The sequence below is a fragment of the Pseudocercospora fijiensis genome (assembly GCF_000340215.1).
Source record: "Pseudocercospora fijiensis CIRAD86 unplaced genomic scaffold MYCFIscaffold_5, whole genome shotgun sequence".
NCBI classification, from domain to species: domain Eukaryota; kingdom Fungi; phylum Ascomycota; class Dothideomycetes; order Mycosphaerellales; family Mycosphaerellaceae; genus Pseudocercospora; species Pseudocercospora fijiensis.
Window position 1 is genome coordinate 1,907,755 of NW_006921536.1, and position 70,100 is coordinate 1,977,854.

The 70,100-nt window shown below is 46.0% G+C and overlaps 12 protein-coding genes across 12 annotated transcripts; 3 read left to right on the forward strand and 9 right to left on the reverse strand.

The window, feature by feature from the left end:
* Positions 1-15,204: 15,204 nt before the first annotated feature.
* MYCFIDRAFT_154553 (glycoside hydrolase family 31 protein) lies at positions 15,205-17,903 on the reverse strand. Its single transcript, XM_007929231.1, has 2 exons — positions 16,869-17,903; positions 15,205-16,793 (listed from the first exon to the last, which is right to left on the reverse strand). Exons 1-2 carry the CDS (start codon positions 17,868-17,870, stop codon positions 15,465-15,467), a joined length of 2,331 nt encoding a protein of 776 aa, XP_007927422.1. The 5' UTR covers positions 17,871-17,903; the 3' UTR covers positions 15,205-15,464.
* Positions 17,904-18,543: 640 nt separating this feature from the next.
* MYCFIDRAFT_215526 (uncharacterized protein) lies at positions 18,544-19,756 on the forward strand (the record flags this gene model as incomplete). Its single annotated transcript, XM_007929232.1, has 1 exon — positions 18,544-19,756. The coding sequence occupies one exon, from the start codon at positions 18,544-18,546 to the stop codon at positions 19,399-19,401; it is 858 nt and encodes a 285-aa protein (XP_007927423.1). The 3' UTR covers positions 19,402-19,756.
* Positions 19,757-19,834: 78 nt separating this feature from the next.
* On the reverse strand, positions 19,835-20,995 carry MYCFIDRAFT_46396 (uncharacterized protein; the record flags this gene model as incomplete). Its single annotated transcript, XM_007928832.1, has 2 exons — positions 19,835-20,771; positions 20,838-20,995. 2 exons carry the CDS (start codon positions 20,993-20,995, stop codon positions 19,835-19,837), a joined length of 1,095 nt encoding a protein of 364 aa, XP_007927023.1.
* Positions 20,996-22,481: 1,486 nt separating this feature from the next.
* Positions 22,482-26,047, reverse strand: MYCFIDRAFT_10355 (uncharacterized protein; the record flags this gene model as incomplete). Its single annotated transcript, XM_007928713.1, has 3 exons — positions 22,482-22,704; positions 22,858-25,265; positions 25,349-26,047. Coding segments are annotated over 3 exons (3,330 nt in total), but the record flags the coding sequence as incomplete, so codon positions are not given.
* A 1,960-nt stretch (positions 26,048-28,007) lies between these two features.
* On the reverse strand, positions 28,008-29,998 carry MYCFIDRAFT_203852 (uncharacterized protein; the record flags this gene model as incomplete). The annotated part of the gene is made up of 5 exons (XM_007929233.1): positions 28,008-29,048; positions 29,098-29,287; positions 29,339-29,410; positions 29,475-29,637; positions 29,702-29,998. The coding sequence occupies 5 exons, from the start codon at positions 29,996-29,998 to the stop codon at positions 28,061-28,063; spliced, it is 1,710 nt and encodes a 569-aa protein (XP_007927424.1). The 3' UTR covers positions 28,008-28,060.
* A 568-nt stretch (positions 29,999-30,566) lies between these two features.
* Positions 30,567-31,760, reverse strand: MYCFIDRAFT_46377 (uncharacterized protein; the record flags this gene model as incomplete). The annotated part of the gene is made up of 1 exon (XM_007928831.1): positions 30,567-31,760. The coding sequence occupies one exon, from the start codon at positions 31,758-31,760 to the stop codon at positions 30,567-30,569; it is 1,194 nt and encodes a 397-aa protein (XP_007927022.1).
* A 570-nt stretch (positions 31,761-32,330) lies between these two features.
* MYCFIDRAFT_215527 (uncharacterized protein) lies at positions 32,331-33,694 on the forward strand (the record flags this gene model as incomplete). The annotated part of the gene is made up of 2 exons (XM_007929234.1): positions 32,331-32,361; positions 32,457-33,694. 2 exons carry the CDS (start codon positions 32,331-32,333, stop codon positions 33,635-33,637), a joined length of 1,212 nt encoding a protein of 403 aa, XP_007927425.1. The 3' UTR covers positions 33,638-33,694.
* A 2,085-nt stretch (positions 33,695-35,779) lies between these two features.
* Positions 35,780-36,856, reverse strand: MYCFIDRAFT_46554 (uncharacterized protein; the record flags this gene model as incomplete). Its single annotated transcript, XM_007928834.1, has 1 exon — positions 35,780-36,856. A coding segment is annotated over one exon (1,077 nt), but the record flags the coding sequence as incomplete, so codon positions are not given.
* A 1,846-nt stretch (positions 36,857-38,702) lies between these two features.
* MYCFIDRAFT_46549 (uncharacterized protein) lies at positions 38,703-39,819 on the reverse strand (the record flags this gene model as incomplete). Its single annotated transcript, XM_007928833.1, has 2 exons — positions 38,703-39,350; positions 39,409-39,819. The coding sequence occupies 2 exons, from the start codon at positions 39,817-39,819 to the stop codon at positions 38,703-38,705; spliced, it is 1,059 nt and encodes a 352-aa protein (XP_007927024.1).
* A 2,203-nt stretch (positions 39,820-42,022) lies between these two features.
* Positions 42,023-44,051, forward strand: MYCFIDRAFT_138693 (uncharacterized protein; the record flags this gene model as incomplete). The annotated part of the gene is made up of 5 exons (XM_007929235.1): positions 42,023-42,669; positions 42,725-43,140; positions 43,192-43,425; positions 43,501-43,842; positions 43,900-44,051. 5 exons carry the CDS (start codon positions 42,023-42,025, stop codon positions 44,049-44,051), a joined length of 1,791 nt encoding a protein of 596 aa, XP_007927426.1.
* An 829-nt stretch (positions 44,052-44,880) lies between these two features.
* MYCFIDRAFT_85134 (uncharacterized protein) lies at positions 44,881-45,977 on the reverse strand (the record flags this gene model as incomplete). Its single annotated transcript, XM_007929236.1, has 3 exons — positions 44,881-45,218; positions 45,345-45,586; positions 45,649-45,977. The coding sequence occupies 3 exons, from the start codon at positions 45,975-45,977 to the stop codon at positions 44,881-44,883; spliced, it is 909 nt and encodes a 302-aa protein (XP_007927427.1).
* Positions 45,978-47,234: 1,257 nt separating this feature from the next.
* MYCFIDRAFT_85133 (uncharacterized protein) lies at positions 47,235-48,191 on the reverse strand (the record flags this gene model as incomplete). Its single annotated transcript, XM_007929237.1, has 1 exon — positions 47,235-48,191. One exon carries the CDS (start codon positions 48,189-48,191, stop codon positions 47,235-47,237), a length of 957 nt encoding a protein of 318 aa, XP_007927428.1.
* Between the last annotated feature and the right edge of the window lie 21,909 nt (positions 48,192-70,100).

A 70,100-nucleotide genomic window follows, 5' to 3' on the forward strand; every position in this document is an offset into this window, starting at 1 on the left:
AATAGCATCTAAGATCTCTCCGCTTAAGCGAAGCATCTAAGCTTAATCTTTCCGATATAGATAATATATAGACATCTTATCCTCGCTAATAGTGTTTATCTCTGCTGCGTATATTTAATGTAAGTTATATATATGTCGTAATCTGTTCTCTAATAACCTATATATCGCTCCTCCTAGCACCAATTCTTCTTAGTTGTTATCTATACGGCTATAGACTCCTAACTTCTTAACTTCTGTATAGACTTTCTAACTTCCTAACTTCTTATAAAACTTCCTGACTTCTATAAGACTTCCTAACTTCCTAACTTCCTAACTTCCTAACTTCTATAGTTGCTATCGGTAGTGTATGCTTTCGGAACGCTTCCGAGGGGTCGTAAATGTCGTAACTATCGTTTAATAGTCGTAATAACGAGCTGCGGCGACACTACGATAATGCCGGGGCAGGTAAAAGAGACAGACAGTTATAACACGGTGCGCGGGTTCTAGTTACGTAATTGAATTATTAGACTGTCTGTAAAGGAAGAAGGAAGCGTAAAAAGCACGCGACTAATTACAAGTGCGTGCGCTAAGGCTAGCCCTACGATAAAGAAGAAAGAAAGAAAGAGAGGAGGAAGTAGAATACGCGAAAGTATATTATTTCTGCTGCTATTGTTATACCCGATAATGCGAAGTCTATCGGATCTTACCTCGCACTATTATTATTAACAACCCGGCTTTACTTTAGCTATTATCTAATAGCTTGGCATTCTTAGTAACGGGCATAAGCCTAGGCTAGTAACGCAACTACGCCTAAAAGTCCGCAACTACGCCTAAAAGCCCGCAACCTAAGTACCTTCCTATTTTAGCAAACAAGGCCTGCTAGACTTTAAGACTAATGCTACAAACTTATACCTAGTGCGCTTAATTAGGCCTCTATAGTTCCTATATAATAGCCGTCGGTGCTTCGCGACCCTAAGTTAATATATATAGTACTTTATTGCAGACCGCTACGGTAATAGTACAATGCGCAACTCGGACCCTATATTCTCTAGGCAGTAGCATAGACGAGGCTAGTAGATAGTTTAGGTCGGCCTCCGCCGGTTCTTAATTAGCGGCCTCGACGATATAGGACCGATGCTAGGTGTTATACCGCACTTAGATTAAGCTTCTCTAATATCCTGCTAATACGCTGTACGGTCCTATGCCGTAATCCTGCAGGCTCTACCTAGCGGTCTATAATGTCTCCTGCTTTCCCTTCTTCCTGTCCGCAGCCTAGGCTCTACCTAGTAGTCTACGAATGTCTTCTACTTGCCTTCTCTTCTTGCCTGCACCTTTGTCCGTATAGTAGTAGCTATTAACGATCCTAAGTGTATAAGTACTATAAATTAGCAATTCCGCTATAAGACAGACTGTATCTTAAGGACTAGCTAACTTCGTCGATTCTAAGCTCGTTAAGCGCCTTATAGCGTATATCTTCGAGCATAAGGACTACGAGAAGGGCTACGAGGAAGGGCTACGAAGAAGCGGATATACTCGAGATAGGAAAGCATACTAGCTGCGGCAACTAGGCTATACCTAGCTAACTCGACTAATACTACGCTTTAAGCACTTCGGGCAAGAAGTCTATAACTCGGTCGTCTAACGTTGCCGTTACTATAGGCGTATAATGCCGAGATTAAGAATTCATCGACATTAGGCAGTCCGGTCTAATCTTTAGTATAGTAAATCGTTATTATAGGTCGCGGCGATGCCTCCGCCGGTAGTACGACTAATAGCTAACTACATTTCTAGAAATCGTCGGTATAATAGAAGAAAAGTAGTAGTACGGAATACAGTCGTTATAGCATATTTATATTAAAACCGCTAGTAAGAATGTAGGAATTCTTTATCGAACTGCTAGTCGTTATATAACATCTCGCTATAGCAAGCAGTAGCGTACTCCTTCGGTTGTCGGTAGAAGTAGGTATACTAGCAGCAGTTAGTATTTAAGAAGGCTATATCTAGCGATTGTTACAATATTAATATCTATAACTTCTCGGCAAAGACGAAACGTAAACAATAGCAGAATATTAGCAATACCGCTATCCAAACTATAGTAGAATACTAGCATTTCCGCTAGCCCGGAAGCAGAATCTTAGATATTACCGCTAATCTAGAGCTAGAATATTAAGATTACGGCTAGCCTAGAAGCAGAACCTTAGACATTACCGCCAATCCAGAGCTAGAATATCAAGATTACGGCTAGCCTAGAAGCAGAACCTTAGACATTACCGCCAATCCAGAGCTAGAATATTAAGATTACGGCTAGCCTAGAAGCAGAACCTTAGACATTACCGCTAGCTCGGATGCCGAATCGCGTTATTATAGCTATTTCGAAAGTAGAATCTTATAAATACCGCTAGCTTAGATGCCGAATCGTATTATTACAGCTATTTCGAAAGCAGAATCTCAGATATTACCGCTATTTTGTAGTCGAAACTTGACACTGCCGCTAGATTAGAAACTGAAATTTAACTATTACCGCCTGTCTATAGCGGAAATCTAGTACTCGCTTTCAGGTTTCAATCGAATCCGAATACTTGTGCTACCTTCTACTAGAAATCTCGTATATGCTATCGCTTTCTAGTTAAAATCTAATAGTGCTTCTGCCTAGTAGCTAGAATTCGAGTACTACTACTAGTTTTCTAACTTAAATCTCAGTCGTGCTACGAGATTCCGGTTAGACTTATTATTTCGTTTCGGCTAGATTAAAAGAAAGCAAAAGATAACTGCTTGCGACAAGTCTTGTCGCAAGTAGTTACAATATCTATAATAGGATTCGAACCTATACCTCTAGATTAGGTCGCCTAATGGCTTGTAGTACTATAACAGACACCTACAACTCCTGTCTAGTATGCTAGTTATTGCACTATGCGGACTCGCATTGCTTTATTAGATAACTAAGCTAATTTGACTTGTATAGATGAAGTGATGCTTACTAACTAAGCTTGAGCTTAAGCTCGAAAGCTAACTTTAGTTAATTATAAGATTTAAACGATAGGCCTTAAGCTCGAAAGCTGATCTTTAGTAGATAATAGATTCAAATAACAGGTCTTAAGCTCGAGTGCTTAGCTTTAGTAGATTACGAGTTTTAGGCGATAGGCCTACTAGCTAATACGCCGACGATTATTATCTCGAAGACGTCTATGTCTAGTATAGATACATTCGGTTAGGTTAATTCCAATAGTAGAAGAGAACAGCTAATAGCAGCTATACTAGTCTATAAAAGGCTATTTGAAGTAGAAGCTATATACTAATAACAAGGCAAAGCAGAAGCTGCATTCTAGCTATTAAAAGCAGAAGCTAACTATTAAAAGCAGGTTCTCGACTATACCGCTAGCCTTAAGGCCGATTATTCAGCTTATTATAGATTCTTTTATAAGGCTAACATCTTAGGCAGCTCGAGAAGCAAAAAGAAGTGTCTATAGCATCGCCGAAGCTACGAATATTTAATAGCGCATAGACGTTACTAAGCGAGAAGGTAAAGAACGAGTACTAAGACGACTAGCAAGTCTTAGTATAGTAGACAAACGTTACTCTTAGAGAATTTTGGAAAGTAGTAGAGACGGATGTTGTATTTCTTAGCGAAGTAGTCGTAGTAGGATATAGTTACCTCGTTGCCTTAAGGGTCGGTAACCTGTACCTTATACTACTTAGCGTCCTAGTAGATAAAGCGCTCGATGCAATACTCGTCCTCGTTCTGCTAGCTACGGTGCTTAGTAATAACGCGGACCTTATGGAACTTCTTAAGACTAAGACCGTACTTACCCTTCTCGCCTATCTTCTAGAGACTAGTTTAAGTCTAAGGAAAAACAAAAGCTTTTAAAACTACGTAGACTACTAACTAAAGCAGATAAAACTAGCAGAACCGGGGGAAGTTAATACGTACGACGAGACGTATAGGTACTAGAGGAGGTAGAGGAGGCACGAATAGTAGTAGTTATAGCGGTAGTAGTACTATAGGACCGGCCGGAGGAGCGATAGGAGGCGGCAAGGCAAGCGGCGCTAGACTAAACACACCCGGCGCAAATAGTCTAAGACCTTATAGATTTAGCAATAGTGCTATTCGAGGTAGCTGCTAGGGTACGGCCGTGCCCTATCTAGATTTATATTAGTAGTAGGAACGACGATTCAACTAGGCTAGAGAACAACTTACCTAGCCCCGAAGCGAGTAGCCCGCCGTAGGAGCTGTGCTACTACTGCTAGTATATCGGCCTCGTTGAGCTTTATAACGGCTATATTTCCTAGTTAGCGCGTACTTAAGATAGAGACGAGCCTGCTAGGGCAACTTACAGAGTGCTAGTACTATCTTTGTTACTTTCTATACCGTTAGCGTAGTTCTTGTATTTAAGGTAATGCTATTATAGAAGAGAGCGAGAAAGCGTATATAGTATCGATAAACTAAATAGAAGAGAAGCGTCTTAGGAAGCAGGCAATATATAAGCGTAAGAGTAAGGTAAGTTTAGTAGGTTTAGTTATTTAGGTAAGCTCGTATTGTTCTGAATGTTAATAGGAAACTCACAACCTAGCGTTCCTTCCTAGCAACGTCGTAGTACGCTCTAAGGCGTTAACGAATGCGGGAATACTATACTCTACCGAGACAAAGAGAATCGAGTCTATCGAGAAGGCATTTAAATCTTTAAACTAGGAGCTATTAAATTTATTAAACTAGGAGCTATTTAAGCTATTCAAACAACTAATGTTAAAGCTAGAAACTATTTAAATCAAACAGCAGGACCAATGCTAGAAACAATAGAATCTATATTAATACTCGATGCTTAGCCCTTCTTGCAATCCTTCTTGCCTCCCGCAGATCCCGGCGATATTAGAGGAGGTGTCTGCCCTAGATAATGTCCCTAAGCTGCCTTGAAATTCTCTCGCGCTATACCTGTAGCCTCTCGCTCGATCGCTGCCTAAGCTAGCCCTTAAGATCTAGCACTCGTCGGCTAGACCTACTACTAGTTAACTTAACGCTACATTTCCTAGTCTATACGCTATACCCGCTCGGTAAATAAAGGCTGTTGCTGCAAATTAAGCGGCGCTAGCTTCTTCGAAGCCTTCTTACTATCGTTCTAAGAGCTTATCGTAGCGACTAGGTTTAGTGCTACGTAATTAAGCTTAGAAAGACGTTTAATCTAGATGCTCGATACTTAATGCTTAATACTTAATGCTTGATGTTCGACGCTTAGTGTTTAGTGCTTAGTATAGAGCCTAGGTTATTAGTGTATGCTTTCGTTGTCTCGTAGGGTGTCCTACTTAAGAGGGGATCGAGCTATAATAAGTACTACTCTTCGACTAAAAGTTTGCTACCGTTGCCTACGAGAACGTAGCTGTCTAGTAGCAAGCATAACCGACAAGCATAACTAAATGACTACTATAGTAAGCAGTATATGCCGTATAATAGACGGTATAGCTATAGCTAATATACGGAAGATTACTACTCGGAACAAGGCAATTTCTAACGTAGGAGATATACTAATACTAATCTAAGTCGCAACACTAGAGCCTATAGCTCAATTTAGGTCCTATACTAGTCGTTAGAAGCAGGGGATTATCCTTCGCGGCTTTACAACCCCTATTCTAACGTATTAGGTTCTTACTCTAAGGTAGATATATAAAGGCCTAGCTATCGGCTATAACGCGGAACGCTTAGAGATACTAGCTTATCTAACCCTCTACCTTAATACTATTGCCTATTAGTTACGTCTGTTTCGTACCTACTATCTATCTAGGTCGAGTAGGTCGTTAGCTAGATCTCCTTACTATCGGCTTGCTTTAAGTTAACGAGTAGTCGGTAGTGCTAGCTATATTAGAGGGCCGTTTGCTCGCGCGTACTATATTAGGAACGCAGGCTCGTATTGCGGCTACGGACTCACTCGATTAGCGCCATTTGGACTATTGTTATCGTGCTAATATCCGAACCCCGCTAGGTTTCGAGTTAGACTATTCGGAAATAGGGTGTCCGTATCGTGCATTATTAATGCCCGCTAGCTATTTAAGCTAAAACCGCGATAACGCCTAAACATCGTAAAGGCAACTCGCGTTGTCTAATTCGGAAGGCCTTAGATGCCTGCCTCTCTAAGGTCGAAGCGATAGGTAGTGTATCTATTTCTATTCGGCCCTATTCGTACCTATACGACTAACTATACTATAGTCGCAGGGCCGCTATTGTTTAGTAGTTCGTACTGCCTCGTAGCAAAATAGACCGCACCTAAGGAAGCTCTACCTACGCCGTTCCGGACTAGGCCGATACTAATACCCTTCGAATGTTAGTTTCCGTACGGAGACATCGACGACTATAGGCACTTACTATCCCCGAACTACTACGAAGTGGACTATAATCCGCTTCGAAATAATTGAGTTGGGACTATAGGTCCCGGTTCTGCTATATATTGTTAGACATTTCGTCGGCGTTGCTCGAGTGTTGTATACGGTTTAGTAATTAATAATTGTTGTTAGAGAAGGGAAGAAGGATTGCTATCGACTAATTAAGGTTAGTTATTAAAGGAGTAAGGAAGGATTGCCGTTAACTAAAGTTGATATAAGTAGTAACTAGCTACTTACCGGAGCTCCTACCTTATCGCCTAGAAAGCGTACGTAGTTAATAGACGAAGTTACGCGGTATATAACGGTTTAAGTTATACTAGTAGTAATATTTCCGCTATTATATACTGTCTCTAGAAGCAGGCGCTAGTTGCTACCTACTATCCGCATAGAAAAGCAGGTATCTAACGCTAGTACTAAGCCCTCGGTTGAACTTATCGACAATAATAACAACCTCCGGAATACAGCTATCTTCTCGACAACTTAAATATATATCTAAGCCGATCCGAATACTCTATTATAGCTTCTACCTACTTCGACGTCGACGGAGGTATAGTACGATATTAAGACTAGCAGGTATAGATCTAAGAAAGCTAAGAATCGATAGATACTAACTATACGCTTTAGGTCTCGTATATCAAAGTTAGTAAGGTCGTTTATACCGATAGATCGATAGCTCTACTCGCGATCGGTCGCAAGGAATAGCGTACGGACAAAACGAATAAGTAGTATGCCGCTAAACTATAGACCTTTATCGTTATCGAATTCGATCGATACGATATTAAGTAGAGCGAGCTATAGTAGGACCTTCGCGGCCTCTAAGACTCGAACGTGTTTATTATATACGAATAGAAGGACCTAAGCGGCATTATAAACCTACCTCGTAGCCTAATCGAAAGCAAGAAGATTGGAATAGCTATATAGCGCAAGGAGGGTATAGGATCGCTAATGTATCCTAAATTCTATAGGATTCGCTAGTTTAAGAGATATAACGATCTTATATCTATATAACGGATCCGTAAATTAGAGGAAGACTATACTATTATCGGCTTTAGTAGTAGCGCGAAGCTAGCAATATATAGCTAGTGCCGCAATGCCTACGATAGTAAGCTATAGCCGACGTTAGTCCGCGAGCGTAGATTCGAGCCTATAATAGCGTAGCCGTAGTTCTAGCGAATATTCGGCTAGTAGAAGGAGAATGCGAGCGAGGATCGACGTTGATTAAGTATATAGCCTTATTAATATTATAAGGTGATTTCCTTCGAATAGTAGCGTATAAGGAGACTAATATAATACTAAGTCTACTACTCTGTATTTGCCGTTCCGTACGAGATCGCAATGCTATAGCTGCTATAGTAGTAATAATATGCCGCTAATATGCTTTCTAACATTATCTGTAAGCTCGTAGCTTAATCTTTATCGGATACCGCTATTGCGCTACCTAATCTCTACTAAGAGGTCTACGATTGAATGCGGTTAACTACCGAGCAACGTAGAAGTCTAGCTACCGAGTAAAGTAGGACTTTAGCTATTAAGCACCGTAGAAGTCTAGCTATCGAGTAGAGCAGAAGTTAGGCATTAAACGCAGAAGTCGAGCATTACTGCTTCCGGGGTTAATAAAAGTTGCTAAAAGTTCTCGATATCGTCGAGTAAACTATATAATACACTGCCGCTAGGCTTGCTAAAAGTTGCTAAGTCTTAATAAAAGTTGCTAAATGTTCTCGAGTCGCTATTTAGAACTAACAAGTTTAAAGCTCTAGTATATTGCCGGGCAGGGAAGATAGTCTGCAAAGACAGTTATTATCGAACGAGGCCTTGCCGTAAAGGTAGGCCATTAATTGCTAGAAGCCTAGGGGCCTAGCGGATTATAATTCGATGTTTATCTAGTTGCTAGAAGCTTACTATATTGGTCTACCGGATTATAGTGCGGTATAGGTTGCTAGGAGGCGACCTTTACGGTCGGTAGATTGAAATATAGTCTGTCTAATTATAATGTAGTGCTTATTAAGACCCTTCTCGCCTAGCTTGCGGCCCTTCTCTTTATTAAGGCTAACGGTAAGACGTAGCTCGCGCGCTCGGTCTTAGTATATATATATATATATCCGCTTAGGCGCATTATACTAATCCTGTTATAATAGCTTGTCTATACTAGACGTAATCTTTCCGCTAGCCCTTAGCAACTTTCGGCAACTTTTAGCAACTTTTATATGCTCTAGGCACTTAGTAGAGTCGTTCTGTTTAGCGCGCGTATGTCGAGCGGCGTATATACTAAGTAGGTAAGAGGGTAAGCCCGGCTTCGCGGCGATGTAGTATATACTATATTCTTATAGCCTTTTGTCTCTTAGCAGCTTTAGGAGCATATATATAGGGGCCTAGGGAGGTATAGTAACTAGCGGGTACGGCCGGAGAATGGCTTAGCGTAGAGTACTTTCGTATATTGCCGTATCCTGCCTATAAAGGATTAGCGTATGCTTCATTTCGAGCGGCGGAAGATTGAAGTACGTCCCGGGCTTCTACAATGCTATTCCGGGGGTACTTGCTACTACTTTAGGCGACTGCTAGGCACTTCGTATAGTAAATGCTAGGAAAAGTAGGGCCTTGCTATTATTAATCCCGCTAGTAGCAGCTGTCTATATAAAGTTTTAGCATCTCTTAGTAACTCTTACTAACTTTTAGCTAATAAGAAGGCGCAGATTAGAGCGGCTAGAGTAGAGTAAGCATCAACCCTCCTAGTCCGCTCCTATAATAATAGGGCGAGCGAACGAGCTATTATATTACTTGCCCTACATTTCCCTAGTAGTAAGGTTTAGATACTATTGTTAGTTTGTTTTACGTTACTCCTTAGTAGGACAATATAACTTACTCCGCTCTTAGTCTTATAGGTATATATCTTAGATCTCTCTCTCGTTTCCTTCCTTTCCTTCTTCCTCTACTAGATATCGTATATACCCTCTTACCCTCGTCTATAGCATTACCTTAAATATAAGAACTACGTTAATAGTATAGAAAGTAATAAAATGCTAGGTCCTTTCTTTACTCCGGCCGCTAGCGGCTACCCTCTCTTAGGTATAGATATATGTATTAGTTAACAGCTTCGAAGGTATTAAAAGGGCGAGATAGTACTAATAGGCATATAGGAGGAGCGAGTAACGGCGTACGCTACTCGGCGCGTTCGTCGCGCAATCCGCCGCCGCCGCCTCGTCGCTGCTCGTCTGCGTACGTAGTAGTAGTAGTATTAATAGTAGAAGTATGCTAATCTTAGTCTTTAGCGTATCGGTAAGAGCGTATACTAATATATCTAAGCGGCCCCTTCTTTATAACCCTTTAGGGTATAGTAACGTACGTATCTTTATCTATCGATCTCCGAGAATAATACTAATATACATAATAGCTATTAGCCTCCGCTAGTACTAGTACCTGCTCTTGCTCCTACTCTAGCTACTCTAGCTCTAGTTCTAGTTCTAGCTCTAGCTCTAGCAACCGCTCCTGCTCCTACTCTAGCTCTGCCGTAGGACGGTAAGTAAGTGTCTTTAAGCTCTAGTTGTTAGTAGTTTTAGCATGCTAACTATATTATAGCGACGACGACATTAACTTCGGCCCTATTAGCGACGAGTAAGTTATTGCTTCGTACCGCTTACTATTATAATAGATACTAACTATACTATAGTAACGACTACAATCCTACTAGCGCTAGTAGTAACGATAACGAAGAGTAAGTAACTAATTCCTATCCTACTATCGTATTAGTGTAATTGCTAACTATGCTATAGCGAGAATAAACCCTTTACTAGCCCTACTACCGCCGCGTTTGCGCCGCCTCCTACTACCGCCGTTCCTTTCTTCGCTCCGCCGGCCGTAGCACCGATAATAGGCAGGCAGGTTAGCAATATACCGCCTATCCCGGCCGGAGGTGCTATCGTGCCTCGCCCTTAGCCTGCTAGACCGCCGATTCTAGGTACGACGCCTAAGCCTGCTTAGGTAATAGGATAGTAGTAGTCTCCGGGCACTATCGACCGTAAGTTATATTAATTAAGTAAGCGATAGAACTAAGTATTAACATATTTGTAGCCGCCTACGCTAATCGCTTGCCGTAGCTGCACTACGTTGTCCGTATTATAGAGACGACGTTAGGCCGTCGCTTTGCTCGCCCGTACGATACCTACCGTCGCGATAGCTTCGAATACTAGGGTTATTTATCGGGCATTAAGGCCTATATTAAGAAGCCTAGCCGTAGTTGTGCTCGCTATCGTCTCCGCAAGGTATAGCATTTGTCTTCTTATACTAATATTAAGACTTAAAGCTAACATTGTTTTAGATCTCTTACTCTTACCGCGACGAGGAGCCTAGGCTCGAGCTTAAGAGCCTAGCTCTAAAGCTAGATAGTTTCGGTAGTAGCTTCGGTAGTAGCTATAGTAGTAGCAAGGATAGTAGGATAGGTAGTAGTGCTTGCGGTAGCCTCGCCGCCTACTAATTCTTTTCCTTGTTCGCGTAGTAAGACCTAAAATATAGTAGTAAGTCGTACGATGCTTACTAAAGGTATTCGGTGTTTAGCGTTTAGGCACGGCAGCTAGTCTGCTTCTTTGTTTATTTCTTTGCTTTACTATTATTGTTTGCTAGCCTTCGGGCATAATAGGCTATATTCTTTGCTTTGTTTTTATACTCTTAGCAGGTCTTCTATTTAGCGTTTAGGCATAGCAGTTCTGCTGCTATAAATAAACTCTCTTCTCGCTCTACTAATCCTGCTACTATATTAATCTTCTAACGCCCTTATTCCTTAACTTGCTAGCGTACTAATAAGCACTTTACAGGTGTAAAGTAGAAGTCCTTCTCGGATTGCTATAGATACCGGTAGCGTTACTTATAGATTAATAGAGGGAAACGAATAATAGAGGCACTATTAAATTAAGTCGTTTAAGCTACTTTCTGCTAATACAAGCTAGCAAAGGTGCTTAATACGATAGCGACGGCTCCTAGTAATAGTAGAGGACCTTAACGGCTTCGTTGTAACTAGTCTTAAGAGTTAGTACTAATAATACGGCCTAGCTAGGCGTTATTGTTAACGTTTAACTTAGCGACCTCTGTTATATTTAAGAATGCGCGGGGTGAGTATAGCTCTTCCTATCGCCGTTAATGCCGCTATAGGATAGACTATCTTGTTAATAGGCGACGCTAGACGGTTAGTGCGTCGGTTAATTTGCTAAAGCCTTAACGAGCTAGGGAGGAAGAGCTATAGTACTGCTTAGAAGAATTAGAGCTTCCGATATCCTCGTCGATCCGGTATTAGCACTAACGATGCCGCTATCGGCGGAGCGTACGAAGCTAGTCTGTCCGCTCTATATATTAGGGTATAGCGTAGGGCTAGGTCTACGCTTAGTAGAAGTCGCTAGCTCGCTTACGGTACCTGCTTAGCTTCGGTGGAATTCTAGCGCTATCTACTAAGAAATTGAGGTTAAGAGGGTTTAGATTAGCGACTAGATAATAGAGCTATAGAGCGGGGGGATAGAGCAATGCGAGGGATAAAGTACGAGTCTACGAACATATATATGTTTCCCTCGTATATATTAGTATAAGGGGAGAATGTGTTCGTAGTAGTATCTTGTTTATACGATCCTAGTACGACCGTTGAATAAGACATTGATCTCCTCTTTTATAGTCGCTATATCGTCGCTATAGCTTAGCAAAGAGACTGCCGAAATATAGCAGTTGCTTGCTACTAGCACTTCTAAAACCTAGCTCTTCTTACGCTTAGCAAGCCTTCGATGCTAATCTTAAGGATAGGTTGCTGTCTAGCCTAGGTTTAAGCTTAGCGATAGTCTGTTCCGGTCGTCGATTTCGGATATATAAAGAGTAGTTTTATTTATTCGAGGCCTTCTACTATACGCTCGAAGAGTTAGCTTCGTGCCTTAATATTATAGCATATAGTGCGGCAATACTGCTTTCAATTCTTCCGCTTCTTTATATACTTAGCAGCCTTGCCGTTTGTTTTAGGATTAGGCTTATATCGATCCTCGAATTTCATTAGGTCGTCGTTCTAATCGTCTAGCATTCGAAGACTGCTTAAGGACCGCCTATTAAGCAGTTACACTGCCTCTAGTTATATAAACTGCTAATAGGCGCGAGAGCGTTTACAATCTATATACTTGCGTAATACTCGATCGAGAATGTCTCTTTTATACTAGAGTAACCCGAGTTCGAATCTCGGAGGGGCTATATTCTTTTGCTAACGTGTTGTTCTTTTATAAAGGTCTTATTCTTTATCTATCTTAGTCTTTTTGGATTTTTATATAATTCTTCGCAAGTATTATATATTATCTTTAAAGACTGCTATCCTATCAAATTATACCGCGCCTATCTCTATATCTTTTTAGCCGGATAGTATAGTAGTTATGTATACCGACTAAAGACTACCGTAGTAGATGCTAGGAAAAACTTCCGGTATCTACCTAGTAGATATCGTAATCTTCTTCTTAGTATTTCCTCGTTAGTCTTCGGGAAGTGTACGTAGGTTCGAGTCCTACTCTAGCTATCTTCTTTTGCTAAGGTCTTGTTATTGTGCTAAAGTCTTATCCTTATGCCTATTGTCTATTTTTTAGCTATTTAAATATATAAAGTAATATCCGCGCTCCTTAATTAGGCTAGATTCCAGGTTCTAGTGCTACTATTGTCGCGGCGATATTAGTATAATGTGTGTGCTTCTCGTTTACTAGACTAGCTCTATTACTCTATATCGTTAGCGATAATCTATCCTATTTAGCGGATAAAGTCGTCGAATTAAGCTGCGGCATATTAATAGCCTTAGAGTGTTCGGATATCTTTATTGCTTCTCGCGGACAGCTTATAACTAGCGGTAGATGCACTCGATAGTAGACCTTGCGGCTAAAAGGTTAGCGGTTCGAGTATGCTTTTGCTATCGGTGCTAGAGATTGAACGCTTATAAGATCCGCAGACATCTCGAGCTATATACTGCCCTTACAGTAGATAATATAAGGGCCGAATGTATTATAAGATTATAAATACCGAAAGTTAATAAGAACTCCTAGATAGGGGCTTCTTAATGCACAATACCTACTATCGCCGGTTATTAAAACTTAGATAAGTTTGCTAAAAGTTAATAAAACTTCGGATTAGGGCTCCTTAACGTACAAGATTAATAGTTGCTAGGTCTTGCTAAAAGTTGATAAAAGTTCGAATATAGGGTTTGTAAGGTACAAGATCTACTATCGCTAGGCTTACTAAATGTCGATAAAAGTTAGGCAGGATCTACGGTTGCTAGATCTTGCTAGAGGTTAATAAAAGTTGATAAAGATTGTACGATATCTACCGTTACTATCTCTTACTAGAGGTTAATAAAAGTTGATAAAAGTTGTACAATATCTACCGTTGCTATATCTTACTAAATGTCGATAAAAGTTAATAAAAGTTGTACAATATCTACCGTCGCTATATCTTACTAAAGATTAATAAAAGTTCGAATATCTAAGGTGCAAGATCTCCTATCGCTAGGTCTTACTAAAAGTTGCTAATAGTTGCTAGAAGATCGGCTTCGTATAGTAGATCTCCTATTACTAGGTCCTACTAAAAGTTACTAAAGGTTGCTAAAAGATCGGATAGTAGCTTCGTATAGTAGATCTCCTATTACTAGGTCTTAAAAGTTGCTAAAAGTTGCTAAAAGATCGGATAGTAGCTTCGTATAGTAGATCTCCTATCGACAGGTCTTACTAAAAATTGCTAAAGGATCGGATAGTAGCTTCGTATAGTAGATCTCCTATCGATAGGTCTTGCTAAAAGTCGATAAAAGTTAATAATAGTTAGTATAGCAGGAGCCGACCTTGTCGCTATCTTAAAGCTAAAGTAATAGTTCTCCTTTGCCTCCCCGATAGGTAGGCTATAGACTATAAGTAGATGCCGTAATTCTCGGCGAAGAAGTCGTAGAGGGATATAGTCGTCTTAGTATCGTATAGACCCGTACAACCTTATACTACTTAAGATATAAGTAGCTAAAGCGCTCGATCTGAAAGGCGCCTTAGTGCTGCTAGCTATATTAACTAGCTATATATAGATATTTCTAGACATCTTAAGACCGCGCTTACTCTTCTCGCCGACGCGCTAAAAGCCTTCGACAATCGACAAATAGACTAGTTTTAGATTGCGAGTCGGCGAAGCTAGCGCTCCTACTATAGAGAGTATATTGCGGAACCCTTCTTATATTTAGACATAGCTCTTCTTATATTTCGACATTCTTCTTATATTTCGATATAGCTTAGTCCGGATATTCGTCGTCGATAGCGTCTCGTCGGTTAAGCTATACGGCGGGTCGCGGCGATAATATACTCTCGGCGGGACATAGTTATTATACCTAAGACTCGGCTCGCTAGTATAAATTCTTTAGTATATACTGTCTACCTACGTAGGAATATAGTAGAAGGTTTAGATCCGGGTCGGCTAAGTAATAGGGATATCCGCTAGGCTAACACATGCGCCTCTTATACAAATTACTACGAGGGGCGTATTTGTTAGAACGTAAACAAACGCTTAAGCAATAGGATACGCTCTAGGTATCCGATAATGCTACTACCTTTCTTAACTTTTAGCAACTTTTAGGGCATCCTAGTTCGAAAGTGTAGTATCGGGTAAGTTCTATGCCCGTAATTGGCTGAAAGTTGCTAAAAGATAACGAACATTACTAGCGCTCAATAAAAATTGATTAACACGCTAGGGATTCAATTTCCGGAGCTTTGCCACTCTGGAGCTCCGTCGCGCGTACGCCCGCCGCCCACGCGTGAGAAATGAACGCCATATCAAGTACCTTCTATCGCGACGTGGTATTCCTTCCAAGGCCGGACGTGGCCGCTGAGGATGAAGCGGTTCGTCGTGGTGTACCATAAAAAAGTGCTATATGAACGGGTGCCTCGCCTCGCCTCGCCTCGCGTACCGAGACGTGCAATCAGCGCTACAGGCCTTGTGCAGCTGTTCAAGGATATTCTACAAAGTGCGTTGTCTCTGTGGCAAAATTCCATTTCAGTGGCAAGGACGTACACGACGGACACGGGACACCAGGCTGCGCAGGGAAGTCATCTCTCACGCCCCGGTTAGCTGCGACATCCCCATCGAAACCTCGCCTTTCAATAGTTCTGAGCTCGACTGAGTCGGCAGACACTGAGCTCTACATCGCTGCCCGCCTTGACCCGCCATTCTCCCAGCACCTCCTCGACCTCGAGCGTTGTTGCCAATTTCCCGCCACTGTCGTAGAGATGGAAGCTGCTGTCCTGCTTCGGCTCGTACAGCCTGACCTCATGCTGAGAAGGATCGATCCAGTCGTACACCGTCCTCGTCTCGCCGCACCTGCCCAATACCAAGATACTTCCTTCCCGAACGTAGAGTGGAAGGGTGGTGAAGTCGTGCTGCTCGGCGACCCATTGAGGCCCTTGGATGACTTTTTGGTGGTCCCAGAAGCTAGTCCATCGTCCTGCCGGCAGGTAGAACTCCACGACGCCGCTGTCGTCAAAGACGGGGGCTACAAGAAGACTGCTGCCGAGCATGAACTGTTGATCGCATGACCAGGCTGTTTTGTCGCGGGGGAATTCCAGAGCCATGGCCCTCACACTGACTGGCCATCCATGTCCAATGGCTTCCATCGACTGACTGTACAGATAAGGCATCAATCTGCACTTGAGCTGCGTAAACCGACGCAATACAGCCGAGCAGCCTTGTTCGCCCTTTTCGTCGTCATCGATGAGCCACGGCACTCGATACGAGTTGGAGCCGTGCAGCCTGGAGTGCGAGCACAAGAGACCAAATGGGACCCATCGCTTGTAGATGATAGGGTCCGGCGAGCCCTCGAAGCCACCAATGTCGACAGACCAGAAGGAGAAGCCGCAGAGGCCGAGCGATAGGCCACCGCGCAGAGACTCGGCCATGGCTTCAAAGCTACTTTCACAGTCGCCTCCCCACTGCAGCGGAAATCGCTGAGTGCCAGCACACGCCGAACGAGCAAAGAGGACAGCTTCATCCTTGCCGTAGCGTTCCTGGAGTGCTTCGAAGACAAGCTTGTTGTACAGAAATGGGTAGTAGTTGTGCATCTTCGCGGGATCCATATTTGCATCATACCACTGCACGTCCTTGGTCGGGATACGCTCGCCAAAGTCGGTTTTGATGGCATCCACACCAGTGTCAAACAGCTTCTTCAAGCAGCTGACAAACCATTGGCACGCCTCCGGGTTCGTGAAGTCAACGATCCCCATTCCGGCTTGCCAAAGATCCCACTGAAAGACATCACCATTCTTGCGTTTGAGCAGGAAGCCCTTTTCGGCTGCCTCTTTGAACACTGGAGACGTTTGACCCAGGTACGGATTGATCCACACACAGACCTTGCTCACCAGACCAGATTCCTTCATGCGCGCAATTTGTCCCTTTGGGTCCGGGAAACGCTCAGCCGAGAACTCGAAATCGCACTGCAGAACGCAAAGTGGATGGGTCAGTAATTTTACCCGAACACAACATATGCTTCAAGTGCCGACCAGACTTACCCAATGGAAGCTTCGTAACCAGAAGCAATCAAAATGAAACACCTGCAGCGGTATATCGCGATCCCGCATCCCTTGAAGAAACGAACTGACAGTCTTCTCATCATACTCAGTCGTGAAAGACGTACTCAGCCACAAGCCAAAACTCCAAGCGGGCAACTTATTTGGCCGTCCAGTAAGCTCGGTATACCTGCGAAGGACCTCTTTCGGCGTAGGTCCATAAATAATATACCACTTCAACCTTTGTCCCTCCACACTCGTCTGCACTCTACAACACCTCTCACTCCCAACTTCCAACTCCACACGTTCGGGATGATCGATAAAAACCCCATACCCTCTATTCGAAATCCAAACCGAAAGATTCTTATAAGCCTGATCACTCGAAGTCCCACCATCGGCATTCCACAATTCAATGCTTTGCCCAACTTTATTAAAAGCCCCAAACCTTTCCCCAAGACCATACACCCCCTCGCCGACTCCGAGCGTGGTTTGCGTCAAGATATAGTGCTTGAAGTCTCGCATATCTGCCGTTTGCATCACACTTCCCGGGCCGGGGGAATATGCCAAAGCGACACTTCGGTCGAGGAGAGATGTTAATTTATGCTTTCCATCCGAGCTGTGGAAGCGAATGTCGAAAGTATGTGGACGAGAGGTGACCGTCGCAGCGATACTTCCAGACCTCAAAGTCGTGCCGGCCTCCGACTTCTCGATCGATGCATTGACGAGAGGCGGTTTTCCATGCGGGAAGAGGTCAAAGTGCGGGCCTTTGGGGAGAGTACCGTGCCAATGGGTGACTTCGACAGACAGAATGCCATCACTGACGGCTTCCAGATCAACAGTCAAGGTCGTTCTGTTCAGGGTATCTCCTCTGGAATGAACCTGTGCGGTTGGGCATAGCAGGCTTAATTTCTTGCCATCGTTCGCTTCTGTGATTGAGTAGATCTCCTCTGCGTACTCCACTCGTTTGTCTTCTGCGACCAACCACATTCCATCGCGGAACTTCATGATGGGAAGATTTTTCGGTGTGATAAGAATGAGAAATTATAGCTGGACTCGAGTCTCGAGAGAAGATGGATGAACGAACAGGAGCTCTTGTTGACACTAATATTACTTTTTTGCTTTCACAGACCGCTCTCGCGAGGGGTAGACGGAGGCACCAGCTCCGCTTGCTGCTGCTGCGTGTTCCTGGTTCGGGCATGTCGAGCTTCAAAGTTTCTGCGTGTCGGTGATAGATGTGCATATATCTCACGACATAGTTGTGGCTGCGAAATTATGTGCTAATAAGCGAGCATCGTGAGCTGCAGCAGTAGATGTCACATGAATTTCATTGTTTGTGGCTGCGGGTGAACTCCACCCGAGGGCCATATACGTCATCAAAGGAACGTCCAGAGAACTCATGTTCACGACTTGAGCTTTCACCTTTTGTATCAACTCTCTGAATGTAGAGCTAAAAAGTCATGTCGACAGAACCGGTGAACCGAGAGCCACCTCTCAAAGAACTGATCGAAAACTTCATCACTCCCGTCACCGAAGGATACGATCGAAACCATTCCGGATATCCTCAAATCGATGGCGAATCGCATCGAGTCGTTGTAGATGGCGCAGTGAGCAATTAGTTATCGTTGTCAAAAGCAGATCTCCAGAGCCTGCCACAGCATGTTGTCGTGTGTGCTTTGCAATGCGCAGGCAATCGGAGGCATACGATGCGAACGAAGATGAAAGAGGTGGATGGGGTGAATTGGTTCGATGCAGCCGTGATGAATTGCAAATGGAAGGGCCCATTGCTGAGAGAGCCAGCATCTCGCTGTGCGACGACGATCGGAAGTCAGCGCACGTCGCCTTCGCATCATACGAAGCAGAATGCCAGGATGATTCGTGGTATGGCGCAAGCATTCCACTAGACCGCGCAACGAGACGAGACGCTGAAGTCGTTCTTGCGCTGGAGATGAACGACGAGCCGCTGACTATCTCGCATGGCTATCCGGTTCGAGTTGTAACGCCCGGAATTGCTGGAGCTAGATCAGTAAAGTGGCTAAACCAGATTACAATTCAAAAGAAAGAGAGTCAGAATCATTACCAGCAACGTGACTACAAAGTAATGCCACCTGAAGCCACAGATGCTGAGACTGCGGAGAAGTATTGGGACACAACTGCTGCCATTATGGAAATGCCTGTGAATTCAGTGATAGCCTGGCCAGAAAGCGGCGGTAAAGTGCGTCGGGGTGAGAACGATCTTGTTCAAGTGCTAGGCTACGCGCTTCCGAGTGGTGCAAATGGTCCAGTGGTCAAGTTCGAAGTCTCAAGCGATGGAGGATCGAGTTGGACAGAGGCGGAGCTGATCGATCATGAAGAGGAAGGCAAGTGGTCTCGGAAACTCTGGCAGATGGTGATCGCATTGCGTCCTGGAAAATGCCCCGCGCTTTACAGCAGAGCAACTGATGCCGCCGGTAATACGCAGCCGGAAGAATCGCAATGGAATCTGAGGGGAGTGTGCTACAACGAGTGGGGAGCGACCGAAGATTTTGAAATCCTCTGAGCGCCGCGGCGGCCATCGCCTCCGTAAGCCACTAAATCCCAAAGCTATTCCAGTGTTGTGCGACCTCTCAGTCCTGTGGCACAAAGTTTCGGAATGATCGAAGATGACATTCGAAGGCAACCATGATTTCGCATGGGATTGGCGAGGGTCGCAAGGATCGCATTCGACGATGTTGTTGAGTCGAGGACGCTCTCCGCAGGAAAACCCACACAGTTCGGAGTTGATCCGACTTCACCAGGGTCAAGGTTCCCACTCGTGGTCTTCCAAACTTCCACCCAGAGATCAGCTCCTCGTTGTGAATGCTGTGTGCCATAACTCAAAGACACGTGTCGTGAAGGCGCAAGAAATGCGTCCAGCGGCCGCCCAACCACCTTTACTTAGACCACCATGGCTCTTGTAATTTTCTTCGATGAGAAATCGCACCCGTAGCTGTTCAAGATGCTGGTCGCCAGCCAACAGGGTTGGGTATCGACCGTCCTGCACCTTCAGCTTCGCTGTGCGCCGGCCGCTTCGAGTCTTTTCGCATTTGCTGCTCGGCCAAGGTGAAGATCTTCATGGTATGATCCCACACCTTTGATCCCAAGCCCATATCGCGATACTTCCGAAGCACGCTCTCATCACCTGTGGACTTGCCATCCCAATCGAGCAGATATGCTCCACTGCCCGGCTCGAAATCGGTACCGCGCATTACTGAAAGACCCTCAGGCGGGGGAATGCCAACGCCCCCTTTTCGAGAAGGGTAGCATTGACTTGTCATCTGGAAGAGGTGACGTTCGCCAGATTCTTGGACATTGATGATCCAAGGAGTCATGACGGCATACATGACTTTCACGGCAAGTCGCACAGGTCCGCTGAGCTCGTTTGCGATGCCGGTCTTTACAGTGCCCGGATATGAATGGCTGAAGGCAGTGCCAGGATAGCGTTTTGCAAGCTCCTCCATGCAGAAGTCGGTCATGACGACGCAATGTGCCAGGCATGCATGTAATGTAAAGTTACGCTTGAGGTCCAGGTCGTCGATGCGAATATCGCCTTCAGATCCAGCCGCGAGCACGGTGATGACGCGAGAGAGCTCATTCGCCTCGGATGCTGCCGTGAGCAACGGCATAAGACCGAGTATGCATCGAATGCGGGAGTAGTAGTTGACAGCCATTTTCTTGTCGATGCCTTCGGTGGTCTCATTCCGCCCTCTCAGCGTCATGTAACCCGCAGTGAGGAACAAGCAGTGGATCTTTGACTCGCGCTCCTTGAGCTCTGCACAGAGTTCGTCACAATTCCGGAGAAGGCTGATGTCCCTTTGCAAGAAGATTGCTGTGCCGTCTGGATTGATCTCATGTAGCTCGTTGCAAATCTTGTTGCCACGTTCTTCGCTCCTAGCGTTAACGAGTGGACGTTAGTCGGTCTCCCGTCCCCGAAAGCAAACGCTTACATGTGCCCACCTTCCCACGATGTATGCTTTCGGTCGCGTGGTGCGCAGGAACATCTCCTTCGCGGTGCTCTCGCCAATGCCGCCTGTCCCGCCGATGAACACCGCCACCAGTCCCTCGAGGCATTTCGCCTGGGCGTTGGACTCGCGCACGGCATCGATCCGAACCATTTCCAGGTTCGCTCCTGCGTGGATTAGTCGGGTTGCTGCAGGAAAGGTTCCGAGAGTGTCGGGTACCGTAGAGGAGAGTATCCGTGGTGGGGGAGGGTGATGCGTGAGCTGCCACGCGTGTAGCGAGCCCACTGCTTTGATGCTCTGCGTCAGCGGGTGATGTGAGGTGTCCGTCTTCCAGCAAGTTCTGGATGTCGATCGAGGCTGCCGTAGCTTTCGGCACCGCGATAGCGAGTCGGCGACTGAGACGGACAAAAGTTTAGTGTATGAGGAATCGCGGAAGACTTAACAGCACGCTTTGTCGCCGGTATTCTCACAGGCTGATGAAGCCAGGTTTATGCAGCATCGTAAGGCCACAGCACTAACGCCACACTATGGCCTAAGTTACAGCTTCGCACTCAGCTCGTCTACTGCCTGAGGCCTCTATTCTAGAACTTCCAAGCTCTGCCAAGGCGATGGTACAGTAGAACTACAGGATCAGCATGGGGCCAATGCATGTTGACATCACCTCTCTCTTCATCAGCCACAAGGCTTCATCATCTGCTTCCCACAGAAACTGAACGTGTAAATGATCCGGATGCACAATAACACAAGCTTTCATCAAGTATGGGGGCGTGGGTCTTCTCACTATAGGACAAATACCATACCGATACTGTTGGACCAGGAGGTTATGCTGATTAAATTTCCCAATTCAGCAAGCATCCCCGCATCCACCGCCAAAGTCACCAATCAATGCAGCTAACGCAGACGTACGTGCTGATCAGCAAGACAAGGAGGAACAAGAGAACAAGTCTCCGAATATCCAGCAGAAAGACGAAGACACGGGCAGGGAATAGCTAGACACATCATAAACTGTCTCGCGCCACATATGTCCTCTTCATTTCATTCCAATATTCGTACAACCCAACCACATTACACTTCAATGTCCTCCCACCTATCCTCATCATCTAGTATGAAAGTACAAAGAAAATCCAAAAGAAAAACTCCAATCCATGCGATTTCGTTGTTCGCGTATCTACATTGGGTCGCATTCCCCATCCATCGCCCCAACGCCAAGGAAAAAGTGAGAATTGTGTGAAAGAAGTCGCTTTCAAGGTATCCAAACAGGAAGGGAGAGGCGCCCGCAAAAGTGTGCTTGGCGAAGAAGTATGCCGGAATAGTGCTTTTGGTCGTCAGGTCAAGGGTGGCCTACAGGGAATGCTTGCTGAGTCGGCGTGCGAGGCCCGTCGTCGGAGAAGCCAGTGTCGATTCGAAGGGGTTTCATATTACCGCTGATCTTGCGAAAGTCATCATCATCATTATTAGGACCACCACGTCCGCTCTCGAGGATGAACTGCTTGAATTTCATATGGTGCTTATCGTCTTCCGGCATGAAGTCCGGCGAACATACTTGTGGTGCTGGTATTCGCGGCACGTCTGAGGCTTTCTTTGGTGTTTCATCATCCATTCCGTCGAAGTATGAGGCACGTTCAGTGAGGTCGGCTTTTGGTGTCGTGTCATACTTGACTTGCTCCAGCATTTTCCCAATGCTACCGACAGAGCCAGGTCGCTCAAACTTTTCATCCTCAATCTCCATATTCACCGGGATGTTGTTGAGCAGCGACCAGTTTCGATTGAGATACTGTTCGAGGCGATAGCATTGACGATCCCACTGCTCGGTCAGCAGTCGATGGGTGGTTTGCACATCTTGAATCGTGAACGAGCCAGAACTGCCTCCTATCGACGGAGATGGGCTGTGTGATTTTCTGATAGGAGGTAGCGCCAGAGAAAGCGGTGAGCTACTATTGCACCTGTCAGGAGCTGATGAAGGTGACCTGTTGGAGTATGATGGCAGCGCAGGAAAGGATGGCGCATATCCAGACGTTGCTCGCTGTGTGCTCTTTCGCACACTTGCAAACCCTCGACGGACTGCAGACCCGCCACCTAGCGAGGAAGCCTTCGAATTTGTGGGCGATACAGGAGGGTCAGTCTCGCCCATGATCTTCATAGTGGCTTCGGCTGACTTGAAAGCTGCCTCCCTGCCATCGTTCATCGTAGGCAAGTAGACAAGTGTGGTATTGTCAATTAGCGCATTGACCAGATCTGTAAGACCATGGAGCGGAATTTCATTGTTGTCGCAATGGAGCTCAAGCAGTGTTCTGTTCTCGCGCAGAACTTCTGCTAGGGTGCTAGCTCCTTGAAATCCTAGCTTCTGTTTCTCAATTCGGAAGACCTGAATGGTCTTGTTCTTCTTCAAGCCTGCTAGGGCTTCGTTGATACCGGGTCCGAACTTCGAGGCGGCCAGCCGAGAATCGTCTCCAGAGATGTCAAGCTCCGTGATCGTGCTGTTCTCACTCAGAAGACGTGCGATCGCTCTGCATGTGTCATCGCCAGCATCGCCTGGGAGTGCTGTCTGTGACATATCTAGAAAGCGGATGTTCCTGTTAGACGTCAACGCTGTGATGACTTTGCGGAATTGTGATTCCTCTTTGTATTCGATCGCTCTCATGCTGAGATGTGACGGGGTCAAATTGCTTGCGATTGCCCGAGTCACCTTCTCAAGTCCTTTGCTGAGCAGGCATTGGCTAAAGTCGAGATGCATATTCCGTGTACTAGTATGGTCCCAAGACAAGCTGTGGAGGATCGTGGCAATGTCGCCTCCAGAGAGATATGTATTGTCGAGATACAACTCATGAAGACTTGCTGACTGCGGATGGGCGAGGTACGTGGCGACAGCGTCAATCGTGGCTGCGTTCAGGGCTGTTCCACTCAGACGAAGCTCCTGCAGCCGCCAGACGAGTAGCGTTTCGGCCTGAAGAAATGGCTCCGAACCTGAAGTTCGCGAGACATTGGATAAGTTGAGCTTGCGAATGAAGCCGAACATAGCAAGCTGGCTATCAAACGTCGACGGATTGAGTCTGGCGGCATTACCAGCGATCTCAAGCGACTCGAGGGTGTTTTCTTGGGCGCGTAGTGCATCAAGGATGAGTCCCATGCTTCTGTCATTCAGGCCACAACGACTCAGCTCGATGGCACGGAAATGGCAGGATTTGTCCACAGCGGCAGCAACCAGATAATCCTGATCCGTGTCCGTGAGCTCAATTCCATTCAAGCAGATCCAATCCACGTTGGTAGTTTGATGTTTGCAGAGTGGGAACAGAGCTTCAACAATCCCACAGCCTATCTCGCTGACTCGCGAAGGCTCGTCTTCGGTCGGAGCGGCGGTCGTGCGCTTTACTGTCACGCAGCCCGAGAAGTCCATCCGCCGCAGCTTCTTGCTTGTCGCAGCTAGGGCGCGGATCTCTTGGACCAGGAGCGAAGACCGACTCAACTCCTCTGGAGTGAGTCGGATGGGTGTTCCACGCTTTGTCCTTGTGCAAACATGCTCTTGCCCGTAATTATCGTGAAGACCATTTATATTATCAAGTGCAATGCCAGCGAAGGATATGCTGCGAAACGTCTCGTTGTAGCGTAACGCGCGTGAAATCGCAAGTAGTTCGAGGGGCCCATAATTTGGCCGCCTCGTATCTGTAGGTTGCAGTAATTCGAACCGAGGCGCATCTTCGCATTGATAGTTGATTGTATATCTAATGTTCGAGGGGTTGACTCCGTAGGCAACACAGTATGCTATCAGACTGCGATCGAGACAGCTGTGTTCTTCCAGATTGGAGTCAGCAGGTGGTGCAAGAAGATCCTCAACCTCAATGGGTGCAACAAATCTGAATAACCTATGCCCGCACTCTGGACGCAGATAGTTTTCACACCAGTGTAGTCTCGCCGCAATCTCGTGCGATGAGGAAGAGGCAAGGTACAATATTCGAGGTTTCTGGAGAGGTTGTCGGAATGTCAGCTCAAATGTGTCGTCCTGGCTGCTGACCTTGATTCCGGTAAGCGTGAGAATGCCATGAGACACTTGCGAGTGATTTGGTGCGAGGGATGGGCTCGATGTCCTAGCCACAGGCTTTACTAGCTGGATCAGATGTACTTTGTGTACCCCGATTGCTAGAAAGCAGACGGTGGAAGCTACTTTGGTGAGATCGTCGGAGGATGACCTGCTCCCCGACTTGACCGCTTGCTGCCGCTGTACCACCTTATATATAGCGCAATTAGAAGGGTCATAATCGTTGTCGCGTTCGACGATGCGACAGGCATTCTCGAGGTTGTAGGGTGAAATATAAGAAGTCTCTCTTGACCTGACATCGCTGATGGCACTTCGTATTCGTCTCAGCCATGTATCTCGCTCTTCTGGAATGCCGAATTGCAGAGTCATTGCAGAGGCTGGTCCTGAGTCCTCGTCAAGATAGCACACTTCGAAGGCGAAATATGTTTTCCATCCTCCAGAATATGGGTCGCTACTACCTGCCGTAGTGGAACTCGGCCGTCCTTGTCGCCAGAAGAGTCGGAAAGAGTTTGGAGGTCACTATGTGAGCCTATTGAAGGCATGGAGCCATGCCGCACCGTAGGGCTTCGAGTACTTGGATTTGCAATGGATCTGAAGTTCTCGGCTGCCTTCGTCTGCGACTTGTAGCGCAGAAGATAATTCTCGGTGAGCACCAGGTACTCTTTCTTCTTGCGAAACATGCCTGCGCTCGTCTGTACCTCCCCATGCAACAGCACAGCTTTGGAGGAGGATGCGCCAGCAGTTGCCTCCAAGACATGATCAAACCTGATCGATGGTGCTTTGGAGGATGTGCTCGACAGCGGCTCACCACCTCCTGCGCTGAGTCCATTCCCGAGCAGATCCTCGCTGCTCCCTCTTGTCATGGTATTCTTTAAGGACTCGAATACCGAGGGTGGTCGTTTCACAGCTCTCATGCTGAGTGAGGGCCGGCGCGAGGATGATCGAGGTGGGTCTGACGGTGGGCGGGGAGAGTTCGCATCCTTCTCCCTGGCCACATCGGGATGGTCGAGGTCGGTGAACAGACTTGGAGTGCGAATGTGCTTCGGCTTCTTCTTGAGAGTCTTGGGCGGTTGCAGGCCGCCACTACCATTGCTTGCGCCATGGTCTTGCTGGTCAAGGTGCAAGGTCGACTTCAGACCGAGGCCAGAGAGGCCGAAGAAGCTCTTGCGCCTGCCCCAGGAGCCGTTGCTGTCATGGCTCTTCCTTTCCATTGCTCCCTAGCGCGAGCTGGTATGGAGATAGCATAGGAAGGCGCGGGAAATTGGGGCTGTCTGGCTGTACGAGGAGGGCAGGTCATCGGTAGCTTTTTTCCGTGCGGATGATCACGCTGCTCTGGCCGCGCTATAGGTGAAGTGAATAGTATTATGGCATCGCTGGCAGAGGCGCCTGCACCTGCTCGCCTAACAAGCAACGCTCACACGCCACGTGCGGCCGAAAGTAGTCAGGGTGTGAAGAACGAAGGCATTGGAGGCGGCGGTTCGCAGTGACGACGAGACAGGCGGGCGGAGCGCATGCGGGAAGCGCATGCGGGAACTTGGAAGGGTGTTTTGGCTTTGACAAAGAAGAGCTTGGATATGACGCCACAGGACCGCACCGCGCCGCCTCACGCGAGAATACTATAACGAGGCCAAGGCAAATGGCGATCGTCTCGGTGCTTGTGTGTTGCTGCGCTGCCTCACCTTTGACCGCATCGCCAATAACGATCACCCCCACACACTACTGTAGACTAGTAGACTCCTGTTATGATAATGATATCGTATTCTACCGAGCGCATCAATTTGCGCAAGCTTTCTCCAATACATTGCAGAGTTTCAGACGAGATCTTCTGACCACGGCAGGCGACAACCTTGTCGCCGCTATCGTTACCGCTACGCTACGCTACCGTTACAATCCTACTATTCTCGATCTCAGTGCGGAGAAACGAACGAAAAGTGGCGACGGCAAGGCAAGGCCATATCACAAGCCTCCCGACGCAGCTTACTGCCAGTCATCAAGGTTATGAGCAGCCGACCTCGTTCTGCCTATATCAGCAGACCATCTTCTCGCCTCGCACAACGCATGTAATTATACACATCCCTGACCAAGTATACTCTTCCACCGTACAGTGTACTTCGGATGTAATCAACTGGTGGAAATCACTCATTTGCTGCCGACTGGGCAACTTACCAACGCCCTCCGCTCGCTTTGAGCACATGCTATTCTATCAGCCCTGACGCCGAATCCGGTCCATTTCGAATTTGGCCGTGTCCATATAGTCCATGTCAGAGCAGCCAGAACCTCGAGACCGGCCAATAGTCATAGCCCAAGTGTATGATCTCCTTGTGTCTTTGCAAAAACGCACTCCGCATGACGCTCACCAGTCTGCTCCACCTATCGCGTAATCGAAGACGAGCACTAATAAACCAATGCGAAAACACAAGAGCAGATCACTGATGAACAGTAGTGAAGTGCACAGTTCGGCAACAGACGGCCTGAACGAGGACGCGAACTCATCAATGGCATATGAGACAGCCCTGCCAGACCTCAAATCCCCTCGTTCACCACCGTACTGAATCAGCGATTGCATTTGACAGGACGACAGCACTTTGGCATCTGCAGGGCACGACAGCTCCATGAGTGATGGGCCAAATGACCAGTCGTGGGTCTCCTCATTCGCAATACTTAACAAACACGGCAGGAGCACCGAGCAGACAGCTGCGAATCTTCACGCACCTGGGCTGCCCCTGCTATGCCCGCACGAATACGATGAGGTTCCTACAAACTTACCACACGCTCGGGCTATGGTAATCATCCGTGAAGACTCTGAAGAGTCTGAACTCTGAGAAGACCACACCGGTGACCGTAGTTAATTTGACATTTACCTACACCGAAACACAGCCATCGATACGAGACACCCACGACTTCACCAGAAAAGTCCAGGCATGAAACAATCTCTGCACCTGAGCCCGCATTGCGAAACGGGCCCGCAGCAAGTTCGCCCATTCTTCTGTTCTCTGTCTCCTTCACGCATATCCCAAGCTAGAAGACGAAGAAACCTCTTCACCTCCTCAGCCTTGGAACTCAAGGACAGGACAGCGATACTTTAGCTGCTGCTGAGGGATGCGATGCGTCAGGGCTGCAGAAACCTAATAACTAATCCACGAAAGCGGTAACATAATCATTCTATCCTCTATATACAACTCTACTTACTCCTTCAATTTCCTCGTCGCAAAACTCGAAACAACAGCCGTAATCGCACCAATAAACAAACAAACCCCAATCCCGCTCACACCTTCCGTAGAATGATGTTCATCCGGGTGCGAATCTTTCGCAAGTTCAGGACTCTTCCCAGGTTCCAAGATCGAGAACACGACCCAACTAATCGCCGTGCCCACGAATTGTGGAAGCGTAGTGTAGATGTTCAAAATGCCCAAATATATCCCGCTGAGTTCGCCCGTACTCGAGGATCCGAGGGAAGATTGCGAAGAGTGGCGGAGGTGGAGGCATGTGTCGTCGGCAGCACGGTCCGAGAGTTCGAGGCCTTCGTTGGAGTCGCGCCGGTTGTTCACGACGGTGTAGCGGTGTGTAGTGCTGGTGGGAAGGGAGGTTGAGAGTTTGTTGATTTCGACACCAATGTAAGTCGTCGCAGCGAAACCACTAATTGCGCTGGGGACTCCAGTAGCTGCCATGAGGAAGGTTGCGAGACCGACGGATTTGATGAGAGGTGCCCACACCAAGCATAAGCCAAGCATGGCGTTGCCACAAGTCCAGACATCGAGGAGCGTAGGCTGCTTTGCTCCGACCTTCTCGACAATCGGACGTAAGCTCTCGGGCGGCCTAGGCGTGAATTTTCGTTCTGTTTCTTCGTCGCCGGGACTTGTGACCAGGTTTGGAAGCAGGATTGCTGTTATGAATCCGGTGAAGGAATGGATGATGAGCGCTGTGCTACCGACTCGGCCGACCTGACTTAGCGCGTCGTCACGGTTAGAACCTGTTTGAGGCGCATCATGTCGTAGGTAGATCTCTCCGACCCATGTACTGCCGTAGAACATGAGCGGGAACCAGCCGATCCAGGCCCAAAATTGGACATTGCAGATGAATTGGATGCGCTCGGGAACGTACAACGCCCGCTCGTAGATCTGGCGTATGATAGACACCAGGCTTTGGTCAGACCCTGCATCATGTTGTTTACTTCTGCAATCGATCAGCATTTGTTTAACGGCTGCTGTTCGAAAGTGCTTACCCATCAGAAACCAACACTCGTTCCTCCACAGCCCAGCATGTGACACTGAAGCTAATGATCATAGCCAGCGCCGCAAAAGCGCAGACCTTCTTGAATTGCGTATCGCCGAACATTGGTGGCAGGATGGCGTTCAAGTCGAGAGCGCCGAACCCGAAGACCAAGATATGTCCCAGTCCAACCATCCTAGTAACTTCAGAACTTCAGAACTTTCCGGATCTCGATCACTTTCAAGGTAACTCACCCCAAGCAGCTCCAACCTGTTGTTTCGACATTGGTAAAGCATCGACGACCAGAGCTCTGCATGTGGCTTGAGCTACAACGTCACATCCGCAGTCAGCATCTATCCAGACCAATATCTCCATCTCGATCTCTCTTACCAATGTTAATCATAAAATCCAGCACATAAATATCCACAACAGCAAGCTTAATCGTCATAGCATTCCTCCTCGGCCCCTCTTCCACAAAATGTGCTACAATCTCTTTCGCCCAGCCCATAATCAGCAGACAAACCGCAACAGCAATTGTGCCTCCCACCATGAACTATCCATGCCAAATGTCAGCGCCTCTCCAACCCCTTCTTCTTCTTCTCCTGTGTCTCACTCACCGGTCTCCTCCTCCCATACTTGCTCGTACTCTTATCCGAAATCATGCCAATGATCGGCTGCATAATAAGCCCACTCAAAGGCCCGGCTATCCACACCAAACTCATCCCACCTTTGCTCAGACCCAAAGCTAGTAGGTAAGGTGTCGCGTATGTTTGTTCCGTGCCCCAGCAGAACTGTAAGCCGATGAGAGAAAATGTGAGGAGGAACATGCGCATGGCTTCTGTGCTGCCTTTGATTCGTGGTTGGCCGGTCCATGATGATGCTGATGACGAGGGTGGTGGTGTGGTTGCCGTCATGGCGATGATGAGGGACGATGCGGAGAGTCGGAGAGGTGATCTTGGTGTTTTGCGCGCCCGCGCGCGGCTTTCGCACCTTCACTCTCCCTGGGTTAGGCGTTGTTGATAAGCATTGAAGATAGAAGATCCCTGGTCAGGGGGATTTGGCGGAGGACAGCGGTTTACATTCGTCGACGATTGGAGTCGCGAGGTGTTCTGGAGCTTCAGTTTCGAGGTCGTAAGCAGAGGTTGACTATCAAAGGCGTGGAGGTCGCACGTTGTGGAGAAGAAGGTGAAACAGAATAGCTGTGAAAGCGCAATTGAAGATCGTCAGCGGAACGGGGGAAACGTGGCACGCATTGGACAGAACCTTATCCTCGCGCTTGGACGCCAAGGCATGTGACACACAAGGGACGATGAGGAATTGAGGAATCGAGGAATCGAGGAATCGAGGAATCGATCATAGGTCAGGTCGTTATGGTCAATGTATATTCTACTGCACGCCAATTTGTGGGTATCTTGTCTTTACAGGAGCCTCCTCCTCCTCCTCCTCCTCCTCCTCCTCCCAACCAGCCATGAACCAATCCATCTACTTCCCAAAGATCCTGTCAAAGATCTGGACCAATACCCTCCCAACCATCGTAGCCGCAGCCACGGGCATGAAGATCTGAAAATACTCCATCGATCCTCTAGGTCTAACTTCGGTATTAATGTATGGTGTCTTGAAGCTGTCCGTGGGTCCATCTTCAATATGCACAGCCACTTTATCCGCTGGGAACCTTCCAGTCTTGATGAACGTCTCAAGCAATTCATCCTTTTCCCTCCATCGCGCCAGGACCCATTCGTGAAACTTATCCTTATCGTCCAAAGGCATGTCCTTGACTCTGTACCGTCGCCAATGCATGTTCACGCTCTTTGGTGGCCGACCTTGGAAGTAGACGGATCTAAGGGTGAATAGCTCTGACGCATATCCACTAGGTGGAACACCTTCGTATCCTATGGTGCAGTCGTAGACATAGTCAACCGTATCCCTAAGTTCCTGCAAGCAAAACTGAAGCCCAGTGCTGCGCGGCAAGACCTGATGCTTCAGATCTGCTTGACCAGACTTTTCAGCGAACTTCTGCGACTGCTTTCGGGTGTTCGCAGATAGATTGGTACCCTCTGGGAATATGAGCAGCCACATTGGATCCAGCTGCGCAGCTCCATGCTGACCAGACATGGGACCAGAATGCCTAGTATTCAGCTTCTGCAATCTATACCGCATGCGCTGCTGATCGGTGGACCATTTCCGTGCCATGAATATGAAGCCGTACAGCTGCATCGCTGGCCCAATGAGCGGTACCCATTTGAGCGAGTCTTTGAGGATGATATAGATGTGTCCATGCATGGGTTGGCTGTTCGTATATGCAATCCACCACAGGTATAGCCAATCCGTGTATATCTGGTGATTGGCCATGATTACCGCTCGATCCTCGAAATTGAGCTCCAGCAATCCACTAGCATCCTGCCTCAATTGACCTGCCACACTCTTATCCCCGCTGATTCTGACCACAGTCGGACTCCACAGTTGGGTCATGGTTGTGATGATAAGGGCAAAGAACTGCTTCGCCAGTGCCTGCGATGCGTAGAACCAGTCCTTATTGATGAAATACAGTGGCACTCCCATGATCTGTGCGCCATGGGCGAAGAAGCAGGAGCCGAAGAAGTATATGCCAAAACCAACGATGCGGAGCAACTGCATCGCGGCGCCATGCTTAGCTTCGCCGAGGGGATGCTCAGGCATATTCTTGATCGACCCATTCTGTTGGGTTGGCGCAGACTGGAGACCAGTCTTGCGCTGCTTGAGCTCGCTCATCCGGAAGAAGTTCTACCTCGAGACGTAGGTATGCAGTGTTGCGGAAGCGATCGGCTTTGACGTGTTCAGTGAGGAATGTCTCGTGTAGGATTCGTTGTGTCCGTTGTCAGCGTCGCCCGCGGCGCTGAGCAGATAATGCTAACACATGTCTTGGGTGTCAGTAATCAGCAGACAAGCTGGAATGCTGCTCCGCTCAGATGCGATTGCTATACTAAGCAGCGAAGAACACGTGGTGGGGTGTCTCAGGTGGAAAGCAGCACCAGACGCACGCTTTCTTGTCTTTGTCCGGATGAAAAATCCCGAGCCTCCGACCAGGTTTGAAGGAAGGCCCTGCATCAGATGCAGTGCATCGTGCCCTTGTCGCAGATCATACACTTGTCGTCCGCCAAGACATATCGACCTCACCTGTTGGATCCAGGCAGCAAGCGTGGGAGCGGGAGATGATGGCAGGATGAAACGCGTCTGGCAATGTCGGCGACGCATACACGCACCCGCACGATGCTTCACAGCGTCTGCAGCTCGATGCGAGGTTCGGCATATCGCTGAACTCCCTCCGCGAATACATCCCAAGTTTCAGGGTATCACATTGCGGATATTTGCACTGCTAGCTATCTTCTAATGAAGTCACAGAGACCAAGAGTCACGATCTGCTGGCCCTGGCATGGCCGTCGCCTCCTCGAAACGTGCTGGTCGTCCGGAAGGATCATGACTCCGAGGTCCACAAGGCACTGATAGACTATGCAAACCACATCAACGACGTCTATCCAGACACGAATTTGATCTTCGAGCCATATGTAGCTCACAGTATTCACGAGCAGCTTGGCTTCCCCGTCTACGCCACGAACGGCGAAGGCAACTCGGCGTATGAGAAGCATGTTGATCTCACCACTACTCTCGGAGGCGATGGCACAATCCTGCATGCCGCCTCTCTTTTTGCTACGGCAACAAGTGTGCCTCCTGTGCTCTCGTTCTCCATGGGCACGCTAGGCTTCCTGGGCGAGTGGAACTTCAACGAATTCAAACGTGCCGTCCGGGAAGTGTTCATGTCTGGAGCCCCGATATCACTGCCTCCCAAAAGCACAGATGAGCCAGAGCAGCAAGAGAGGTCTCAGGCCTGGATGAAAATCCGAGGCAAATCGATGGGCTCCTCTCGAAACTCCCGAATCCTGCTTCGCAATCGACTCAGGATAGGCATTTTCGACTCGGATGGAACACGATTACCACACGAACCGCCGTTTGCGCATGCAGACAACCGGGGTGAGGGCATATTCGCTTTGAATGAAGTCCTGCTACATCGAGGAGCCCTGCCTCATTTGGCCCACATCACGATACTCATTGGCTCGCCCCCTCATCAAAAGATCTTGACGACAGCAATTGCAGACGGCTTCCTGGTTTCGACTCCGACAGGCTCTACAGCTTACAGCTTATCAAGCGGCGGGAGCATCGTGCATCCATTGGTGTCTTCGATTCTTCTCACGCCTATCTGTCCTCGCTCGCTTTCGTTTCGGCCTCTGGTACTTCCAGCAAACACCCCTATAACACTCAGGATTGAAGCTGCAAACCGTGGTAAGGAGATCGAAGTCTCTGTTGACGGTGTCAGACGGCAGGAAGGGTTGAGGACAGGAATGGAGGTCCGTGTCGTTGGTGAAGAGGTTCGCTCTCCTGGTGCACCTGGAGCACGAGATTGGATCCGTGGTGTGCCGAGTATAGTACGCTCAGGTGGCGATGCAGACGGTGATGATCATTGGGTCGGCGGCTTGAACTCCTTGCTAAAGTTCAACTACCCGTTTGGAGACAATGGTTGACGTGAATATAGAGCTATAGAAAATTAAGATGCTCGATGGCGCGAGACGTCATGGTACACAGCTGCTACTTCTCTCTGTCTTTGACTCTTCGGTGAATACGCAGACATGGCGCAATTGGGTCCGAATGCACTGGACTCTCTGCCATCATTGTATAGCACAGCCACGCCTCTGCCGGCCCATATCTTCTTCCCGTCCTCCTCCACCCTTATCCAGAGTCGAAGAGCATTCGATCGAGCAGCACGATCTGTCTCAGGCCCCACGAGTACTCCCATCATGCCACATAATCAAACAACAGATGCCTCAGCAAACATGTCGCCAAAATTCGACATCCCTCAACTCCGCTACATCGAGCTTCCCTCCAATCACCCAGAAACCAAATCCCCCTGCGTTTTCGACACCTCTCCAACCCCAGTGTACCCACGCAACAGCTACGACGTCCCAACTCCACCCGATCACGACCCCGACTCATCCTGGTGGCCAGATGGCCTCCTAGAGCTCGACCCCCGTCCGCGTAATCTGTCCAAGGCTTGCAGAAAAGCAATAAAAGCCGGACCCCGAAACCACTTCCTCCGCAATCTGATAAAGTTGATTGGCGAGTATAGGCCCTACGGAGAGAAAGATATCTGCAGGGAGTACATATATCAATCGAAATTGCAGGAGACACGTCGACAAAAAGCTAAGAAAAGGCTCGAGACCGCTGTGAATCGAGCTGCCGAGGAGGAGAAGGAGAAAGTGAGAAAAGCGATAGTGGAGAAAGAGGCGAAAAAGGAATTTCAGGAGAGAAATAGAGGTAAGAAGTTCTCGTCCCCTCGTAACAGACTTGTTGAGACCAACTGACCTTTTTTTTGTTAAAGCAAAAAACACAGCCCACTCCATCCTCAAAAATGCCCTACACTTCATAGCCTGTCCCCCCAAACTCAAAGACCTCATCCTCTCCGACTTCAACCTCACAGAGCAAGAAACCTCTCAACGCAAACTCCTCCGTCCTTGGGCCACTTCCCCTCCCCCACCCCTTCGCCGTCATACGATTTGTTATCACCCTCCAAACCCCGAAACAATTCGAAAAGAAAATTTGAAAAAGACGAATGAAACTGAGGCGGCGGTGAAGTTGTATGCGATGTGGGCGGACTCTCCGTTGGGGTTTCCGGCTGGGGAGGAACCGGGGGATTTGGAGGTTACGAAGGAGTGGGAGGAGTATATGAGACAGGTGAGGAGGGGGGAGATTAAGGCGGGGGAGCGGAGGAGGTATTGAGAGACTGTCGGATATGTTGGGACATGGAGGTTGTTAGGTAGGAAGTAGGCACTAGTGAAATAGTTGGCTGACATTAGCGGTCGTTACTGTCATGAGCTAGGGGTATCTCAGGGATCAAGCTATTTGTACACATTTTGGAGAGATAAATTGTAGTTCGTGAGAGGGTCGTGTCCATCGGGCTCTCGGTGTCCACACGATCATGTTCATTTCGCATGAAATTCCTTCATATCACTCGCAGCATCACTCTTCGTTCCCATCCCACTCTCGCTCCTCAATGCCGAGAACTCCGTCTCCGTTTCAAAAGACTTGACGGTAGAATTAACTCTCGCCACCCTCGGCGTCTGCACCGATCCAAGCGGAATGATATCGTCGTCCCTCGTCACATTCGAAGCATTCGTGGAGAGGATATTGTTCTTCGCTCCAGATCTTCTGCTCCTTCGACTGGATCTTGACAGACTTTCGCTCGAATTGTTCCTAGATCTTCGCCAAGGCATGAGCCAATCGATGACTCGTGCCTTTCTCTTATTCTCTTCTTCGGTCGGTGGAGGTAACGCTTCGGTCGCGTTGGCATATGCGTTGCCTGCTTCGTCGAGGGCCATGGTTCGGTTGAAGGCGGCATCTCCGAGTGGTGCTGTAGGATTATTGCAGCCGGAAAGTCGACTACCGATATTGACGTTCCAGCCTGCGATTTCTAATTGATCGAGATCAACACTGGCTCTGCTCCAGAGCATTCCCATCCTCATGTTTCGAACTGTGGCTGCATTCGTCATTTCTGGAATACGGAAGTATTCGAGATTTTGGATGTATTCGTCGACGAAGCTTGTATCGCTTCGTCGTGTGCTTCTCTGCTGCGGCTGATATAGACCGGGCTCGATCGATTCTACGCCGCCTTTTGTCGATTCGCCTACAGCATCGGGTGCCCAGCGTTTGACGAAGTTTCGTATACCTGGCATACATGCTGCCAGAACCCAGAAGTCGACTTCTATTGTTGACCATCTCGCTATCCAGTCGTAGTCCCAAGTCGGGTTCAGCGTATTGCCGTAATAGATCATGACACGAAGACGGAGAATGCTCACAAGAGACACCCAGACACCTGCACCAAACATGAGTATGACAAGTACCTTCTTGCGCTGGTTGAGATCCATCTTCCAGATCAAAGGCATCGGCATTCCCAGCACAACCAGGTCAAAGATGATATTGAATCCAGACGCTGTCCACGCTGCCGGTTGCCGCTTCATCCAGCAGTACCCGACGTGTCCTTGTCCTTTGTCCCATTCCTTCCAGGCGTATGATAATGGTATGCATTGGAAAGCTGCGAGCGAGTCGTACAGTAGCATGAACACCGTGTTCAATGCAATGACCAGCCAGACGAGCTTCCGAAACCTAGGGGATGCGAAGAAGCGAAGATAGGACAGCAGCATGGATGTCTTGACCATTGACAAGCCTGTAATGTATAAGAGCTCTCCATAGTAGAAGATCTTGAGGAATTTAGTAATCTGAGGAGGCGTCAACGTCCAGATATCCATGCCCAGGCCTGGAGTTGAGATTGGCCTTCCAAGAGAGCTCTGACCTAGTGCAAACAGTACGGTCACTGTCATAGCCACATCGTCCCACCATAATTGAGTAATACATCGAAAGGGACCATTCCACGGCCATTGGACATGTATTTTTGATGCTATCCGGATGCCGTAAGAAAGCGCTGCCACGGTCATGTATATTGCGGAGGAGAATCGAACGGTATTCGACCTGTCACGGATCGGGCGGCCACATATTGTCTGGGTGGTATTTCTCGTGATGAGTGCTTGTCGACGCGTACAATGATCCAGAACGCAGTCCTGGGCCTTCTTGCGGATGTGTTCACTGTCGCATCTGCATTGGATGTCAAGCAGTGAGCAGTTCGAGTATGCAGTGGTTTGTGAATCGAGGCAATTACGCGCACATTCCGGTATTTGCGCGTACAATTCCATAGCCGGACCCAGCTCCATTGCCTTGTGCCATTTTCCGAGCGCCACTGCCGCGAAGTAGTGCGCTGCCCAGACAGTTGTCAGTTTCATTGCATTGGCAGACGCCAAAGGCCTGCTGCAGTCCTCCAGCTGTGATGACCCGATAGTGTGACCCGCTGGGTGGTATCATGAAGGAGTCAGAAGGACGGGAGTTATAGCGCAAGCGCGACCTCAACACATCCCCGCAGAATTGTGACAGATTCGATTCGAAGGTTGGCGAAGGGAGCCATGTTCTGGTCGCCATGGCCTACAGCTCCCTGTATTCTACTGCATCCGCAGAGTCTGCTTCGCAATGGTAGCTTGACCACATCGCTCCTGACGTTGGACGGCCTATTCCCCGGCAAAGAGGAAGTCGGTATTTGAGTTGGAATAGACAGGGAGCTTAAATAGAGCTCCGGCTCCAGTCATCATGGCCGCCATGATCGATTGGAACGTCGGTATTGGTGTGAGGAGAGGCTTGTCCAGGAACAGGCAAAGAGCTGAAACGTGGGCGTGAGAACCCTCAGGCCCGCGCCGATGTGCCGCGCAAGGATGGGCAAGTTCATCGTACAGTCTGTACAGTATTTGACGTTCCCTAACTTCCCTTGCCGTCGGCATGAAAGTTACGTGCCTGTGGTCTTTGACGTGTTGCTGCACAGTGCACATTGATGATACCATAGTGCGAAGCTCAAGGATTTCCAGATCGGTCGATGGCGAGCATGCACACCAACACTCGCCTCCTGCAATCCCATTATTACTGGATCATGCTCATCATTCTTGCCGATGCTGTGTTGGTGCTGTGACAACATCGGCATTTTCTCTGTGGGGAGCAGCCGTTGATGAGTCCAGGCGCGAGCCATCTCGGGATAAGGTACGACATGGCACCCAGGCAGCCAGGCTCTTGTTTCAGATGAATTTGAAAATACGTGAGCACGTCCTTTGCGAGAGTCCAACCGCAACAGTGTGTGTCTTCCCATTTACCCTATGACCCCCGGGAAAATGGCAAAAGCGAGAGCTGTGCAAAACCTGTGAACTAGAATCCACATCGTGTCGCATTCGCTGACTCGAAAGGCCCGTTGTGCAACATGCGGTCATGCGTGCATACAGAAGTCCGTGGCATGGCATGCCTGTATAGCATTCTGCAGCTTCATCCGGGCCGTAAGTCTCATACTCCCCGAAGCTGCACCTTGCACCTTGTTGCAGTTGTTGGGGTGCTCGCACTGCTCATTAAATCTCTGGAAGAGGAAAACCATTGCCATTTGGGAAGCCTTCATTGGTCGTGCTGAACGCAATTAGGCTGTTGCAGTCCGTCAGCTCACAACTCATATACATTGTTTGTTGCTTGCGTACCTTCTCAACCTACTTCTGCACTGCTCTTCGCGGCAGTAAGACGGGAAATTCGGCAAAAGTCAAGTGCTGCAATAAAGCAGTGAGTGTGGCTGTAGCAAGAGTAGGTCTCTTTCTTTCTCTCCATTATGTGTTTACCATACCATGCTTACAAGCCCGGGAAACAGGCTATACAATCCTGCCAATATCTTGACCATCCTTCTCCTTTCGCCGAACCATGCTGCTACTATGCATCAATATTCATACACAAGACGCGCGCCTGGCTCTTGCTTTCTGTCGTCAACCCTAGGTGATTACAAGAATCTGACTCCAACTTTCAAACTGGCCACCTGCCAGGTGTATGCACTCGCAGCTTCTCAGCACGCTCTTCCTCTGCTGTCTCCTGAGATCGACGCGACTGGTCAATGGCAGCGTCTACAGCCGCCCAGTCTGACAAGCTTTCCGACGATGTCGCGCGATCGAACGCGTGCAGCTCGCGAGCATTCTATGCTTTTCGTGATCTGGTGACTCGGCCGCTGGGGGTGGCAGTCACATCCTTTCCAGAGCTGTAGCTGCTGTTGTATCCATTCATCGTCTGGGCATTACCCGACAGCCTTCTCCTGACCTCCTTGACATCTGGAACTTGCTCGTCCTTCATTTCCACGAGAGCACTAGTCGCGCGGCCTCTACCCTTCTTAACTGGCTTCTTGTATGTCGAGATGTAGAATCCAATGAACAGAACCAAGTACGAGCTGAGAATGCCCATGCCGGCAAATGCAGCAAACTCCTCGCCAGCGCAGAGCCCGTAAGTCGGGAGCCATGGGAAGTAGCGGGCGCTGAAGTAGGTGTAGGATGCGAAGTAGACGAATCCAAGATCAATGACGAATTGAATGATCTGGAGCATGGTGATGTACTTCTTCCACCAGATCCTGATGCCGCGCGCCGACTGGAAGTAGTACCAGTACATGACAACGTGCACAGTCAGGTTCAGGGTGATGGGAACCCATGATACCGCGGTATGGCCGAGGAGCTGGGTGTAGCACAGAAGTGCGGTCGCGCCGTGGTGATAGGTGTGGAGGAAGGTGAGCGGCTTCTTCTTGAGGAAGAGGAAGCAGGTGTCAATGAGTTCGAGGTATTTGGTCAGGTAGTTCAGCTGCGCGAGCAAGATTAGCACCACTCTGCGCTCAAAAACATGCTCGGGCTGTCCTTACGTAGTAAAGAACGACCAATGGCTGGGTCCAGCCTCCGTTGTAGTGGCAGATTGCGTAGAAAACACCGTTTCTCGTGATGGTCGGAATCAGCTGCTCCAGAAAAAGAAGCAGCAGTATTCCGCTAATGGCGGTGAGGTAGAAATTGTGAATCTTGAAGAAGGTGTTCAACTTGAAGGCCGGGCGATCCTTCATGAACTCGCGGCCGCCGAAGATAATGATGTAGTAGGAAATCAGAGTAATGGCCGTCTCCGGCATTGAAGCCATTGGAGTTTTGCCCGGCACGAAGCGAAAGTCCTCCGGACTGTATCCCTTGACTGCTTCGAAGGCCTTTTCGAATATGGGCCACAGGTGCACGCCGAAAGGTCTGTCCAGTGTCGGAGCGCCGACTTGGAGCCATTCGGGAGTCGCCATTCTTTCTTCGCGCTTCAATGCCTCCAAAGGGGCTGAAGGTGCTGAGTCGGCAGAAGAGGGCGAGGAGGCGAGTTTATGCCGATTGCTGTTCGGCTAGCTGCGGATGCGAGGCGATGGCGATGGCGATGAGATGACGGTGATGCTGGAGTCGCGTCCGGCGTTGCTGTCACTTTCAGAAGAGTTCCCAAATAGAAAGTGCCGCGGGCGGATCTGATGATGACGGCAGCCGCAAGGATTGCACGGCACGCTTGTGCTCTAACAACTCAAGGGAGTGACTGGGAAGAGAAAGAAGAGGCTGTTGGCAGACGCGTCGCAAAGAAGGGAGTCTCACGAGGCAAGTGTTCGCAAAGAACAATATCGAGGAGTTGGGAGGAGGTCGGTCCATTGGCGCTTTGCACGGAAATGAAAAACATTAGCTGCCGCTCATCGTGTCTCCCCAGTTTGGGCTTTGCGTCACCTGCCGAGCAAATCATCGTGCAGAGAAAGACCTCACAAGCAATGTCCATCACTTTTCCGCCCATTCACCATTGCTGGCGATCGTTAGAACTAAAGCCCAGGAAACTTCTCCTCTGGAAGTGTTGGGTTTGAGCATGCATTGAATCTGACTACCGCCACCTTTGGATCATGGGCTATGAAGCACTGTAGCTCCCGGAAAGCATCATTCATCATACGGAGGGTGACGTGCATACAGAAAGCCGGTCCGGAACCACTTTGCAATCTATGCTATGCTTTTCTCCATAACAAAGATATGCACCAACTTTGCTAGGCAAAGGAAAGTTGAAGGATTCTTCCGTAGAGCGGCGTTCTGTGTGCAGCTGACACTCTGATCGTCCGACGCATTCCGCTCGCGTTCCCGGCTCAATTATTCATAGCCTGGCCTGGATAATGCATCATGAGGTGGGAGTCAATCATGCCTTGGAGCTCGCGGTCATTGCACACACCGGAGCCGTTGACTTCAGATGTTGTTGGTCGGCTACCCGGCCAGATGAAGGGGTTTATCGTGAAGTTCTTGGCTCCGGAAGAGGTGAGAGGCCAGGCTCCAGCGGTGTAATGGCCGCGTCGATGAACAGGCAAGGCAGGCTGCAGCCTCGGCCTGGCAATGGGGTTGTCGAGATGTAGATGTCGTTCCTGCGAAGTCAACTAGATATATATGCTAGGTCGGGGACTCGGACACTCTGTATTCTAGTCGTGTATCAAGCTGAGAGCCTATCACTATCGTATCGTATCACGGCGGACGCGGAAGCTGGCAGCATGCTGTTTGAATGATGGCATCATCAAGGTGGCAGATGCCTCGTGCTCGAGAACGGAGTCGAAAGCAGTTCAGCTGGACTGTCTTATCTGCGGCTGCTGCAGGTGCTGTCCCTCTGCTCTCCGCTATCAAACTGTCCCGTCGTTGGTCGTTCTGAAAGCGTGGGCACATCATAATCTACCGGGCATGCGTCATCCGCAGCTCCAGCAGCTGCTTCACCTCGCCTGCCAGCCATCGCGAGCCTCCCGCACTCCACATACACCTTCTCCAACCCCTTCTCCACCATATATCCCGCAGTATCACGTCCACGCACAATTACATCGTTGAAACGAAAGAGCTGCATCGGCCGACTGGACACCCCGACTCTCGGCCTTCCTCCAGCCAACCAGCGACAGTCTGCTGCCACCGACCGCAGTGTGTCCACTGCTGCCTCACGCACAGCACCTCCAGCGAGCACCCCTCCCAGTGGAGCATACATATCCCATACTTCCTACTCCAGGCGCAGCACTCGCCTGAGACCAATGCCTGCGGCCTAAACAGGCCTCCAAAGGCATCTGGACTCTCCCTCCAGCACCCAGCGTGCCAGCCATCGCGCTGGAGAACGAGGAAAGAACAGACAACACCTCCCCACTCACCACCGACGGCCCATCCACACTCTCAACCTCTGTTCCTGTCCAGGAACCCTCTCGAGCACCTGAATCTACAGCACCACAACCCTCTCAGCATACCTTATCTGACGCCGAAGATCAAGCGGACCACGACGGCGAGCCCCCTGAACCCACCGGTCTTGATCCATCCGAGAGGCTGTTGAAGCGGAGACGCACATCTTCGCTCGATACCTCCAGCTACCACGCTGCGAGACCAGCTTCATCACGGGCCTCCGCTTCCGGTAAGCACGCCAGGAAGCGCGCTCGTCTGCCCGACGACGGGCCTGAGTCCCAAAACGAGAAGACTATGCGGCTGGACTCGACCGATATCTCACAAAGACAACAGCGGCCTTCGACGAACGGTTCCTCGCAGAACGGGTCTTCCCCGCACGCAAATGGCTCCGCCAAGAGCGAGACCAATGGCTTCCATACAAATGGACATGCGGACGGCGCGGCAATAGTACGCAATAAGGAGCCTTTCTTTGGGCATGACAGAGAACAGGTCACAAGAATTCTACTTCAGACCTTGACCGATTTGGGATATCAGGCCTCGGCCGAGCACCTCTCGCGAGAGAGCGGCTACGAGTTGGAAATCCCGAGCGTAGCTGCATTCAGAAACGCCGTACTCAGTGGCGACTGGGAAGACGCAGAGTCTCTGCTCTTTGCGTCAGAAGTTGCCGAATTGGACGGAGGCGTTCCTCTGGGCAATGGACATTCTGGTAGTCCGACATGGCGGAAAGCTGGACGGCTGTCATCTGGCAATCAGAATGGCTTTTCTCAAAGAGGTCTTCCCTTGACTGAAGATGCATCTGTTTTGTGGCTGAAGTTCTTGCTACGCCAACAGAAATATCTGGAGCTGCTGGAACGCCGGGATACGAATGCTGCTTTGAGCGTATTGCGGACCGAGCTGACACCACTGAAGACAGACACGAACCGTCTGCACTTCTTGTCAAGGTATGTAGCACTAGTATCTTGTCCCATGTAATGTGAAACTAAACGGAGAATCTAGTTTGGTCATGTGCCACTCAGCGGCAGATCTCCGCAGTACAGCAGAATGGGATGGTTCCGAAGGAGAGAGTCGAAGCAACCTCCTTTCGGACGTATCGAGATTCATTTCACCCTCGGTGATGATACCGGAACATCGACTTGCACAGCTGCTCAACGCCGTCCAAGAAACACAAATTCTCGAGTGCCGATATCACAACACGACCGCCCAACCAAGCTTGTACACTGACCACGAATGCTCGGCAGATGACTTTCCACTGCAGCAACAAATCGAGCTCAGGAATCACTCGGACGAAGTTTGGTTTTTGGAGTTCAGCCATGACGGAACAATGCTTGCGACTGCTGGCAAAGATGGGTTAGTCGTTGTCTACGATACAGTAAAATGGCGACCTCTACACGAGTTCCGCGAACATGAGCGCAGTCCACTCAGCGGCGCAGCAAATAACGCTGGGACAGCTGACAACAATAGAGGCATCTGCTACGTCGCCTTCTCGCCGGACGACCAACACCTGATATCCTGCAGCCAAAACAACGAATTCGTGGTCGTCAATGTCCATACGGGCCAGCGAGTCTGCCATGCTGACCATTTCGATTACCCAGTGACCACTGCTGCCTGGCTTCCGGATTCGCAGACTTTCGTTGTAGGAACGCAAGGCTCACGAAGACCGCTAGGGCTATACTCTTTACAGCAAGCATCTGGGCCCAGTAGTAATGGCGGCGTCTTGCGAAATCCTGAGATTCATTCTTGGCGAGATCCTCCTTGGGAAATTTCACAAAAAGACAACATTACTAGCTTCCGTATCACGGACTGCGCAGTGACAACCGATGGTAAGAGGATGGTGGCCACTACGATCGACAACCGGATAATGCTCTATTCTCTCGATCCAGACGTGCGATACTGCAAAGTCGGAGAATGGCAGATGGAGGACCGGCTCACCTCGATCAATTTCTCGGACGATGGCGAACTCATGTTGGTCAATATGAATGAGGGCAGAGTTCTTGCGCTTGATTCCGAAACTGGAGAGATCGTGCAGAGATACGACGGTGCTCGGCAAAGAGACTTTGTCATTCGGAGTGCATTTGGCGGCGCTGGTCAAGGCTTCGTGATCAGCGGCAGCGAAGGTATGAACGATATTTGCAAACGCGAAGTGACCACGCAGGCTGATCGACTTCTTTTAGACTCCAGAGTGTACATCTGGCGCCGACAGACAGGTGCTAATGTCGCCGCTCTCGACGCGCATCATCCTGGCACTGTCAACGCAGTGGCATGGCATCCGAAGAATCCAGGTATTTTCGCCAGCGCTGGCGACGATCGAAAGGTTCGAATGTAAGTGCTTCATCGCTGCTCATCTGCCACTATCTTGATGCTGACGTGATGACAGCTGGACATCTGCGACGGCGCGGCGATCAGCGGAGTTTGGATCATCATCAACTGGCGCATTGAGACCATACAGCGGGCCTGGACAATATCTGTGATTTGGCGTAATGGCAGCATGAGCTGGGAGCATGTATCACGCGAGACGCACGCGTTGACTGTTGCATTTTGGATTCTGAAATAGCGCCTAAGTATTACTCGCACATCCTCCGCCGATATGGCTTCTGCGGAGTGACGCCTGGGAATATCATCACTTTTGATCAAGCCGCGTCACCCACACTTGAAGTATACTTTTTTACGACGAAGGCAGATTGACAATTCTACTCGTGTTTGCACAGATGGCATCTCGACCGGCTAAACGGCTCACCGTCACCATACCTCTCCAGCACGTGTTATTCATAAACAGCTCCGAAGGATTGCGACGAAACTTTTGCTGCAGCACCTCTGCCAAGGACATTGTTCTCAACATGCCCGACAACAGCATCACCGACCACAGCAAAGTTTACGGCAGCAATGGCCATCACCATCAAACACAAGAGCGCAGGTATGCGGCATAGGAATGAATGAGGTTGAAAAGACAACTCAAGCCTGGAGGTCTAATTTGATGCTATGCTGAACGACTCCAGAGGTTCCGCGCCTGCAACAGTCTAGAGCCTCCAAGTGCTCGGATGATTCGTTCCCAAACATTCAATGTCTCGACAACTCCATTTGATACCACCGGTCGGCATAGATATCAGCACCAGCATCATGTTGTATCTCTCCAAGTAACGGTTTGCGACCACAGCTTAGAACCAAATTCCTGCTTTCAATTGCGCCACCACATCCTCCTCTGAGCCGCGATCTCTCACGTCCTTCTTGACACTCTCGGAGGGCTGGATACAGCCCCAGAAGCTGATGGACGGCGCAGCGTCCATAACCGCGCCGACGCCATATTCCTGCTCTTTCTCGGCAATCACCTCTTGCAGAGATCGAGAGCCCAAGCGGACTATGCTCGTCACAGGCATGTAGGGCCGGAGATTGAGTGAGAGGTAGTCAAGGCTCTTGACGTTGCCATCGTACAGGTAGGTCCACGCGGCGCGGATGAACATGTCTTCTTCCCGACTGTTGAGCGCCTCCCGAAGGACTGAACCTAGTGTCATTGGCTCTGCCGATGTGATGCGGTGCCTGAATTCAAGGATCAAAGACCCGACTCGAATGTTTGCGTAGACTTTGATTAGTCCGTAGCGTGGTGGGCTGCAAAGATGCATACCCTGCCATGATGCTTTCGGATCGGATCTGAGTTCCAGAAGCGCAGATTTCAGACTCGGGGCTAGTTTGAAGACGTCGCCGCCGTAGTTGCTCTTGACAGCGGATGCGTGTTCTGCTTCGGTCATTGGAGGGAGCCAACGGCGAAAGATCATGTCGTTTGGTGTGATCAAGGTGTAAGTAAAATCGGTCGTGGCGAGAGTGATAAGAGGAAGTGCTTCTTGGTTCAGTCGGTGGAAGAATATGCTGAAATGGATGTCAACGGCTCCGTGTCAACTGTCTGTCTGTCATAGCAGATTCAGACTCACCCTTCTCCCATGTTTCCAGGAAATTCCTGTACAATCCACTGCTCCACCACAGCCGACTCGTCCTTCCCGACCATCTTGTTCTGCAGCTCGGACGATTGGGCGACAATATCGCGGAATTGGTGGCAAACACGCTGGGCGGTCAGGATAGACTGCGGCGGCAAGTACTCGAAGATCCGCTGGAGCAATTCTGCCGTGTAGAGCACAGCATCGCGAGCGGCGTCGGTAGTCATGCGGCGAGTAATGCGTTGAGAAACTGAAGATTTGGGTTTGCGGTTATGGGATGGCAGCAATACACTGCTGTCGCGGACTCGACGCTTGTTCTTCGCCATAATGGGTGAGTGATCGTGGTGAGACTCGACTTTAATCGTTGATATACTTGGGGCGATCTTGTTCGGGTGGGTTTGCCACTTGGTAAGTGTTGTTTTCCGAGTTGAGTTGTGTGTGGCGAAGCAGAAGTCTTATTTATATAGGGGAGAAGTTCGAGGTGAAGTGCTTGGGTTGCCCTGTGACACCGCACAGACCACACTCATCCCAGCAATAAATCGCTCTCACGCTTCCTAATTGACACCAAATACCATAGCTGTCACTCTGATGGTCATAAGGCTCCCGCGTGAGCCCGCTATAGCATGTGCAGATACTTCCAGGTTTTCAGACTCGGAGAGCACGATGAAAAGCTATCTCAGAAAGCCGACAGTTCTTTCATTTCACCAGAGACACGATTCAATCGTCTTCGTCCGGCAGATATCTCCTCAATCTCGTCACGCGATCTAGCAGACAGATCAAAGGCGGACTCTCCATAACAGCGTCCTTGGCCTTGCCATACTTCCGCGCTTCTGACGCCATCACGTCCACAAGCGACACATCCCGATCTGGGTAAACCTTGTATCGGCGAAACAGACATGCGAGCAGCCACAGATTCCTTGAAATACCAGAACCTGGCGAGGCGGAAGCTGCGTGATGATCCGTTCGAGGAGCTCAGTAACGCCAAAAAAACGAGCGGTAGCGGGACTAGGAAAGGTGTCGCTCTGGCTTGTCGCAGTGGTGTGGTTAGCAGTGACAGGCTGGAACGTGTTGTTAACAATCTCCGACCTAGGGGCAGCACCCACTGCGGTCATACTACGAGTTAGGTGCCTCCATATATTCCTGCCTTGGCATGGAAGGATAGAAGAGGCGTCGCCACCACCGTCGGCTGGTCGCTTCCGCTTCCCCATTGCTGTGGACTTTGATCTGGATATGATTGAGTCAAAGGGGTGTAGGAACGGTGTCGAGGCGTATAATAGAAAAATTCGGTCTCTCGAACGCCTGGGCCAAGAGATGGTGGAAGGTGTCTGCGGAAGAAAGACGTGACGTCTGTGTGGGTGGGAAGGGGCCGAGGGGTGACAGGCATTGGACATTATGCCATGCTATACTACAAGCAAGACCAGGATCAGCACAAATGTACAGCTAGAACGCGAGATTCTGATTCCACTCTCGTCTCTCGTGACTCTCCTTCGCTTTCGCGGTCGAAATATGGTCTCTTACATCATCATTACCCTCATACATGTTGTTTTGTCCTTCTCTGCAATATGCTATTGATGTAGCATTTCTCACTGTCCTTTCACAGCCCCAGCAATCTCTTCCTCAGTCCACTCCCACAACTGTTCAGCTAACTTTTCATCGTTCGCCGGCCGCGTGGTCGTCTTCGTCAACTGGCAGAAAGGTGCATAAAATGCACCGTTCTTCAATTGGTCTTTCGGACATGTTGCAGCCCAGACCTGGTTCCAATGGCCTTGCTCAAGAGGGACTCGCCATCCCCTCAACCTACTGATGAGGCTGACAGGGACGCGGGTCCACCCTGGAAGATCTTCCCAGAGATTGGTGCCATAGATGACGCCAGGATGGACTGCAACTGAGGTGATGCTCGGATGGTGCTTCGCAAGCTCTTTGGCGTACACGAGTTGTGCGAGTTTGCTCTGGCCATAGCGAGCCCATCGATGACCTAACATGTTGAAGGGGCCCAGGCCTTCCTGATCGGTCTTCAGAGTTGACAGCTTTATGCCTTCCGACGGTGCTGTGGTGTACGCGATCGATGAAAGCTGTATGATCCGAACATCTGCGTCCGGCTCTGCTGCTGTGGATTCGAGAATGGGCATGAGAAGCTTCATCAGGAGGGCGTGACCGAGGAAGTTCGTAGCGAATTGAATCTCATATCCATCTTTGGACAGACCTGGAGGCCTAGCCATGATTCCTGCATTGAGCATGAGGATATCTAGTTTGTCGAATTGTGACTTGAAGGCCTTAGCGACTTCTCGCACCGAGTCGAATGAGGAAATCTCACATTTGATAAACGTGAGCTGGACTGATGGATTGTCCTTTGAAACCTTTTCGATCAAAGCATCTGCGGCCTGTTGATTTCGTCCCGTGAATACAATGTGATCAGGAGAGTGTTTGGCGAATTCTACTATCGCGTTCGATCCGAGACCAGAAGTCCCGCCCGTTATCAAGATGATTTTGCCTGCTAGAGAAGGGATGTCTGTATCCGGATTCCAGGTGGTCGAAGGCATGTTGCTGATGAAATACCTTGAGGATCCTTTCCAACAAGAATTGGGGGAACAGCGTGGATTTTTCAATTGTTGAACTTTTTCTCGCTTGGAACCCGAACACACATTCCTGGTCGCCCAATTTTATAGCCTTTGCGTTGGTCCACAGTTTGGGACTCTGGGTCCTAGCTACTACTATCCCTGAACACGTACGAACATCCAGCTGCCTTATCCTTATTAGTTACCTGCACAGATGCACTGGTGGTACTCGACACCGAAGGCTGACAGTCTCGAGACCATTTGCGCATATCCAGATGAGTCACGTGTGTCGGCAGTACGGATGCTGCTGCAAAGCTGGGAATATGTACATAGAACGAAAGCCTGACATGATGTCTATCCACAAGAATCCGTTTCTGCCGTCCGCATTGTCGGCACGATATCCCTGTAATGAGGCTCGTTGCACTTTCCAAGCTCCACCGGCAGCCTCGGCCCGGCCCATCCAGGAGAGCGTTGTCTAATAAGTTATGGATATCACGCACAGCGCAGTGGATTACTTACGTAATACTGCCTTGCTAGCGGTTCAATATAGCTTCGTTGATTGCCTATGTTCTGCTTATTCTATAGTCTAAAATATAGTATAGAAATCCTTCTCCTACTAAGACGTTACGTACTGTTATATAACTAAGCTTACGCGTTATATACCCCCTTAGCTTGTACAAAAAGAAAGGGGCTTGCCTTCCGTTTTAGGCAAGGTAGTCAATGCTTCTTTATATATAAACAAAAGAAAAATTAATCCTTTCGACTTCTTATATAGTACTTTATTAAAACAATAAAAAAATAGTTTAAATCTATACTATATATAAGAGAGTCTTATTTTATACCCCGATTACCCTAGAAGGATATCGTTACATAATCCGGACTGTATATATACCTTTATATATAGTCTCTATTACTAGGAACTATTGTCTTCCTACGTAGTCTAAGCACAGACCGATACTATTAAGCCTTATCTAAGTACTCGTATCGTATAGTAAAGTTAGTTTAATTGAATTGAACTGAGCCCTTTATATTATTACTATCGTTTATTAGATTAATCGTATAGGTAGCGTCTATTTAATTAGACGAAGGATTAAGTAAGGATATATATTAGTTAAATAGATTTAACGAATTAGGATAGGTAACTTAAACTAAGGACGCTACTCTTAGCTAAGACTACTGCACTATTATTACTAGCACTAATACAATCGCCGTAGACTTATTATTAGTTAGTAGAAGTAACGTTCGAAGTAATAATATAGGTAACGGCGATAGTAACGTAACCCGTAAGGTAAGGTTGCCTATACTAGTTGCTTAGTCTATATTAGAAGGTAAGGTTAAAACCTCTGTTCTAATTAGTCGTCGTTATCGTATTAGACACTTTTGTTAGCGCTAATCGATAGAGGTGTATTTAATTAACTTAGTTATAGTTAGTAGAAAGGGCCCCCTATTAGTAGAGGGGCGCCTACTAGGTATTGTATAGAGTTGTCTTCGTATTGCTAAGGAAGAGATTGTTAAAGGAAGAATTGCCTCCTTATATATCCCCTAGTGCTGCCTTAGTTAGTCTTAGCTGTTTAATAAACCTCTTCTAGTTCTACGGGCTATAGAGCTTTATTAGTCTATCGGCTAGTATATCCTATATTGTAAGGTATTTACATTGAATCCTTCTAGCCTTATGTTCTTACCTTAGCTAGCACTAGTAAATGTCTATATAACGGAGCTTCGTATCTAGTTTGCTAGTATTAGCTTTGATAATGCGGATAGTCTGTATATTGTTATAGTACAGTATAGGAATGCTGTCTAAGGTAAGGCTAATATTGTTAAAGAAACGCTTCTACTAGATTAGTTCTAAGCCTGCATATAAGGCGGCTAGCAGTTCAGCCTTAGTCGTAGATTTAGTAACGGTTAATTGTCGTACTACCTTCCAATCGACTAGTCTATTAAACAGGCTAAATAACCATCCTTCTAACGACTGTCTAGTGCCTTTATAATCACTATATAATGTATTAGAAGCCCTGTAAAACTTATAAAGCTATTGGCTTGAATAAGTAGTAATCGCTAGTCTATTAGCGTTGTATTCTACGTATAGGTGCTTTGTCTAAAGCAGGTATTTAATACACTAATTAGCTGCTGCTATATCCTTAGGTCGTAGGTTCTAAAGAGCCTTAGATAGCAAGGACACTGCCTTAGCAATGTTAGGCCTAGTTTGAACTGCTACAAAGTTAAGTGATCCTATACGGCTTTAGTATACTAGCACTACTAATAAGTCTATATGTTAAGTCTCGGTAGTTTTCTCGTACGGCTCGTATCTAGTTAGCAATAGTACCTCTGCTCGCCTACTAGCCTTAGGATTAATTCTATAACGCTAACCTATCTTCTCCGTATATGCCTTCTAAGACAGCTACAGTTGCCTAGTAGTACGGTTTCGCTTCACCTTAATGCTAAGAAACTATAACAGTTGTCTAAGGTTATTAAGCTCGTATTCCTTTATTAGCTTCTACTTAAGCTCTATTGCTTTCTACCGATGTTAGCGGTAATACAATAGCACTATATCGTCTATATAGAAGAAGATAAATACCTGTTTATCTAGGTCGGTGTATAGGCAGTCTACATTATTATAAGAAGGGTATATTAGCAGGTAGATAGGGTGGTAGTAGGTATAGGTAGTATTCGATAGAGATCTAAGAGGAGAGGGAGGAAGGCAGGCTAGTTAGCCTAACGCTAAGCGCTAAGCCCTGCCTAAGGCATCGAGACCCTAGCTTTACTCGAGCCTAGTTATATACTAATTACGTGTAACCTCTTTAGTCTTAATATACGCTTCCCTTCTAAAGGCCGCGCCCTCGTAGCCGGTCTATGTTCTATTCTTAACCTCTACCGCTACTAACTTAGTAGGTCTAGTAAGCTTCTTAGTCCGCGCTAAATTGAACACTTAACTACCTAATTATATAACTATATCAAACCTTACCTCCAAATAACACAATATATAACTCTAACTGCGCTATCTCTATATACAATAAACTATAAAGTAATATATATCTATAAGAATTAAAGGCCTTCGACTAATTACAATATAAGCGCGTCTTCCCTACTATAATAGGTAGACGTACGAGGTATTGCAGCACTGCCTCCGTTCTAAGTAATATCGTATCGAGTTCTTTACGTCTACTCTTAAAAGACCTAGCAATGTCCGCTTCCGAGGGTTTGTCCGCTTCCGAGGGTTATTGTTCTTATTGTTCGTAGTTTCGCTAGCCCTAATTAGCTAGGTTTAGCAGCCTTTAAGTATCAATCTTATCTTATCTTTTTAAAAAACACAGCTCGTCTAGTTTCTATAGGTAAAGGCTATTATAAGTGCAGTAGTAGAGGTTCGCCTCGCTTAAAGGATTAGATAGATCGAGGAGTAACCTATTATCCGCAAGATCGACCCCGGCTAGCTTAGCTCTATAGTTTTTGCCCTTAGTTAGTTAGTCTATTAGTCTACTTAATCTTTTAAGCGGCTTAAAGCTTTAACTTAGCCTTAAAGTTTTAATTAAAGTTTTAATTAAAGTTTTAATTAAAGGTGCCTTAGGCTCGTAGTGCAGGTAAGGTTGTGTCTATAGGCGCAGTAATAATAGTAAGTAATGTTAATAATAGCGGCGCTAGTCGTCTTAGCGCTAACTCTACCTTGCTTTCGATTTCCTTCTTCGACTAATAATATACTCCGTAATACCGTTACTAATATAGCCGCGCCGGCCGTATCGCCCTTTAGTATAAGCGTAACGCCGTCGTTACTATTATTATTACTAACACTATTCGCCTACACGCGCGCGCGCCGCCTCTATCGACCGCCTAGGCCTTAGGCCTTAATAGAATAAAGGAATAAGAGGGGGACCTAAATACTAGGAGAAGGGCCTTATAGGGCGCATTAGTAAAGAGGTGGAGCCCTTAAAAGAGCATGCGATTGATTAATTAACGCGTCGTAGCGCGCCTAGTATAGTCTTATTGTCCTTTGTTGCTAACAATTGCTTGTCTCTAATTAGTTAGCTAATAGCACCCCGGGGGTAGTATTGTTCCTAGGCGACATTATAGGCCCTTAGCCTTCTTCTTGTTCTTTACACTAGTCTAATACTTATCTAACAACTTAGTTATATCCTTAAAGGAACCTTTAGCTTCCTATAAGTCCTATTTAGATAAATAGCCTTACTATCTTAACAGGTACTCCTTCTTACCTTACCTAGTCTAGTACTTTAGAATACGTTCTATAGACTATAGCTCTTTACTATCCGCTAGTATGTCTTCGTGTTTAGTAGGGGCTTCATCCCCCTCGCGTAGGTAATATAGCTTAAGGAGGGATACATAGAAGGTGTTATAGATAGTATAATAAGGAGGAAGCTATAACTAATAGGCCTATACGGAGGAGCCCTTAACTTCTCGAATGCGGAATAGACTAATGTATCTTAGTGCGAGCTTGGGCCTTATTTTGCCGTTAGGTAATAGGTACTTGCGGATGCGGAGGTTCTTAGTGCTTAGTATAACTATATCGCCTTGTTTAAAGGTCCTTAGCGTATAGTGCTTGTCGTAGTAGGTCTTTTAGTACTCTTGAGCCTTTGTTAACTTCTCGGCTATCTTAGCATAGATTTCTCGTATCTTCTAAACCCTCTTAATAGCCGCTAGTGTCTTAGGTATTAGTACTTAATACGCTTCCCTTTCCTTGCGCTCGGCCTCGAGCGAGGTAAATAGGTCTTATAGTAAGGCAGCGTTCTAGCCTATTATAGCAAAATAAGGGGAGACCTTAGTAGATAAGTGGACACTGTTATTGTATACGAATTCAGCTAGTTGTAGGAGGTTAACCTAGTCCTCGGGGTTCTTATTAATGTAACTACGCAGGTACTGCTATAGGGTAGCATTCTGCCTCTCTGTTTAACCGTTAGTCTATAGATAGAAGGCTGTTAATAGCCGATGCTTTAGTCTTAGCTATAGGCATATTTCGCTCTAATAGTGCGATATAAATGTCGTACCCCTATCGGAGACTATCCCCTTAGGGGTTCCCTAATAGGTATAGAAGATGTTACTCTATAGCGCCTCTACTATATTAATAGCAGTCTAGTCTTTCCGCGCCGGGATGTATCGAGCGCCTTTAGTAAATCGATCTACTATAACAAGGATAGCATTATATACGTCCTTGCTGCCCCTACGCCTAGTAGGTAGAAGGCCTGTAATAAAGTCTATTATTAGCTTAGTAAATAGCTTCTTCGGAATAGGGAGCGAAGACAACTCGCTAAACGGTAAGTGCTTCGGTGCTTTAACTCGCTAGTATACTATATAGGTCTGTATATACTCCTTTATATGCTGTTTACTATTTAGCTAGTAGTATATACGCGATAGTAGCTCGTACGACCTCTCTATACTATAGTAACTAGCGAGCTTACTATTATAGTGCCTCTTTAAAAGCTCTTATCTAATCGATTGTTTAGCGGGGACATAGTATCTGCCCTTAAACTTTAAATGACCTTTGTCGTCGATCGACTAATTACTCTTACTAAATCGAGTCGTTCGCCTACTTATAAGCCTATTAATACGGTTAACAGCAAAGGCGTCCCTCTGCTAAGCCCGTAAAAGCTTATCTATAAACGATTAACTATCCCTATTTGCAAGGTTATTTAATAGCACCCTCGCTATTAAACGAGGTACGTATTATATACATCTAATAGTACTAGTAGCCGGAACTACTACAACCTCTTCTATAGTACTATCGCTATAGATAGCAATATCTTCAATCGAGTTATTATAGCTCGAGCGATCTACGTCCTTCTTAACGTATACTAGAAGAACGACAACTCCGCTATAGTATTTGTTACCGCCGCGGGGTCCGGAAGTCCGCTTATCCTACGCTTGCTTATTAACAATACGGGCTATAGCAATCTTATGCTATAGGGTTAGAAACAAAGAATTAATGTATTAGGTCTCGCTATCGTAATTAGGTCGCCTCGATAGGCTATTAGTAGGGTTGCTTACGTCTAGCCGATATAATATATTAAAATCAAACCCGGCGAGGTAGACGGCCTGTCTAGCCTATCGACCTATAACCCTAGTAACCTTAGTAATGCTACGGAGGTTGTTATAGTCTATATAGACCTAAATAGTATGCTATATACTATCGAGATAGTGCCTCTAATGTTTAAAGGCCTCGATAATAGCTAGGAGCTCTTGCTCGTAGGTCTCGTAGCGACGCTCTATATTAATTATCTTCCTCGAGAAGAAGGCAATCGGGTGCTAGTAGGTGTTATTAGCCTGCTATAACATAATAGCTAATATAGCGAACTGTAAAGCGTTAGTCTCAATTCGGATCTGTTTGCTTAGTACGAAATAGTATAATAAGGGGACTTTAGTAAATCGTTTCTTTAGACCGTCAAAAGCGGCTTGTGTTTTGTTAGTCTACCTAAACTCTCTAGAAGGGTTTGCCTTAGTCTTAGTAAGCTTAGTTAATAGCATTATATACCTCGAATAGCCCTTAATAAAACGGCGGTAGAAATTAGCGAAGCCGAGGAACGATTAAAGCTCCTTAATAGACGTAGGAACAGGCTATTTAGTAATTGTTTTAATCCGATTAGGATTAGCCTTAATACCCTCGGTTAATACGAGGAAGCTAAGGAATAATACCTCCTTAGCAGCAAAGGTGCATTTAGAAGGTTTGTAATATAGTCTATAGGCTCGTAGGCGGTCGAGGACCTTATATACTACGGCCTAGTGTTCTACAATATTAGGTAAGTATATGTAAACTAGGATGTTATCTAGGTAAACTATACAGAGATAGTCTAATAGGCCCGAAAGGGCCCGATTAATATAGGACTAGAATGTTATAGGGGTATTAGCTAAGCCGAATAGTATAACTAAGTACTCGAAATAGCTATAACGAGTACGAAAGGCTATCTTCTATTCGTCGCCCTTACGGATACAGATACGATAGTACGCATCCTTAATGTCTAGTATAGTATAGAAGTAGGCCCTAGAAAGGCGATCGAGGGTCTTATTAATAAGCGGAAGTAGACAGCGGTCTTTAATAGTAACAGTATTAAGTCTACGGTAATTAACGTATAACTGTAGGCTACTATCCTTCTTTAGAACAAATAGGATTAGTACGCTAGCAGGGCTGTTACTATACCGTATCCGGCTATTAGCTAGGTTTTCCTCTAGGTACTTACGTAGTATAGCAAGCTCTCGTTTACTAAGATTGTAGAGGGGGCTAAAAGGAACCTCCTCGCCCTCTATAATATTAATCTTATAATCCGTCTCTTTAAATATAGGCAATGTCGATGCTAAGTGGTGTTTAAACATATTAATATAAGTCTCTCGAATAGGTTCTAGTATACGCTTAAGTTGTTTAGGATCTATGCTATTAGGGGGCACTAGTTTATCGTTATTACTACCGAGCAGGTCGGCAGTTAGATTAGCTAAGGCGGGGGTTAGGTTACTAATAAACAGGACCCTAATATTATTAGGACACTCGCTAATATCGATGTATTTAATGTCCTCTCTCCTAGCGATTCTAAATCGCTATTATTAACTGCCTAAGTCTATAACTATAGCATAGTACTTAAGAATAGGGTTGCTAATAACAATAGTAGCTCCCCTATATAGGTTGTCTATATCTACTACGTAGGCAGTAAAATCTAGTAGGCGTTCATTTCCGAGGTCGTCCTTTAGAACTATAGGAATATAGTAGGCTCTATAGGTCAAGTGCCGAGCATTATTAAACTAAGCAAGGGTTAGTAGGTTAGTCTTCGGCAGTTGTCGAAGGTCTAATTGCTTAGCTAGGCGATAGCTAATAAGGGCACTAACTGAATTTCCTAGATCTAGTATAACCTTAGTCTTATAGCTGTCTCTATATGTGTCCTATATAAGATAGGTACGTATAATAGCTAGTACAATGTCGATGGTTTTACGCCGTATAAGGCTAACAGTTAGTGCGGCGCTTACTCTTTTTTCGACTAATTAAAGAAGCCGACTAGGGTAGCATTAGCGGCTAAAAGGTGTTTCCTATACTTAGCGGAAGTACGGTCAATTCGGGCCTAGTCCTTAGGTTTGTCGCATTAGCCTAGTAGATAGCTAGTGCTATTATAATTGAAGCACTTTAATCCGGTCGGGAGATTGTTACCGTAGCTATTATTGCTACTATTGTTAGTCGAGCGGTTAGCATTATAGGGATACGAGCCCCTTCTACGGCCCCTATCGCGGCCTCCTCTATATAGCCGGCGGCTACGGCCTCTTCTACGGTTATTGTTACTGTTCCTATTGTTAGTATTGTTGTTATAGTAGGAACCTTAGTTTCCTCCGCAGCTACTACGATTGCCGCGGTTAGTACTAGCTAGCCGGATCCTCGATTCTAGTCGTTATTAGAGCTAGACAGCTCGTTCGGCTATTTCTACTTCGACTATAAATTAAATACGTATTAGGTTAGCTTGTTCGAATATACGGCGACGGTCTAATTCGAGGATAAGTTCCTATCTAAGTTTTAGGCGTATTTCCGAGATCTATATAGAATTAGTCTTAGGCGGAAGGTTATCCTCGAGGGTCTTTAAATAGGCTTTAAATAAGCGAGCCGATTAATTAGTCTTCTGTTTAGCTCGAAGATATAGGTCCTAAGTATGTTATTACCTTAGTATAGGGTTTCTAAGGGTATCTAGTATAATAGTTTTATAGGTCTGCTACTAAATAGCGGTCTAGTCGTCGAGGGAGTCGAAATAGTTATCCTATATACGCTTTAGGTCGCTATTAATATACTATATAGCGTATACGACTAAGGAATAGTCGTCTAGTAGCGCTCTTAGTATATTGCGCTAGTTGAGTTTATAGTTACGAATGTAGTCGTTATACTGCTTTCGACTAGAGCTATTAAATATAGTATAGTCCTTAAGTTTAGCATCCTTCTTTTAGATAGGTAGTAAAGAAGGTCCCGCTATTAGTTTTGCTATTAGGGCTTCCTAAAGGCGACGGAGCTCGAGGAGATTATCCTTTAGCTATTGTTCTTAACGTAGGGCAGTAAGCCTGTTTTAAGTAGCTTCTTAAAGTCTCCCTAATAGTTAAGGGCTAAAGGCTAGTTAGCTATATCGACGGTTGACAATATTACTAAGAATGTCGTTAATAGGCAACTCTAGGTCGTTACCTAGAATTACAGGTTCTTCGGTAGGCCTAGTAGTAGGCTCTTTAGTAGGAGGCACTTTAGCAGGTACTCTAGTAGGCACTTTAGTAGGCACTTTAGCAGGCACTATACTACTAGCGTTGTCGTTGCTAGCGCTGCTAGCGGCGCCGCGATTGTTGTTTCGTAATAAGCCGGCTATTGTAATAAGGGGTAGCACTAATAATGTATTATTAGCCCCTAAGATACGGATGTAGCGGAATTAGTAGATATCGGTCTAGTATACTTAACTTAGTATAATAGGCCGTATAGAAGGCCTTGCTTAATAATTAGTACGGTTGCTTCGATAGAATAGTACGTATAGGTCCCGTTCTTCGGGCGTAATATAGTTAGATTAGTCTTGTTCGTAGCTATACCGCTAAAAGCTTGAAATAAGGACTATCTAGCTGCTGCCCTTAAAGGGTAGATCGAATACTATATAAGAAGGGTATATTAGCAGGTAGATAGGGTAGTAGTAGGTATAGGTAGTATTCGATAGAGATCTAAGAGGAGAGGGAGGAAGGCAGGCTAGTTAGCCTAACGCTAAGCGCCAAGCCCTGCCTAAGGCATCGAGACCCTAGCTTTACTCGAGCCTAGTTATATACCAATCACGTGTAACCTCTTTAGTCTTGACAATTATCTACTAGTTGCATACTAAGCTTGTTCTCGAGAGTAGTTATAAGATAATTGTACTATAACCTTAGTAATTCCTAGAGACTATATAGTACCTATAGCAACTATAACACCTTTCCTTTCTGTTTAAAGCCTTCTAGTAGCTTTAAGTATAGTATATAGGGTAGGCTAGCATTTAGGAAGGCATTAACAGCGTCTATTTGTTTAGCCTCTAGGTCGAAGGTCGAGGTAATTGCTATTAAGGCTCGGAACACTCTTACTACTAGTATAGAAGTATATATATCTAGGTATGTATTCTTCTATAGATCACCCCTTGCGTATACTCGTGCCTTGAATTTTATAAGCCTTCCTTTAGTATCGCCTTTACACTTAAACACCTACGTAAGTAGTAGTAGGTTATAATAGTGTTCCTCTATATCTACCTACTTAAATATATTAGTCTTTAGAGCCTTATTAAATTCTACTCTTGTAGCGTATATCTAATGCTCTTTGAACTTGCTCTTTATAACTTAACGCTAGTTACGTAGCTCGGATAGTAGGTCTACTACCTTCGGAGTAAGGGTCGAGTCGTCTTTATTACGAGGAAGTAGTAGTAGATCGATGTCGGCTTGCTCGCTATTGCTATTGCCGTATATTGACCTAGCTTCGTGCTCTGCTACTATATATAGGTTGCTAAATAGAAGGAGGTTTCTCGCTTAGTCTCGGTCGCTAATATAGTAACGGCCGGCTTAGTAGATAGCCGCTGCTCGCTATCGTTTGTTTAGGTTATTAACTCGATAGTAGGGACCTCCTATATTCGGTAAGTAACGATAAGATATATTAGCTGCTTTAATTAGCATTAGCAATTCAGCTAGCTTAGTACGTAGCAAGTTGAAGTCTATATTATCTATATAACCTAGTGCGTCTATATTATTAGTAGGGGCTTTATTGCTAGTATCGTTCTTAGGTTGTTGATTAATAGTTAGTTCTACTAATCTATCTAGAACATTATTACGCGGTTATAGTACTTCGCGTAGATTAATTAGAAAGTCTTGTTTCTATAGTACCTATATAGTCTTAGCTAGTGCTAGTAGTCCTTAAGGTAGTATTTGTTTAATAGGCTTATCTACTAGCCTTATAGTATTAACTATTATAAGTCGACTAGGTCCTATTAGTATATCTATCCCCTTAGCTCTAAACCTAACAAGGTCTAGAGGTATATCGTATGCTTCTCGAAGCTCGTTAAATTAATACTCCGAGGCGGGTGCTTATACTTCTTCGAGATTACTAAACTAAGTCAGTTCCTAGTGTTAGGACTAAAGAGGTTATACGTAATTAGCATATAACCGGGCTCGAGTGAAGCTAGGGTCTTGATGCCTTAGGTAGGGCTTAGCGCTTAGCAATAGGCTAACTTACCTGCCTTCCTCCCTCTCCTCCTAGCTCCTTATCGAATACTACTCGTACCTACTACTACCCTATCTACCTGCTAATATACCCTTCTTATATAGTATTCGATCTACCCTTTAAGGGTAGCAGCTAGATAGTTCTTATTTCAAGCTTTTAGCGGTATAGCTACGAACAAGACCGATCTAACTATATTGCGCCCGAAGAACGGGACCTATACGTACTATCCTATCGAAACAACCGTACCAATTATTAAGCAAGGCCTTCTATACGGCCTATTATACTAAGTTAATCGTACTAGACTAATATCTACTAATTCCGCTATATCCGTATCTTAGGGGCTAACAATACATTATTAGTGTTACCCCCTATTATAATAGCCGGCTTATTACGAAGCAACAACAACCGTACTGCCGCTAGTAGCGCTAGCAATAACAACGCTAGTAGCATAGTGCCTACTACTAAAGTGCCTACTAAAGCACCTGCTAAAGTGCCTCCTGCCGAAGAGCCTACTATAGGACCTACTAAAGAAGAACCTATAATTCTAGGTAACGACCTAGAATTGCCTATCGACGACATTCTTAACAATATTGTTAACCGTCGATATAGCTAACTAGCCTTTGGCCCCTAGCTAGTAGCGAGGCTTTAAGAAGCTACCTAAAACAGGCTTACTGCCCTACGTTAAGAACAATAGCTAAAGGATAACCTCCTCGAAATTCGCCGCCTTTAGGAGGCCCTAACAACTAACACTAAGTCGATAGCAGGACCTTCCTTACTATTAGTCCTAGTCTAGAAGAAGGATGCTAAACTTAAGGACTGTACCGTGTTTAATAGCTCTAGTCGAAAGCAATACAACGACTACATTTGTAACTATAAGCTTAACTAACGAAACGCACTAAGGGCTCTACTAAATAACTATTTACTAGTCGTCTATACTATATAGTACATTAACGGCGACCTAAAACGCACCTAGGATAACTATTTTAACTCCCTTAATAACTAGACTACTGTTTAGTAGTAGACCTACAAAACTATTATACTAGACACCCTTAGAAACCCTATACTAAGGCAACAATACGCTTAGGACTAGTACCTTTAAGCTAAACAAAAGACTAATTAATCGGCTCGCTTATTTAAGGCCTATTTAAAGACCCTCGAAGACGACCTCCCGACTAAAACTAATTCTATCTAGATCTCCGAAATACGCCCTAAATTGAGATAGGAATTAGTCCTTAAATTAGACCGCCGCCGTGTGTTTAAATAGGCCAATCTTATACGCATTCAATTTATAGTCGAAGTCGAAACTGCTAAACGAGCTGTCTAGCTCTAGTAACGACTAGAATTAAGGATCCGACCTACTAGTAACCGTAGCAACCGTAGCCGCGGAGGAAATTAAGGTTCCCCCTAAGACAACAACGCTAATAACAGGAATAGTAACAACGACCGTAGAAGAAGCCGTAGCCGGCGGCTATATAGAGGAGGCCGTAATAGGGGCCGTAGAAGGGGCTCGTATCCCTATAGTACTAATCGCTTAACTAACAATAGTAGCAACAATAGCTATAGCAACAATCTCCCGACCGGATTGAAGTGCTTTAATTATAATAGCACTAGCTATTTACTAGGCTAATGCGACAAACCTAAGGACTAGGCCCGAATTAACCGTGCTTTAGCTAAGCATAGGAAACATCTTTTAGCCGCTAACACTACCCTAGTCGGCTCTTTTAATTAGTCGAAAAAAGAGCAAGCGCCGTACTAACTGTTAGCCTTATATAGCGTAAGACTATCGACATTGTGCTAGCTATAATACGCCCCTACCTTATATAGGACACGAAGGGCACTAGCTATTAAACTAAGGTTATGCTAGATCTAGGAAATTCAGTTAGTGCCCTTATTAGCTATCGCCTAGCTAAGTAATTAGACCTTCGATAACTGCCGAAGACTAACCTGCTAACCCTTGCTTAGTTTAATAACGCTCGGCACTTAACCTATAGGGCCTACTATGTTCCTATAGTTCTAAAGGACGACCTCGGAAATGAACGCCTACTAGACTTTACTGCCTACGTAGTAGATATAGACAACCTATATAGGGGAGCTACTATTGTTATTAGCAACCCTATTCTTAAGTACTACGCTATAGCTATAGACCTAGGCCTCTAGAAGTAGCGATTTAGAATCGCTAGGAAAGAGGACATTAAATACATTAATGTTAGCGAGTGCCCTAACGATATTAGGGTCCTATTTATTAGCAACCTAACACCTGCCTTAGCTAATCCGACTACCGACCTGCTCGGTAGTAATAACGACGAACCTGTGCCCCCTAATAATCCTAATTAGCTTGCTCGTATACTAGAGCCTATCCGAGAGACCTATATTAATGTGTTTGAACACTACCTAGTATCGACATTGCCTATGTTTAAGGAGACGGATTATAAGATTAATATTATAGAGGGCAAGGAGGTTCCTTTTAGCCCCCTCTACAACCTTAGCGAACGAGAGCTTACTATATTGCGTAAGTACCTAGAAGAAAACCTAGCTAATAGTCGAATTCGGTATAGCAACAGCCCTACTAGTGTACCTATCCTATTCGTGCTAAAGAAGGACGGTAGCCTGCGCCTATATGTTAATTACCGTAGGCTTAATGCTGTTACTATTAAAGACCGCTATCTACTTCCGCTTATTAACGAGACCCTCGATCGCCTTTCTAGCGCTTACTACTACACTATATTAGACATTAAGGATACGTACTATCGCATCCGCATCCGTAAGGGTAATAAATAGAAAACAGCCTTCCGTACCCGCTATAGCTATTTCGAGTACTTAGTTATACTATTTAGGCTAGCTAATGCCCCTACTATATTCTAGTCCTATATCAATCGGGCCCTATTAGGCCTATTAGATTACCTCTATATAGTTTACCTAGATAACATCCTAGTCTATACCTATTTACCTAATATTGCAGAGCACTAGGCTATAGTGCGTAAGGTGCTCGACCGCCTACGGGCCTATAGCCTATATTACAAGCCTTCTAAATGCACCTTTGCTACTAAAGAGGTGTCCTTCCTTAGCTTCCTCGTATCGACTAAGGGTGTTGAGGCTAATCCTAATCGGATTAAGACTATTACTAAGTAGCTAATACCTACTAGTATTAAGGAACTTTAGTTATTCCTCGGCTTCGCTAATTTCTATCGTCGCTTTATTAAGAGCTATTTACGACATGTAATGCCCCTAACTAAGCTTACTAAAACTAAGGCCAACCTAACTAGAGAGTTTAAATAGACTAATAGAGCACAAGCCGCTTTTAACGGTTTAAAGAAGCGCTTTACTAAAGTCCCCTTATTGCACTATTTCGTACTAAGCAAGCAGATCCGTATTAAGACTAACGCTTCCTAGTTCGCTATATCCGCTATTATATTATAATAGGCTAATAATAATTACTAGCACCTAATCGCCTTCTTTTTACGGAAGATAATCGATATAGAACGTCGCTACGAGACCTACGAGTAAGAGCTCCTAGCTATTATCGAGGCCTTTAAGTACTAGAGGCACTACCTCGATAGGGCTTAATATACAATACAGGTCTATATAGACTATAACAACCTCCGTAGAATTACGAAGGTTACTAGGGTTATAGGTCGATAGGCTAGATAGGCCGTCTACCTCGCTAGGTTTAATTTTAATATATTATATCGGCTAGGCGTAAGCAACCCTACTAATAGCCTATCGAGGCGACCTAATTACGACGGCGAAACCTAATATATTAATTCTTTGTTTCTAACCCTATAGTATAAGATTGCTATAGCCCGTATTATTAATAAGCAAGCGTAGGATAAGCGGCTTACCGGACTCCGCGACGGCTTGAAGCATATTAATGCTCTTGCTATATTAATAGTACGTATTAAGGCAAGGGCTAAAGACACAGATAGGAGAAGTTATAATAACTCCCTAGTCGATATCGCTATATATAGTAACAGCGATTAAAGCACTAATGCAGTTAATCCGGCTACTAGTACTATTAGATGCATATAATACGTACCTCGTTTAATAGCGAGGGTGCTGCTAAATAACCTTGCAAATAGGGATAGTTAATCGTTTATAGATAAGCTATTACGTGCTTAGTAGAGGGACGCCTTTGCTACTAAACGTATCGACAAGCTTATAAGTAGGCGAACGACTCGATCTAGTAAGAGTAACTAGTCGATCGATAACAAAGGTTATTTAAAGTTTAAGGGTAGATACTATATCCCCGCTAAACATTCGATCCGATAAGAACTTCTTAAGCGACACTATAATAGTAAGCTTGCCGGTTACTATAGTATAGAGAGGTCGCACGAGCTACTATCGCGTATATACTACTAGCTAAATAGTAAGCGGGATATAAAGGAATACGTTAACACGTATGCCGTATACTAACGTATTAAGGTACTAAAGTATTAGCCTTTTAGCGAGTTGTCCTCCTTACTAATCCCTTACAAGCTATTTGCAGAGCTTATAATAGACTTTATTATAGGCCTTCCGCCTACTAAACGTAAAGGTAGTAAGGACGTATATAATACTATCCTTATTATAGTAGATCGATTTACTAAAGGCGCTCGATACATCCCGGCGCGTAAGGATTGGACTGCTATTAATATAGTAGAGGCGCTATAGACTAACATCTTCTATATCTATTAGGGAACCCCTAAGGGGATAGTCTCCGATAGGGGCTCGACATTTATATCGTACTATTAGAGCGAAATATGCCTATAGCTAAGACTAAAGCATCGGCTGTTAACAGCCTTCTATCTATAGACTAACGGTTAAACAGAGAGACAGAATGCTACCCTATAGTAGTACCTACGCAGTTACATTAACGAGAACCCTAAGGATTAGGTTAATCTCCTACAACCTACAGAATTCGTATATAATAACAGTGTCTACTTATCTACTAAGGTATCGCCTTATTTCGCTATAATAGGCTAGAACGCTACTATACTACAAGACCCCTTGTCGCTCGAGGCCGAGCGTAAGGAAAGGGAAGCGTATTAAGTACTAACACCTAAGATACTAGCGGCTATTAAGAGGGTTTAAAAGATGCGGGAAATTCACGCTAAGATAGCTAACAAACTAGCAAAGGCCTAGGCCTATTAGAAGGCCTACTATAACAAACACTACCTTCTAATAACCTTCAAGCAAGGCGACCTAGTTATACTTAGTACGAAGAACCTCCGTATCCGCAAACACCCCTCGCCTAATAGCAAAACAAGGCCTAAACTCGCACTAAGGTATATCGGCCCTTTCCGTATCCGAGAACCTAGGGGTACCTAGGCCTATTAGTTATAGCTTCTACCTTATTACACTATCTATAACACCTTCTATATATCCCTCCTTAAGCCGTACTACCTACGCGAAGGGGATAAAGCACCTGCTAAATCCGAGGACATACTAGCTAATAGTAAAGAACTATAGTCTATAGAACGTATCCTAAAGTACTAGACTAGACAAGGCAAGAAGGAGTACCTATTAAGGTAGCAAGGCTATTCGCCTAAATAGGACTCGTAGGAAGCTAAAGGTTCTTTTAAAGATATAACTAAGTTGTTAGATAAGTATTAGACTAGTGTAAAGAATAAGAAGAAGGCTAAGGGCCTATAATGTCGCCTAGGAATAATGCTACCCCCGGGGTGCTATTAGCTAACTAATTAGAGGCAAGCAATTGTTAGCAATAAAGGACAATAAGACTATACTAGGCGCGCTACGACGCGTTAACTAATTGCCTGCTCTTTTAAGGACTCTACCTCTTTACTAACGCGCCCTATAGGTCCCCCTCTTGTTTCTTTATTCTATCGAGGCCTTAAGGCCTAGGCGATCTACGAGGACGGCGCGCGCGTAAATAGCGATAGTAATAATAACGACGGCGCGGCCGGCGCGGCTATATTAGTAATAGTGTTGCGGAGTATATTGCTATTTAAGAAAGGAAGGACATAGCTATATTAGTAACGGTATTACCGAGTTGTTATTAGTTAAAGAAGGAAATTAGAAGTAAGGTAAAGTTGGCGCTAAGACGGCTAGTACCGCTATTGTTAATATTACTTACTATTATTACTGCGCCTATAGACACAACCTTACCTATACTACGAGCCTAAGGCACCTTTAATCAAAACTTTGATTAAAACTTTAAGCCGCTTAAAAGATTAAGCGACTAATAGACTAGCTAACTAAGGGCAAAACTATAGAGCTAAGCTAGCCGGGGTCGATCTTACGGACAATAGGTTACTCCTCGATCTATCTAACCCTTTAAGCGAGGCAAACCTCTACTACTATACTTATAATAGCCTTTACTTATAGAAACTAGACGAGCTGTGTTTTTTCGGAAAAGATAAGATAAGATTAACAATTGAAGGCTACTAAACCTAGCTAATTAGGGCTAGCGAAACTACGAACAATAATAGCCCTCGTAATAATAAGAACAAACCCTCGGAAGCGGATATAGCTAGGTCTTTTAGAGTAGACGCAAAGAACTCGGAACGACATTACTTAGAGCGGAGGTAGTACTATAATACCCCGTATACCTACCTATTATAGTAGGGAAGGTGCGCTCGTATTATAATTAGTCGATAGTCCTTAATTCTTATAGCCTTATATCCCTTTACTTTATTGTATACAAGAATAGCGCAGTTAGAGTTAGACATTGTGTTATATTAGAGGTAAGGTTTAATATAGTTACATAATCGGTAGTTGTGCGTTCAATTTAGCGCGGACTAAGCGGCTTGTTAGGCCTACTAAGTTAGTAGCAATAGAGGTTAAGACTAGAACAAAGACCGGCTACGAGGGCGCGGCCTTTAGAAGGGAAGCGTATATTAGGACTAAAGAGGTTATACGTAATTGGCATGTAACCGGGCTCGAGTAAAGCTAGGGTCTTAATGCCTTAGGCAGGGCTTAGCGCTTAGCAATAGGCTAACTTACCTGCCTTCCTCCCTCTCCTCCTAGCTCCTTATCGAATACTACTCGTACCTACTACCACCCTATCTACCTGCTAACATACCCTTCTTACACCTAGTTAGTTAGGTTAACTCTAAGATTATTATCGTATCTATTATAGAATAGGGTTTTATTAAAGACAACATCTCTTGTCCGTAGGACTGTTATACGTAATATTACCTAAATCCTATAGATTAAATAGCCTTCGTAACTATATAGGTATCTAATATAAGTGCGAGAAGCTACCTTTATAGTCCTTAGCAGGATGTCCTTTCGCTTGTATAATAATAGGGCCTTTTCCGTACTATAAATTAGTAGATAGGCTCGTATACTAAATTAATACATATAGGCTATATTAGGCTTATATCCTATTCTAATCTCAAATAGTGTCCTTATTGTATAGTCGGCAGAACGTAACCTTAGTAAACGGTTAATTAAGAAGGTTGCTATATAAACTCCTTCCGGCTATAGCTTATATAGAAAGCGTGTATATATTATAAGGGCCCTAGCTACTTTAATAATAGTACGGCCCGCTCGCTCTGCTAGATCTTGCTTAGAGGTGTATAGTGCTAATAGCCTCTAGGTAGTATAATTATTACGTAAATAGGACCGAAAGCGCATTCTACTAACAGCTCCCTTATTATTAGATAATAGGTAGATAATATCCCTTCTAATACTACGTGCAAATAATGCTAGTTAGTTCTAATATTGCAACAAGGTTGTTTCAGTTCGATTGCTAATTATCTAACTAAAGCGAAGTCCTATATTTAAGTTATATACGTAGAAGATGTACTAGTCGCTATTGTAGGCCGTATCTAGTTACATTAAATTAGCTGCAATGTGTCTATATAGAGTTAATATCGATACGTTATAGTGCCTTAGCCTCCTAGAAATAAGCTTCTTGCCCTTTGCTTATATATACGTAGGGCATAGTAGCGTTCTTAGTACCTTATTGTTATATGTGTAATCCCTTTTTATTCTATTAACTCTATTAACTAGCTCTTCTACTCTTTTAGCGCCTAGGTACCTAAACACCTTATATATTTGCTTAAGTGTAAGCTTTCTTAGTAGCAGTAGGCGTACGGAGCGGCGAGCTATTATATATAACGATAGAGGGAGTTAGAATAGGTATTTAAGCGGCTTATTATCTAAGTCGACTAGCTACTTAGTTAGTAGTAGTGTTTTATCTACTTTGCTAACAATGTCGAAGTAGGGCATTCCTTAGGTTAGTCTAATAAACTTAACTAGTAGCTTATATTATAGGCTATAGAGGGTGTTATCGATTTCTTAGTGTTTAAATCTACGCTAGAAGAAGAAGGCACCTCCTATAATATTAGTATAGAAGTTAGGGATATAAAGGCATTCCCTTAGTTCAATCTATAGGGGCTTACTACTAACAGCTGTAATAGTAAAGGATGCTATTCCGATAGCTACTACCTTGTTATAACTAGTACTAGTTGCTATAGTTAAGGAGGCCAGTAATAGAAGTAGTATAAAATTAAAGCGACTAGGATAGTTAATAATGTTGCAGTTTAAGCCACTATCGTATATTAGGCTATTAAATGGATTCCACTCTATTAATGCTACTATACTAAAGCAGGCCGTAGGCCCTACTACTCTAGCAAATAATAGTGTATTAGAGTAGAAGAAGCAAGCAAGGGAGAGCTTATCTAGTATAGAATCCTCGTTGCTTTCTATTCCGTAGTGCTCCTAAGCAATTTTAATAGCTAGTAGGTCCTTAAAGAACTTAGCCTACCTTAGATAGAGCTCTTGTTCTTACGTAGGTATCCCTCGAAGTGCTTTAGCTTAGCCTTCTACTTGTTATCCTTATCCTTCTCTTCAACCTAGTTACGTAGGCGGTAGTTAACTATATTGCATTTGCCTCGGTTCTTATATGCCTTCTTCTTACTAACACTAGTAAGCTTAGTATATGTCTTTAGTATACGGTTTCTACTACTACTACGGCCCTTGTTCTTGTTAGGTCCTTTATTAGTGTCTTTAGCTACTTATAGAGCGGCATTAGCTTGCGGAGCGGCTTTATGTTAGGACTAAAGAGGTTATACGTGATTAGTATGTAACCGGGCTCGAGTGAAGCTAGGGTCTCGATGCCTTAGGCAGGGCTTGGCGCTTAGTAGTAGGCTAACTTGCCTGCCTTCCTCCCTCTCCTTCTAGCTCCTTATCGAATACTACTCGTACCTACCACTACCCTATCTACCTGCTAACATACCCTTCTAATATAGTATTCGATCTACCCTTTAAGGGCAGCAGCTAGATAGTCCTTATTTCAAGCTTTTAGCGGTATAGCTACGAATAAGACTAATCTAACTATATTACGCCCGAAGAACGGGACCTATACGTACTATTCTATCGAAACAACCGTACCAATTATCAAGTAAGGCCTTCTATACGGCCTATTATACTAAGTTAAGTATACTAAGCCGATATCTACTAATTCCGCTATATCCGTATCTTAGGGGCTAACAATACATTATTAGTGTCGCCCCTTATAATAGCTAGTTTATTACGAAACAATAACCGTACTGCCGCTAGCAGCGCTAGCAACGACAACGCTAGTAGCACAGTGCCTACTAAAGCGCCTCCTGCTAAAGTGCCTCCTGCTAAAGAGCCTGCCGGAGAGCCTATTAAAGAAGAACCTATAGTTCTAGATAATAATCTAGAATTGCCTATCGACGACATTCTTAACAATATTGTTAACCGTCGATATAGCTAACTAGCCTTTAGCCCCCAACTAGTAGGGAGACTCTAAGAAGCTACCTAAAACAGGCTTACTGCCCTACGTTAAGAACAACAGCTAAAGGATAACCTCCTCGAAATTCGCCGCCTTTAGGAGGCCCTAACAACTAACGCTAAGCCGATAGTAGGGCCTTCCTTACTATTAGTCCTAGTCTAGAAGAAGGATGCTAAACTTAAGGACTATACCGTGTTTAATAGCTCTAGTCGAAAGCAATATAACGACTACATTCGTAACTATAAGCTTAACTAACGAAATGCACTAAGGGCCCTGCTAGACGACTATTCGCTAGTCGTCTATGCTATACAATATATTAATAGAGACCTAAAGCGTACCTAGGATAACCACTTTGACTCCCTTACTAATTAGACCGCTGTTTAGTAGCAAGACTATAAGACTATTATACTAGACACCCTTAGAAACCCTATACTAAGGCAACAACACGCTTAGGACTAATACCTTCGAGCCAAACAAAAGACTAATTAATCGGCTCGCTTATTTGAGGCCTATTTAAAGACCCTCGAAGACGATTTGCTAGCTAAGACCGACTCTATCTAGATTTCCGAAATACGCCCTAAATTGCGATAGGAATTGGTCCTTAAATTAGACCGTCGCCGTATATTCGAACAGACCAATCTAACGCGCATTCAATTTATAGTCGAAGTAGAAACAGCCGAACGGGCTATTCAGCTCTAATAGCGACTAGAATTAAGGATCCGACTAGCTAGTACTAACCGTAGCAACCGTAGTAGCCGCGGAGGAAACCAAGGTTCCTACTAGGACAACAATACTAACAATAGGAATAGTAACGATCGTAGAAGAGGCCGTAGCTAGCGGCTATATAGAGGAGGCCGCGATAGGGGCCGTAGAAGGGGCTCGTATCCCTATAATGCTAACCGCTCGACTAACAATAGTAGCAACAATAGCTACGGCAGTCTACTAACCGGGTTGAAGTGCTTCAATTGTAATAGCACTAGCTATCTACTAGGCTAATACGACAAACCTAAGGACTAGGCCCGAATCG

What these genes read in the sequence shown, in the direction of transcription:
- MYCFIDRAFT_154553 (XM_007929231.1), bottom strand. Translation starts at nt 17,870, where the DNA reads ATGAAGTTCCGCGATGGAATGTGGTTGGTCGCAGAAGACAAACGAGTG. An exon ending in GGTTACGAAGCTTCCATTGG is followed by an intron (nt 16,794 to 16,868) that starts GTAAGTCTGGTC and finishes TGCGTTCTGCAG; the next exon opens with TGCGATTTCGAGTTCTCGGC.